At 42.3% G+C, this 72,089-nt stretch overlaps 2 protein-coding genes across 2 annotated transcripts; one reads left to right on the top strand and one right to left on the bottom strand.

The window, feature by feature from the left end:
• Positions 1–3,734: 3,734 nt before the first annotated feature.
• nr4a2b (nuclear receptor subfamily 4, group A, member 2b) lies at positions 3,735–8,835 on the bottom strand. Its single transcript, XM_072682888.1, is given in 10 exon segments — positions 3,735–4,816; positions 5,054–5,232; positions 5,352–5,554; positions 5,832–5,995; positions 6,118–6,247; positions 6,754–7,177; positions 7,179–7,267; positions 7,270–7,655; positions 8,506–8,599; positions 8,770–8,835. Coding segments are annotated over 8 exon segments (1,830 nt in total). The 5' UTR covers positions 7,654–7,655; positions 8,506–8,599; positions 8,770–8,835; the 3' UTR covers positions 3,735–4,559.
• Positions 8,836–13,339: 4,504 nt separating this feature from the next.
• gpd2 (glycerol-3-phosphate dehydrogenase 2 (mitochondrial)) lies at positions 13,340–60,684 on the top strand. Its single transcript, XM_072683661.1, has 17 exons — positions 13,340–13,450; positions 17,006–17,110; positions 26,662–26,833; positions 28,623–28,747; positions 31,635–31,732; positions 33,657–33,820; positions 41,729–41,893; positions 42,791–42,935; positions 43,549–43,742; positions 48,561–48,695; positions 48,939–49,114; positions 52,176–52,307; positions 52,730–52,888; positions 54,201–54,313; positions 54,400–54,478; positions 56,509–56,607; positions 57,696–60,684. Exons 2-17 carry the CDS (start codon positions 17,012–17,014, stop codon positions 57,819–57,821), a joined length of 2,181 nt encoding a protein of 726 aa, XP_072539762.1. The 5' UTR covers positions 13,340–13,450; positions 17,006–17,011; the 3' UTR covers positions 57,822–60,684.
• The last annotated feature ends 11,405 nt before the right edge of the window (positions 60,685–72,089 follow it).

Genomic DNA, 72,089 nt, shown 5'->3' with positions numbered 1-72,089 from the left:
TACGGTATTTTAGTTACTGGTTGCTAGTTAGTGGTGGCTTAGGTGTTACTATGTATACTCTTGGTGGCTAACTGTTTCTTGGTGGTTGCTATGACAGTTGCTAAGGTATTTCAAGTGGTTGCTGTAGTGCCTCTCAGTTGGTTCCTAGGGCATTGCCAGGTAGTAGCTAAGGTGTTACCAAATGGTTGCTGTGCTACCCCATGTGGTTGGTTGGGTGTTACTTGCACCCCATGTTTTGCACCCCATTCATTCCTATGGGAAATATCAGTATTGCTACCGTTCATCCAATCTAGTCCATATCTGCATTAAATCGGAAAGAATTGAGACAAAGAAGGAGAATATGAATTGCATAACAGCAAAAAAACGCAAAACAATAGATATCAGCCACAGCCCCGTATTCCTATATCAGTGCATCCATATAAAAGGCTGTCCTATTAGACCATTATTAACAACCACTCCATTTGATTTTAGCCCTTTCCCACCGGTGACCTTATCAGACGGAATAGTTTCGGCACTGATGAATATGGCCTCATCGTTGCATCATGAATGCAGAACACAAAAGACCAAAGTATCGATTCTTACGCCGTAACCGGATCACTTAAATGTAGACCGTGAACGCTTAGATGGCACAATCAAATCTAAGCAAAAAGACAGTTTGGACAAAACGCTTGTCGTTTCTTTTGCAGATGGTAATTCAGTTACATGCCTCTGATCTGTTGCCTCACAATCAAATTCCAAGAAAACATCAAGGTATAATGAATTTCAGCGCTAATCTTGTTTTGCTAGCTTCTCTAGCCCATCTTTATGAAGTCGCTATCAACTAGCTGGCCAAAGTGTGAGGCCTAAATGAACACAGTGGCCACTTTTTCAGAAACACCTGCAGTATAAATTGTATCTCATCTTTTTCCACTATTTCTTCATCATTGGTCACCTTCTGAGCACAGGACCACTGCTATGGATGGCTATGTTGGGCAGTTAGCGGAGCAGGACACTGCTGTGCCTGACACACTTGTACCACAGGTAAGGAGATTACAAAGCCATGTTGGTATCATTGCTGTGCTGAGAACGGTCCAGAATCCAAACATCTGGTCAGTGGTGGTCCTATTGTCATCCTTTTCCATTGATGTACGGGATAGAGGTTATAAGTTATAAACCTAAAAAGTGCTCCAATATAGTAGGTGCACCCGGGGGTGGCGTTTTGGGGGCAAGTTAGGGTGATTCTTAGGGCCGGTGACAAACAGGTGGCCTAAAAAATGGATTCGTTGAAAGTTTTGGTAGGATTGTTGGAATGGCCCGGCCTGATGTACCTGATGGTAATGAGATTACAAGGTAGGTATTCCTAATTAATAAGCAGTAATGCCTGAGACCCTTTTTCTGTCCATACAGTGACCACCAGAGCAACGACAAAAGAGAGAAGGAGGAAGAACATGTCTTCAGTTTGCTTCTCCTAATTTTGAGCAATAATAAGAAACTCTGTGTTATTGCACTCTGACGTGGCACTGAAGGTAGTGTGTGTGCGCCACACAGCCCCAGGGACCTGTGGTTATGGGTTTGGTGAGTTTACTGCATGTCCACATGAGTTTCTTCAAGGGGCTCTGGTTTCATTTGACCTCCCAAAGACACACATGTGAGTGTGCGGTACCCTGTGGAGGAATGGCACCCTGTCCAGGGGGTATTCCTGCCACCCGCCCGATGGTTCCAGGTAGGCTCTGGATCCACTGTGATTCTGACTAAAAAAAAAAGTGCATAAAAGGATGGATTGATGGATTTTGGTTTTACATGAATCAATTCCATCATCATAATTTGACTGGTCAATGCCCGGCCACAAAACCTCCGAATATGATCAGTTACGACGCATGATTCATTCACTGCACTGTTGGACTGTTTTTAGCATGTTGGCATGGTGTAAAATTGCCTGTTAGGATGAGCTACAACCACAGTCCAGCTTGGTTAGCGTAGGAAAGTCCATTTCCTACAGTTTAAATGTTTTTTGGGTATATTTTTTTGCTGAACATCTGCAAAGCGTGCTCGTGGTGTTTCTGAGGTGGTTGACTAAGAGAAATAGGGGGTCAGATCAAGGTGTTTATGTGGTATATCCGGGGTATATTTACGCATGGAACCAGTGTAGCTGTATTTTCCAGGGCTGTGTTCTACCAGAGTCGTACAGTGCAGCGCACTTCCCTCATTGCTCACTGTATGGAGTCGTAGATGAGGGCGACTACCTCATTTGATATGTTCCGCGGACCGCGCCGTGCTACTACCTCAGCTGTTCAGTAACAGGCCTGAAACGCGCCGTGACCTTTTTAAAAGTGCACACTGCTCTCTGAGAGCCTCCTCCATGGCCTGGGCGCAGCCTGCGTGCAGGAGAGTAAGCTGTGCTGAATTCCGCCTTGTAATAAATATTCATTTATTGTACTTGTTTAAAAAAGAAAACAGCACAACTACTATAAAGAGGAAAAATATGAATCTGAGCTGATAAACATGCTCTGTTCTCGATGCTGCGGCTGCCTTTTTATTCTAGCGCCAGCAGTGACTGCACGCCTGCTACAGCTTCATCAGGTTTGCTGCCTAAAAACAACAGGATCATTTTTTTTTTTTTACGTTTATTAAAAGAAATTTTTTCCTGCGTCAAAACGGGTATTAAAATGATTTGTCAGTCTAATTGTGTTGGCTAATGTAGTTAAATATTTTCAACGTCGTGTTTATTTCGTTATGTTCGTCTCTGTACTTAAAAAAAGTCGCTGCTCAAAGTCAACAACAGTCAATCTAAATTGAAACTAAACGAAATACAGTCTATTATCTGTTTAATCAATCGGTTAATAAATTCAAATAAACGAAAACACACCGTTTAGCGTTCGCATTTTTTTTCTAATAAATAATTAATCTTATTAAAAATACAAACAATACGTGGAAATTATTTTCAATAAAAAAGAGCAAAGAAATTTGACTTTTTATTTTGACGATTTATTTTGCAAAGCTCTAAGGTTCATACCGGGTACCTTTTAATGATACACACAGACTGCGCTGCAAAACCACACCAGGTCATCGCTGGATAGAAACCACGGATCGGAGCGTGTTAGGAAACGAAAAACATAAACGTTATTTCAATATGAAATTACAAAGTGCTGGAGGACGTAGTTAGCTGATAAACTCCATGCATATTTCCATACTTCGCGATCTGTAAAAAAGGACAAATGTGCTAAAAAAAATAAAAAAAAAAAGACAGCAAAGATTCGAGTATTAAACCAGAAAACACGTCTTAGGCCCCGCTTGCCGCACATTTCCGCCCCTCCATCCAGAACAATGTTAAAACGCAAATTCCCTTTAAATGTCCGGTGATTTTGTCTTATATGAATATGTGACGCATAACAATACAAACACATTTAAACCGCGCTTCAAATCAGTGTGTTAGAGTGAGTCTTTTCCATGGATAAACTATTAACAAGCACGTGATTTGTCCCTTCCCCCCCAGAATAATGCTGCACGTTCTTTCCTCTGTGGTGTTTGAAGTCTGTACTTTAGTCCTCGCGCCTTCGCTGCACCGCTGCTTCCACGCCTCCTGGGAATAGTTCGTACTGGCCAACGCTGCCTGGCTGCTCGTGCTTGTAGCGATTCCAGTGCTGGGGCTGGTTTGTGGTTCATATTTGCAAACCATTGCAAAGTGGTTTAAACTCACAAGCAGTCCATCAAGTGTGAGGATTAAGTGCTAGGCTGGGGGGGGGGGGGGGGGGGGGGCTTGGGGCTGCAGAGTTTAGTGTGTGTATAGTGCTGTAACCCACCTAATTTCAGTTCAGGGGGACAAAATGGGAAAATAAGGTTTATTATGTCTCTTAATTTTGATTTCTATAGTCTACATTCTGCTGTTTACTGTTTGTGTCCTTTACAAGCCACATTAGCTAGCTAACTATGTGCCATAGTGTGTAATATAGCCAGTACTTACTTAAAATAATAAAAAAAAACAATAAAAAGTCCCTCCAACCCCTGCCTTTTCATCCCTCTATTGATTTTATGTGATGTTACTTAAGATGTCTGTTATACATTTTTTATTCTATCCAGTTACCCCAACATCCACTCAAAAACACCATCCCCTCCAATCTGACCACTGAATATAGCCTTAGTGTTCATTAAACCCACCATCCCCTCCAATCTGACCACTGAATATAGCCTTAGTGTTCATTCTCCATCAGAAAAGTCTGCTACTGTTGAGGTTTTCCAATAAAAAAAAAGCTGCATGTGAATTGATGCAGAATCTTTAAAGATTAAAAGAAGTGCAGATTTTTCCTTGGCTAGTGATTACAGTGGTTTAATCTGGCATGTGAAATCACTAAACTCTGCAGGGCCGTCACCCTCCTGGACTGCACCACCTGTACCAGACCGTCCTAGTACAAGAGACAAGCTTTGTCAAATACAGACAGTGGAAAAAAGGTGCCCATCGTCAAACACTTTGAGGAGAATGTAAGAAAGCCTCCTTCGTTTGTGTATCAGTGCATCCGAGGCCGGTGTGCGGTCTCCTCAGAAAAGTCCAGTGGAAAGGTCAAAGTCTGGAAGCTGTCCCAAGTTCAGAATGGTAACGTGTCGTGAAAGAGTTTGTCGATGATGGCGGGCGTCGGAACCAGGTCTTCCAGCTTCAGGTAAAAGATGCGCTGCAGTCCCTGTGTGCACAGGGTGCGCAGCTCCGGCAACTTGCTCAGCAGTTTCGACAAGTGACTTTGGCAGTTCAGGCCACCACCGCTGCAGGTCACGTGTTCCTTCAGGCAGTTTAAAATCTTGCTTTGAAGCTCCTCCATCTTCTTGGACTCCTTAAGGCCGTGTCTCTCTGTTGAAGGCAAAGTACAACAAAGATGAGTAAGAATAAAGGTGTTGTGAAGCCTAAAGTCCCAGTGCCCAGGGAACTCTTGCCAGTCCAGATGTTAGCTCTAGAAATCCACTGCTTTTTAAAAAATCATGAATTCACTGAAAAGGCCGTTTAAGAAACCAAACGTGGCATTTCTTTGGCATTTCTCCAAAGAACCCTTTTTGACACTTCTGCAATTAACAGTAGGTTCTGTCCTACCTGTTAGTATCGTGAGAGCGGCCATGCAGGAGAACGCAGAGATGTCTATATTCATGCTCTGAAGGTTAGCAGAGAACTCTACGATAGAGTCGATCCACTCTCCGAAGGCTCGCACGCACTGCAGCTTGTGCAGGACCACGCCGTTGCAAAAAATGAGCTTATCTTCTGCCAGGTTTGATCTGAAACAGAGAGCAGCAATTAGCTTGAGCTTCATACACTGACAGGGCAAATGTTAATACGATTCTCACTGTCAGGAAGATTCTTGATGAGTTATATTGTCAGTAATTCTGATATTCACCTGTAAGCCAAGCGCAGAACAAAGAGTTCCAGGAAGGCTGACTCGAAGAGCAGCTCCTGGTCGCATTTGGGGAGGTCAGTAAATCCCGGTATCTTCTCTGCCCATCCATGGATGATGCTCATGGACCCCGTTAGGAGGTCATAAAACTGCTGCACATGGAGGCTTTCGTCTCCAGCACTGTGGTATTCGGGGCTTACCTGGAACTAATTTGTTGGAGACAAAACAATGAAAACCATGTGTTTATTTTAAGCATAATGTCAATAATTGAATGCATTAATATAAATGAAAGATTACGCATTACTCGCTAACAGAATGTTTTGGTCCATGTTAACAATGAATGGAAACTCGATGCTCTCAGTCAGAGTGATGTTATTCGCATAATGCAAATACACAGCTATTCCCTTCCATTCATTTTTATCAACAATTCCGTTAGACATTTGATTTCCACAACACTGACACACAGCAAGGCTCGCCACTCACTTTAGAGTAATCCAGGCGGCCTATGGAGGGGTTGGAGTCCATGTGGGCCCTAACCAGGGCGCTCAGGAGACTGGCAGGTGATAAGGAGCTCGGAACGTCCTGTGGACTCTTGGGTTTGGATGGGAGCCGACCCCGACGACCTTTTAGACTGTCTGTTCTCACAACTGTAAAACACATTCCAACCTCCTCGTTACAAATCCACACTCATTCCTGTTGCATTTATTCGATAGACTCTCATACAGAAAGGACAGAAGAAGGACAGGGGACAAGACTGTTCAAAGCCTACCTTCTTTAACCATCCCCACAACTAAGCACTTCTGAAACCGGCAGTACTGGCATCTGTTCCTCCTCCTCTTATCAACGGGGCAGTTCTTGTTGGCCAGGCAAACATATTTGGCGTTTTTCTGCACGGTGCGCTGCGGAAAAACAACACAATGACAATTTCAGTACTGAAATTACAGCGTGCTGTTTCATAATTGAACAAGGGGGGGAGAAAAGGGGTGCCCGCTCTCAAGGCTGGGCTCTCTAAAGCAAAGCTGTGTAATACATTCAAGGGCAGGACAGGGCAGACATTCAGTAAACACACAGCCGTGGGCTGTCATAATTCGGGGGTCCCCTGGCAGTGACTCCCCCGACCTCTCTTGTCGGATTAGTGTGATGATCCCATCACCATGCCGAAATAAAGAGCCGGCTTAATGTCGCCGTGGGGAGTTCTGCAGGGGTGTACTTTTGGGCCAATTTCATTTGACACCATTGTCAAAGATTGACAGACCATTCCCCAGATGTGCCTCTGTTTTTTTGTTGTTGTTGTTGTTTTTGTTTTTGTTTGTTTTTTGACCATTTTTATGTCTTAATCTGAGGCACACGTCCTAAATTAAAATGGTTTAAAAATAAGTAAAATATCAAAAATAATGACACGCACCTTAAAGAAGCCCTTGCAGCCTTCGCACGTGCGTACTCCGTAGTGCTGGCACGCGGCGTTGTCGCCGCACACGGCGCACAAGCCCTCGCTGGACGGAGACCCGCGGCTCGGCGGAGAGTTCACCGGGCTCTCCGTGAGCGCGTGCCCGTGCGCGTGCCCGACGTGCAGCGGGTGCGGGAAGCCCACGCCGTGCTGTTTCCTCAGCGCTGCCGGCAACGTGAAGCCCGTGCTTTCCAGAGGCCGGTGCGCGGCCGGAGCGCTGTCGAAGCGCACGTGGCACGCGGCTAAGGGCGGCGCGCCGGTGGGACTCTGCTTGAAGGAGAAGAGCCGGGACACGGCGTCCTTCCGCTGCTGCTCCATCACGTGAGACGCGGCCAGGTAGTTGTGCGAGAAGGCGTGCAGCGAGCCTGCGTCCTCCCACGCGTGGTGGTGGTGGTGGTGGTGATGATGATGAGGATGAGGATGATGCGGCGGCGGCGGAGGAGGAGGTGGATGAGGTGCGGCGGAGAAACCCGGAGGGGGCGCTTTGTAGTATCCGCCGTGGGACGTCCCGTCCTCGGCTTGCGGCGGGTAGCCGTGCGCGTGCGCGTGCACGTCCTCGGCTTTAATGGACAGGTGCTCACCGGAGTGAGCCGCCGCCTGGTAGAGGCAGGGCGCTTTGGTGTCGTAGCTCGCGCCGCCGGTGCCCTCGGCGAACGTGCTGAAGCTGGGCAGCGCGGAGGTGGCGGCGATCTCGGCGTTGGTCAGATCCATACTGAACTTGACGAACTCCGGGGTGAGCAGGTCGCAGCTGTACTCCCCCGCCGCCGCAGCCGCCGCAGCCGCGCTGTAGCTGTACGTCTGGCACGCGGGACTGGCGCCCGGCGGAGAGCTCCCGTACTGAGCCTGGACACAGGGCATGGCTGTCCGGAGGAGGTAGGGAGGGACGGAGGGAGGGAGGGAGGGAGGGAGGGAGGGAGAGAGACAGTGTCCAGCAGCAGAGAATTAGAGGGGCTTCATTAAAACGCGCAGTGCTGAATTAACACCGGTAGTGTTCTCAGTGTGGAACGGGGGTCTGCCCAGTACTGAAGGGTGGGTCTGCCCAGTACTTTTACTCACTCATACCAATAGTGGAATATACAGGAGAAAGGAACCATTAAAACCAGCCAATACTCATGAACAGGTGATATATGATATTATAAATATAGAACCGTTGCCAATAATTTCTGCACCATTTATGTTTGTTACAGAATCATACACACATTGCAGAACCCGCCCTGTTATAGATGTGCAGTGCTGTGGGATTAGGACTAGCTATCTATCTATCTAGTACCACCGTATCCTTTTCCTCAGTGTTGTCATGTGCTCATTTTCCACTGCAGCTGTTGCTGAAATCATAACTGATATTAACACTAATCCTGTAACTGTTACAGGCTATATGAACACACATTGATATTACAGTTGGAGATCTTTATATGGTTCTATTGGGTTCTCTACAGCTAGTAACAGCAGTGGTCTTATAGAAGCGTGGCAGCGAATCTGATTCTGCTCTGCTCTCGTGGAGAACCTCTTGTAGGAGGTTCTGCAAGAAGCCTTTAAATAGATGCTTGCCTAGATTTTCAGGTGTAAAAAAGAAGCCCATTCAGTGGCCTATTAGCTACCTAGAACCCCTTTTGCCGAAGTTCAAGGCTAAGTTCAGTGAGCTGGCGTTACTGTGAGCCAGTCAGCGGTTTAGCTCACTGCCGTGGCGCTGTTCGGCTGGTCTCTCTTTACCTCCAGACACCTGTTTCCTCGGTTCTCGGGGAATCGCTGCAGTTCTCGTTCGGCCGGTGAGCAGCGCCGTGACTCCGTTCACTGAGCTCCGGTCCTACAAAACACACAGGCATGAAGGACGGTCACACATTTCCCACAAAAACACCAAACACCAAAGCGTTCCAAAAACAGCGTGAAATCAGATTTGATATAAAAGTGAGTAAAACTTGCTAAAAGTTCAATTAAATAACTATATATATAAATAATTAATTATTTCGTTTTTACCTCAGGCTTTTAATCCGCGGAGCTCGAGCTCTGTCAGTTCCAGCCTCCTCTCGCGCGCTCTTCACTCCTCTGCTGCTCTCTGGCGCTCGAGCCCAACGTGCCTTTGTTTATGGGCTCGGAGCGCCGCGGCCCACGTGCCAACGAGCCCTCACGTCATCGGCGTCGGGCTTTGACGCGCTGGCGTGCGCGCGCGCGGACAGCGGGTCCACAGTGTAGGCTTTGTGTGTGTGTGTGTGTGTGTGTGTGTGTGTGTGTGTGTGTGTGTGTGTGGTCAGAGATTTCGCATGCAGGGGCTTCCGCGCGGTTAAACGGAGTGCGTGGAGAGGAACTGGCTCGAGATCCGCATGCGCCTGTTCCTGAATTTGCGAATTTGCATCACACACCCTCACACACTCCAAAAATACATGGCATTACTTATAACGCGCATAAGTAATTAGACAGTGACACTGCGCAATTGGTGCTTTTGCTTTGCACTGTGCAGCAAAAGTTTTGGCACCCTTGGCCACATGACATTTTGGTATTTGATTTTTCAAACTGAAAATAGTGGTTTTCTATTTTTACTGTTCAAACTTTGAACAAACACTCATCAGATACCGGCTTCTCTAAGCAACTGTCCAAAGTGCTGGGAACATATCTGATGCCCACAAGGGAGGAGGAGACTATAAGGAAGCCAAGTGTTTCCAGCTTTCCACCGAAATGCACCACAGAGCGCCACAGGAGGTCATTCCTACCTGTGGCCTTCAAATGCTATAACTCCTCCCCCAGTGTGTGACACTATGGTTCAGCTGTGCAATATTATAATCACACTGTTCATATGTGCAATAAAAATTCAGTTTATTGTGTGCAATCATTTCCCATATTTATTATCACAGTTATTACCAATATGCCAATTTACTATATTCGTATAATTTATGCATATGTATGTTTGTTTAATAGAGTGCTTATTTATATAGTGTTTATTTAAAGAGTGTTTATTTTATAGTGTTTATTTAATAGAGTGTTTATTTATATTGTTTATGTATAGTGTTTATTTATAGAGTGTTTATGTTGTAGTGTTTATTTATAGTTTTTTTTATAGTGTTTATTTATAGAGTGTATATGTTATAGTGTTTATTTTATAGTGTTTATTTATAAAGTGTTTATTTATAGAGTATTTATTCATAGAGAGTTTATTTTATAATGTTTATTTAATAGTGTTTATTTATAAAGTGTTTATTTATAGAGTGTTTATTTATAGAGTGTTTATTTTTAGAGTGTTTATTTATAGAGTTTATTTTATAGTGTTTATTTATAGAGTGTTTATTTAATAGAGTGTTTATTCTTACATAAACAGTTGCAACTGTAACAACTGTGCAGTGTTGCTTTGGAGAGCTTAAGAAAGAAATCTTATCTGCTATTTTGGCCTGTGCAAAAGTCCACAGTAATTCTTTCCAAGACTCATATGGGTCCTCTAGATGTTATAGCTATAGCTTAGAAACGTTCATGCAGGTCTTGGTCTTCCAGATCTTATCTTGACTTCCACAATGTCCCTAAACTGCCTCTTAATAACAGGCCGCACTTTAGGAACTGCAAGCTGCACACTTGCACATCTTCTAATCGCCTTCCTCTGCCTTGTGGGCACGGATTCCTTTCATTTTCAGATCTTTAGACAGTTGCTTAAAGGAGCCCATTTATACATGTATAAAGAGGTGAACACGTATGAAGCTTGTTGATTCCTGCGGATTCATTTGAGCCTTTGCAATGCTTAGAATGCCCAGACATTAGCACAGGCCACATTGATGTAACCGTGCCAAGGGTGCCCAAACGTTTGCATAAGACTGCATATCAATACAGACAGGTGACAAAATGAAAGGAGGACCAACCAAAAAAATCTCTCAGTAAGGTGTCAGTCCACCATTTAATGACCCCTAATGATCTGTAGATGGGGGTACTGCCATGCTGGAAAACACCACTCCCATCAAGATGAAGCTGATCAATCATAATAACTGTATTGATTTGCAATGATCCTACCCACTATGGGCGCAAGTGGACCCGGACCACCCCTCCTGCAGCAGACGAGGATCCAGGCCTTTTGTTACTGTGAAGAAACAACAGAAAAAGTAGAAGTGGAAAACAAAAGCAGAAGCAGAAATACCAAAAACCAAGCTGAGTAGGATTAAAAAAAAGCAGCAGGTCAAAAACTCCTTAAGTCCTGACTTTCCGACAGAACTGCAGTGGAACTTTTCAGAACATCCAGCATCTATCAGCAGGTTCTGTTCTTCTCAAAGCAGTCTAAATACACGAGCTACGTGTGAAAAACTAAAGCGGAACAATTACTTTACCCAGAACGCATATCACATTACAAGATCTTTGTGTTTTGCAGCCTGAGAATGGCACAACTGTATAACTGCCTGCCTTCGAAGCAGCAGAAGATCATAGGTTTGAATCCCAGCGATGCCTCAGTGCCCTATGGTCAGAAGCTCCCCCAGTCATGAGGACATCATGTGAGTTCTAACTTGCAGGTGGGAATTAGCAGCGGCAATGAACAATAAGCTTAACTTGCTCTGACTTTATTATTTAATCATTATTATTATTTAATTATTATTATTTTTTAACAGAATTGTGCCATTAATGTTCCCCTTCAAGCATGTTCAGCTGTCCATTGATGGTGTGTTAGCAGCAGTAGAAGCAGCGGAAAAGATGTGGGGTTGCCTTACATGATTTGGAGGAAGAGCACTTGCTAGCCGGACCTTGCCGGACCTTGTTTCTCTCTGCGGAGGCTGCACACTAGCCTTGCCAGCTCTCACTGTGAGTCTCGCCACCAACAGAATATTATTGTCAAGAACTTCTCGTGTATTTGGGAATAGCAGAAAATGGGAGTGTTCACCTTGAACCAGTTTAACTACATGAAGGATTCATGTTATTTTTCAACCCATGCTAGTTATTATATTTGGACACATATAATAATGCAGGAATGATGGACACAATTTGGCTTCCGCTTTTATCCCATCTATGCAGTGAACACACACATACACACCCGGAGCGGTGGGTAGCCATTGCTGCGGGAGCCTGGGGAGCAGAGAGGGTAAAGGTCGTGGGCCTTGGTCGTGGGCCCAACAGTGGCAGCTTGCCAAGTCCGGGTATTGAACCTACAACTCTGTCATCAATAGCCTGGAGCTCTAACCTCTGAGCCACCATCCAGTACTAACAATGCTAGCTCATCGCACAGCGCTCACAGCTAAGCTTAGACTTAGAAAATGTCTTTAAAAACGTGTGTTTTTTAGCTGCAATTTTATCCAATATTGCTTCAGCCCCCGTTCAGAAAACCCCAGTATTAGCCCGTGTGCCTGATCACGTGACTGGATGAACCAAAACAAACGAGCCTCAAAAAGAAAAGAAAAGGGATTTTTAGTGTTATTCAAGTGACCTTTACCGTATTAACCTACTGCCTGAAGCATCTGTGGATAAAAAAAAAACGTGGTCAGGGCTTGCCATGGCTCAGTTAGTTAGAAGAGAAGTGCAGAAACGCAAAACAGTGAAGTGACGCGGAGCCTCGGCAGCCTTCCATCACGTTTTGGGAAAGTTTCAGTGAATCGAGGTTGCGCTTTCAGTCTGATCCCAGGCTCTCTGTGTCTGTGAGCTCCGCCTGAAGGCTTTCCATTGTGCTGAGGGAATCCCGGACTGACAGAGGCCACTTTGTCTGGGCTAGAGTCAACTGCGTCACCGCTACGTCAGCAGCCTTACACCTCCCATGACGCCTGAGAGCCATGAACTTTTTTCCAGGCTTAGCACCTGCACACAGACTGAAGGAGAAACCCGTTAGGAAAGACACACACACACACACACACACACACACACACACACACGAGCGCCCTCTCTTTCTCACACACACAAAGAGGGCACTGGAAACGGATCTAGAGCACTTCTTTGATACTCGAGAGCTTATTTTGCATCCAACATTGTTCAAGGCAGTGGTCAGCAACCTTGCTGACGGGGATCTGCCTTGTTGAAGACTTTAGCTCCAACCGTACTCCACCCACGAAGCTTAAATTGGCTTATTCGAATTTGCCGGTTCCACCTTAAATGGTGCAGCAGAACGCGCAGCAGCGCCTCAGGCGCCAGAATGGAGCTGCTGCGCTATTTAAGGTGGAAGTGGGAACTCGAATTAGACAAGCTCGTTTTTCATGACGATTTGTTTTGTATGGATGTATTTTTCGCGGTAGTGTTTTGTATTGACCTGTAATCATTAATAAAATGTAATAATTACGTTATTATAATTTAAAAGGATAATACACCCCCATTGGTCCATTTACTCATTGAATCACTGGGTTCAGGTGATCTCTATTATTCTATCCTTTTTTTTAGGGGGTTTATTGAGCAAATGAACACTATACTACGTATGATACTGAAAATATATATTGATCAGTTATTCAATCAGTAATTGACAGCAAAACTCGTCTGCCAAACCCAAATCCCAGTTACGTCATCCCCGATAACAACACAGCACGCCTCCTAAAACGCTATTGGGCAAGAGTAGAGATCCCACGATCTGATTGGTGGATCCGCGCGTTTGTCAAACGCTACCCGAAACACTACACTTCTTCCTGGATAGGAAACCCTGTAACAACGGTGTAGTTACCTGCTGTATCTATGCTTCTCTTATGCGGGTAGCCCACCTTTATCACCGGCAGCACAACAATTAGTAAGTAAGAAAACTGCGTACATCCTTGCGTTATCGTCGTATGCCGGTCAAGACGGTCTCCGGGACTGCTAGCCCCGGCTTCACAGCAGAGCCAAGCAGCCAGCCGCTAGCTGGGTGGTGTATCTCTGTGACCATCCCTGCTCCGCTCTGTGGTGAACTGGAGCTCTAGATTTGGTCACTGTGAGCTAGATCACTTCTGCTTGCTGACCAGATGAGATGACCTGTTGGTTAAAACATCAACCTCACAGCAGAGGATCTGTGTCGTTTCTACGATGGACACGTGTGATGCTGGGGGGGATGCAGTTAGCTCGAGGACCATGAGGCGTGTGTGCTGACCACATTTCAGAGGCTGTGTCAAAAATCAGACTAGCTTAGCTTTAAGAATCAGTGGGATATCTAGAACAGGAAAGTGGACGATCTGCAATGTTTGTGTTGATGTAGCTGAAGGAAAAGGCTGAGAGAGGGCTCTGCTGGCCCCTCTCAGGTGTAATGTAATGTTTTAGGAACTGGAAGTGGAGCAGTAAGTAGGCTTGTGTGTTAATATAGTTATAATATTACTCATATATGAGCAGTGTAAATGGCTTATAATAGGTCGATAGGGAAGTGATTATTTATTATAGAGTGATTATATTTATTATTTCATGTAAAAGGAACTGAGAAAAGAAGTATGCAAATATCCCATAATATGATAATATTAGTGACATTGATTATAAATAGCTTTATTACTAAAAAGGCACAATAAGTGGGTGTGCAGTCCGGGCTCCATAACGCTAAGAGAGGTGTCTATTGGGTTTATAACTACCAATTACAACCACTATCTCATCTGACAGGACCTTCTCTGTAGCGGGATCCCAGCACCGTGCCAGTATTATGTAATGTTTGTCCACAGCTCTCACTCCCGTGCCACAGGCTGTCCATGCAGGGCACGCATGTATTCAAACAGTCTCGTAAACTGACACACCTGGCTTTCTAAAGCAGCGGGTAACACACACACACACACACACACACACACACACACACTGTCCGGAGCGCTGCTCTTCCCATGCGCTGGTGTGCTTACTAGGACTAGGCCGTGTCAGCTGACGGTGTCAGTCTTATTTGTCCGTGAACTGTTCTCTGACCTACTGACACAAAGCTAGACCTTTTTGTTTACTAGAACTATATTTAGGCCGGTAGTTCGGTTGGTATGTTCACTTAACACAGATGATGTGGCTGCCAGCTGGACGCGAGCCGCAGTACAATTGTGGCAGACAAAGTGGGCTGGAACTGGGGCCTTCGCGTGTTAGGCGTAGTGCTGCTTTTCATTGTCTCTGCCTTTTTCTGTGCATTTGAGATCTCAGATGCATAGTTCGACATAGCTGGCTTGCAAATCAGCGCTCAGACCGATGGACTGGTTTTGAGACAGGCCCGATTGAATATGCATCTGGGGCAATGATTCAGCAGTGCATGTGGCTTATGAATAAACAATAGAAGTGGACAGTGGCCACAGGTGAAGACGAATGCTTTGCTTGTTTTAGGTCTGATCTGAAGAAATCTATACATTGCAATGCAGATCTGCTCGTTCTGTCACACAAGAATGTGCCTAGGCCATGCCGCAGGCTTAGCAAGTAGAATTACTTCTTTAAATGTCCCCTCAGGCTGTTGATTTTTTACACACAAACCTTTTAAGGTTTACTTGGTGCTTGTGTATGTTAATATTTCCCCAAGATCATTCCAATGTAACCCTGGACTTCACAGATGCAGAGGGTTGAGAACGCATGGATTTGCTTGACCTTTGCTGTAGACTGCTGCACCAGTGTTTCCAGAAATGGTTAAAGTGGAATTCCTCTGACTTCTCAAAATCCTCTGCATTGTTTAATCTCTGAAATGTGAACCAGGTCATTCAGGGTGGTTTGGTGTGAAACGCTTCACTGTAGAGGAATATACCAACTCTGCTATAGGAACCAGAGAGCAGGATACACTATATGTCCAAATGTTTGAGGACACCCCTTCCTATATATATATACATATGTATGTATATATATATATATATATATATATATATACACAAACCGGATTCCAAAAAAGTTGGGACACTAAACAAATTGTGAATAAAAACTGAATGCAATGATGTGGAGATGGCTAATGTCAATATTTAATTCGTAATAGAACATAGATGACAGATCAAAAGTTTAATCTGAGTAAATGTAACATTTTATAGGAGATCACGAGCATCCAGTAGAGTTTTACAGCCTTGACCCTTACGCACAGCGATTGTTCCAGATTCTCTGAATCTTTTGATGATGTTCAGCACGGTTGATGATGATAACTTAAAAGTCTTTGCTATTTTACGCTGGGTAACACCATTCTGGTATTGCTGCACTATCTTTCTGCGCAACAATGGTGGAATTGGTGATCCTCTTACCATCTTGGCTTCAGAGAGACACTGACACTCTGAGAAGCTCTTTTTATACCCAATCATGTTGTCAATTGACCTAATTAGTGTTAATTGGTCTTCCAGCTGTTCGTTATATGCTCAATTTCCTTTTTCCAGCCACTTATTGCTACTTGTCCCAACTTTTTTGGGATTTGTTGACGCCATGAAATTTTGAATCAACATATTTTTCCTATAAAATGTTACATTTACTCAGATTAAACCTTTGATCTGTCATCTATGTTCTATTATGAATTAAATATTGACATTTGCCATCTCCACATCACTGCATTCAGTTTTTATTCACAATTTGTTTAGTGTCCCAATTTTTTTGGAATCCGGTTTGTATATACATATATGTGTTCAGCTACTTTAAATTGCACCAATTGCTAGCACAAATGTGCAAATGCACTCACACACACACAGCTTGTCTAGTCCCTGTAGAGAAGTACTGCCAATAGAATAGGACTCATTAGAGCAGATGGCACCATGTTGCCTAATGCCAGGCATGGGCTGGAGTGGTGTAAAGCCCTCCTTCATTGAGCTGTGGAGCTGTGGAACTGAGTTCTCTGGAATGATGGTTGGTGCTCCATCCAATACTTTTGGGATGAGTTTGGCATGAGGTGGGGTGGTGATCATCCAACATCCTGACCTCACTATCACTCTGGACAGTAGAGACGGTTTCTCTTTTTTAATACAATTAATTTCTAAAGAAACAATAAATGAGCAGGTGTCCCATTACTTTTCTACATATAGTCTATCTGCAGCATTATTTTAGTTACTGTCCAAAATGACAAGTCTCCCGACTGCTGTGTAATAATGACAGTACCATAGTGGTAAATGTGGGGGGACTATTTTGCTGTAGAGCTCTTGTATGTACCACTCCACCATATTAGGGTTTAGGCCAGAATCTTCTCAAAACCATCCTCAAACAATGTCTCTCAGTCATCAGGCAACATAATCATGCCTATTTTGTGTAATAACATTTTGTGATGTAGCTTTTACATCTGGTTTAAATTCACCACCACTGTGAAATACTCACATATTCACATCAAATCCCTCTGAATGCTTTAATTTGCTGTTTGAACAAGCAGTCAGATCTCAATACGCTAACACTGACAATCTGTATTCCTTTATTCCAGGCACTAATGGCGTTCCGGAAAGCAGTGAAGGGGACCCTGATAGGGGGTGGAGCTGTAGCCACAGCCTTCGGCCTATCACAGTTCTTCGAGTACAGGAGAAATCAGGTTAGAATTTATTATGAAGAAAATCCAATCATAATTTCATATTTTTTCTTTATATTTCACCTCTAAGCAGTGACAGCAACAGCAAGAGGAGTGGCTCCGTCAGCTAATTTATGTGCATGTCTGTTCCTGACCCAGGAATGTGTTCCTTGTGTTTAGTCTTATGTAACGTACTGGTGCATTTGCCAGGCAGCTTGTTCACAAGGAACAGCCTTACCTTCACCATCTTCACACATAAGGACAGTACTGTAACACAAATGGGAAGGTTCTGTATGTTCAGCAGGTTAAGTAGCTTTAGGATATACATCTGATTTATCACATTTATTTTTCAGTCAGAATGTGCCATTATATTGGAATCAACCTAATATGGTGGAGTGGTACATACAAGAGCTCTACGGCAACACAGTCCCCCCACATTTACCACTATTGTACTGTCATTATTACACAACAGTCAGGAGACAGTCAGTTTGGACAGTACCTAAAATAATGCTGCAGATACACTATATGGACAAAAGTAATGGGACACCTGCTTATTTATTGTTTCTTTAGAAATCAATGGTATTAAAAAAGGGAAACTGTCTCTACTGTCCAGAGTGATGTTGGATGATCACCACCCCACCTCATGTCAAACTCATCCCAAAAGTATTAGATGGAGCACCAACCATCATTCCAAATCACTCCTACATCACAGAATCAGACACATCATTCCTACATCACAGAATCAGATTCCCCTTAGATCAGAAGAGTATAAGAGCCAAGCTACTGCATTTTTAACCTGTAATGCAAACTCATGTAAATGAAGTCCCACTTTCTTATATATAGATATATTTAAATGCAGCATCAGTTTCAGCACTTTCAGATGCATTGATATACCTGACAAATGGCCACAGCCCACAGTTCCAGTACCAGTGCTAATCTGAAGTGTGATAGAAAATGATTTATCCAATTTCTGGATAAAAAATTTATTCAACCACCTCTGACTGTGAATCTGATGGAAAGGTGTACTATGTGCTAATTGACATAGATACAGTTCAGCATATTTAGCATTGGCTAACCCATCACACATCTACCTCAGTGTCTATTAAGTTGCTAAGGAATCTTACATACAGCGCCTTAGAAAGTGAAAGTAGTTAGCCACCATTTGCTAGTTCGTACCATGTCTTCAGCTTGATGATTTGAGAGAAGACTGTAAGAGAAAGGGGAGAACTCAGGTCAGACTTTCGGCTGGAGTTTGGGTGGGTTCTGCTTTGTTGTAAGAAGGAGTTCCTCCTTTGATAAATGGAGCCAGGAATGGTAGCTAACAGGGTTAAAAAGGGAGGTGACGGGGTGGTGGAAGGTTGTGTAAACTTGTCGTTAGATTAGAGAGGAAGGGCTTCAGGCATGTTCCTCCTCCCAATTGCTAGCACATATGTACAAATGCATTCACACACACACAGCTTGTCTAGTCCCTGTAGAGAAGTACTGCCAATAAAATAGGACTCTCTGGAGCAGATGAGCATGAACCTATTGACACCATGCTACCTAATGCCAGGCATGGGCTACAGGGGTGTAAGGCATCGCAGCATTGATTCCAGTTCTCTGTAATGATGGTTGGTGCTCCATCCCATACTTTTGGGGTGAGGTGGGGTGGTGATCATGCAACATCCTGATCTCACTAATAATTCGCAATAATTAGCAAATTGTAGTTATTTCATAACTGCACTAAAAGTCTTGAGTTTTGTATGCATTACAAACAGCACTGATATTCTATTTATTAATATTTTATTTTTCAGACTGACCCTCAAAAGGATTTTTTTTAATGAGATGAAATTCTGGGCCAAATCCTTTGCATAAGTATCCAAGCTCCAAGTTGACACGGATGAAAGATATTGAAACATGTTTCCTTAATGAATATTCAGATTGCTTACAATTACCTCAAGAGATCATAGCTTTCTAAAAATCAGCGGTACAGTTATAGACACATACCAGAAATAAATAATTAAGGCTACAGAATAATATCTAAGTGTTAGGATATCCCAGTGAGCGCTGTTGGATGAACTGTGGGGAAGTGAAAGCTGCATCATACCGAATGCTGTGTGTGGTGCAAAACCCAACACTGCCCATTCCTCAACAAACGTCATTCCATTAGTGAAGTATGGGGGTGGCAGCATCATGTGGTGGGGAAGCTTTTTCTCAGCAGCCACTGGACATCTTGTCAATACTGAAGGACAGGTGGATGGCACAAAACAGAGGAAGATGGAAGCTTGGCTGAATTTTACCTTACAGCAGAACAAAGATCTCAAACACATGGCATAATCAGATTACCATGACTAATCACTTACTCCGCATGTGGTCATTGAGCCAAGACATCTTTGATATTTGACATACACTTCATTAGTTTACAACAGGGGATTGACTTGACTAACGCTGCTAATTAACACCAGACTTAGGCTGGAGCCAGTCTCGTCTTGGTAAATACACAGTCAAATCTGTATTTACTTTAAAAATCTGTTATCTAGAGAGTCTCTAAATGGATCAGCTGTCTAATGCCCTGCCACGACAGCCCAGGGGTCACAGGTTCGAATCCCGAGCCATGCTGCTTTGCCATCAGTCGCTGGAGTCAGAGAGAGTTCTTCAGGTGGGTAGGTGGCCTCCCATGATCAGTCCTAAAGCGATGTTGGCACAAGTGTCTGTTAGGTGGTGTGGCGGAGCTGTGGATCCGACGCTTTCCTCTAAGCGTGTCAGCAGCAGTTCAAAAAGAGGCGGTGGCTGGCAGAGCAGACATGTGTTAGTGTGTCCTTACCCTCCTAGTGTAGGTATCATTGATAGTGCTAGGTGGAGCTACAAATGAGTGGGTTAATTGGCAGTACCAAGTTAAGAGGAAAAATTTAAAAAATTAACCTTATTTAAACATTTAAGCTAATTTCGTATCATCATTTTGTAGCATAATTTGCCTGCAGCTAACAAATAATAATCTTCATGCATTTTGAGGGAGTTCAGAAATGTTTGTGGGCACATTTATATAGAAATACTGAAATTGGTGACAATCTGTAATTTTCCTCCTGGGATCAAAAAAGTATTTCTGATTCTGAATCTAAGTCCAGTGTTTGTTAGCAATGTTAGCCTAGCATCTCCTGTTGTAAACTAAAAAGAAACAAAGTTCAATGACCAAACAGCTTAGAGGTATCTTTGAATTATTAGTCTATTCTAACTAGCTAAGGTTTCTTTCTTGGGTAAATAGCAAAGCACTTTGTAAGTCGCTCTGGATAAGAGTGTCTGCTAAATGCCATAAATGTAAATGTCTCAGCTGATTGACTGCATCTTTTAGGCTTCTATTGCTTCTTAGCTACATTAGCCTGGTAGCTCGAGTGCAAAGCTAATTCAGATACCAAAAATGACAAACAGTTTTATAAATGGTTTAATATATAAATAGAGATGCTGTTGCAGGACTACGCGATCCGACGAGGAACAGGCCTTGTTCTCTAGACCCTGCTCTTCTCTTGCAGAGAGAAGAGAATACTGCCTTACCCTCCGATTGTGTTTGCCAAAGCTGCTTGAAGAGTAATACACAAATTGTTTAAAGGGTCTCACTTGAATATGAAATCATGAACAATCTCATCCCCATTCATGCAGCACAGGGACCGGTGACACTCATCACAGTATACCTGTATTTAGACTGGGGAGAGCCCTGGGGGGTTCAGGCCTCATCTCATTTGGATGTTATACTAAATAACTTAAGGTCAAGTAGATTAAGATAATCAACAAGGCCTTCTGAAACAAACGAAGGAGGGGAGGAAAAAAAACAGAACCCACACACACTCTTGAAAAGCAATGGGGGTCCTGATTTTCTCGCTCATCATGTATTCAAATCCGCCAGAACCCATTTCGTCCATTATCCTGCTTCTGTAGTGTTCGGCTCCAGCTTAAACTCCAGGGAGTGAGAGAATTACGGCCTCTTAAGGATTCAGTTGCCTAGGAGATGCATCGTTAACGTGGCCGAAACGCAGTCAAACAACAGCGTGAAAAAGTGTCAAATTTGAAAAAGAAAGATGGAAATGTTCAATTAGGTCATATCTGATGTTGACGTTTTGAGCCCTGTCTTGGCGCTTTTGAGCGTCTACTACTGCGCCTGCATTGTATAGAATAAACACTGGTGTTACAGTTACTCTGTATGTCCAAGTATTTGTGGACACCCCTTCTAATGAATGCATTTAGCTAAACTGTATGGACAAAAGTATTGGGACACCTGATCTTTCGTTGTTTATTCCGATGTTGAATGATCACCACCCCACCTTGTCACCAACATCCGTCAGCAACAAACGGGCAAGTGTCCCAATACTGATTTTAGTGTGCATCACAACATTAAAAATGCTGAATCAGCAAGGTAATGTGGTCAAAACCTGGCCTCCGTTACACACTCCGTTACGGCTCATGGCACACACATACATGATTGATTAGAAGCTCATTTGCATACAGCAGCCATCTGTGATATCAGTGTTACTGCTGATCACATTTTCTTTTCTGCATTTGACTTTCGTACTGGGAAGTGAACCGAAAAATTCAGTGCACGCACTGTTCTGTTCTCATGCAGAAATGAAAGAACCACAGGCCAGAATATACTGTATATGAAACAAGAATTTCAGTAGATTTCAGTCAGAAGTGATGCTTTGAAAGAACGTGATTTAAACATGTGTATCATTTTCATATGAATCAAATACAGTGCATTTCCCCAGCACAGCTGTTGCTACACAGATTCACTGTAAATGGTCAAAATTGTGCTGATAAACACCCATCAGCCATAACGTAGGGAGTAGGATAGAGGGTTATAAAGCCCCCTCAGCATTGAGCAGTGGAGCAGTGGACCTGTGTTCTCTGGAATGAGCTAGGGGTGGTGGGGGTGAGGTGGGGTGGTGATCATTCAACATCCTGACCTTATTACTGCTCTTGTCGCTGAATGCAATCAAATCCTCACAGCAATGTTCAAAAACCTATTAGACCGTGGACCGAAGTCTCTACTTTACTCCAACAAAATCAGCATAAACTTCTATTAATACTAGCAATGCCTCCAACACCAGGAGGGTGAAGACAAGCCAGCCACCGCCTCTTTTCAAACTGCGGCTGATGCAGCATCGCTAGCTAGCCAGCGTGCTCAGAGCTTCGATACAACAGCTAATAGGTGCCTGTGCTGACCAACATCCAACATCCCAGGAGTGATGTGGAGAGGAAGTGCCAACAACCCCCCCTGAGAGTGCTGTCTCAGACTCTCCCAGGTTAGCAGAGCAGCATGACCCAGATTCAAACCTTGTGGATCATAGTGGCAGCACCTTAGTCCACTGGACCACTCAGAGCCCCCCATAAAAACAGCATACTGAAATGCCACTGTCTGTTGCATCACTGTCTGATGTTCATTATGATCATTGAGCTTTGTTTATCCTTTTAGCCGTTCACTTTCCAACTTTCCATTGCCACATGTGTCTGTTCTGTGTTCTGATATATATATTTTTTATCTTTTTATTTATTCATACTTCTGCCTCCTGCATTATCCTGACGAAGCCTAAATTGGTAAGCCAGAGTCAAAAAGGGAAAAAAGGGGGAAAAATCTGATTTCCAGAAATTAATCTGCAATCATGCATGTGTCAAGACACTAATCTTTGGGATTGTGATGTTAATTTGGCGAGCGCGTGCATGTGAGTCTCCTCTATGGCAAGGGCACTGCCACACTCCGGCTAGCCGGCTAAGTAAGCGCTCTGCGGTGGCCGATTGCGTATTTGCATGAAATTCGCCGGTGCCTCTGCGCACTTGTCGTGATTGCAGGACAGCCTCTCTCTTAATTGTCTGTGGATGTTTTAAATAATATGTCCGTCCTTGGAAATAGACACTAATTATTGGATCTCGTTTTTACATGCTGTTACTGCCTAAATTGCAAATGTCTGGGTTCATTTGGCCATTTGCAAGTCAAATGGACCCCACAGGCTTTTGGGGGCAGATTGATGTAATCATTTAGGCCGAACGCTAACGTCAAAAAAAAAAATGAATAAAGCGTTTCATTACGACTAAAGTCTTCTGCACTCGTTTGGTCTCGATTTGAATTTGCAGATTTGAGTTTTTTGTTGTTTTCTCTCAGAAGGACACAGCAAGACAAATATCGTCTCATTTGCTTCCATTCATGCGCCGTTGCATCGAAATCAAAAGGCTTGACTTTCAGGACTGACTTAGTCAGGTCTTGTGCACGTGTGATTGGTCCGTAATTCCTAAATGTGACTATTGTTTAGACGTTCTGCCTTGGAGACGTCCGGCAGAATCAATCAGCCGATGCCGCTCGCTAAAAATTGTGGATGAAAATCAGAAACGTGTAAAACTCACAAGCACTAGCGACGACAAGCACCCTCTGGGCCTCTGGTGCCTTTTTAGGCTTTAATCATACAAACATACTCAAATAAGGATGGATTCCTTTTCTTCCTGCCCGTAGAACCCCTTCCATACATATATATATATATATATATATATATATATATATATATATATATATATATATATATATATATATATTCAAAATATATAAATTTCTAGTTTAAATTATTATTCATGTTTTTTAAACTGGTGGTAAATGTTAAACTGGGGGATGTTACTTTGGTATGCCTAAAATACACATTTTATAAATTACGCATTCCCTATGTATAAAACCTTATACACTGATCTGTTATGTGATAATCATTGATCATTTCATATTAGTAGTAAAATATCTACAATAAATTCTTTGTTAACACCCTGTTACACTCATTATTTAGTGCTGTTTACCTTTTGTTTAGTGATCAGTATAACCTAGAGCACCTGAAATGTCTGTTACTCAGCATATAAGCTGGGCATCTGTTCGTTTCAGTCCTTTTTAACAACGAAATATAACTGAAATCTTGTAAGGAACAAATACCGACATAACAGAGATTCTGTTGTACTGTGAATAGAGACTGAATTTGTGATGAGACTGAAATTAAATTGACATATTTAGTGCTTTTCGGTCTCTAATTAGTAATGAGTATAAATCTCACGGTAAAGTATGGGTCAGTTCTTGTATTATGTATTAGCTAGTTATTCAAGATTCAAGATTTTTGTCATATGCACAGCAGAAACAAGCAGTAACACTGTCCAGGGAAATTCTTTCTTTGCAGTTGCCCCATTTAACAACATAATCTTACAAATATCAATATAAAAAGAGAGAAACAAAATAGGTAATAACAATAAAAAAGATATATACACCAAAGTACACACTAATTCATTATTGAACTCTAATTAACTCTAAAGCACCAGTAAACTCACAGAGTAATATCTAGAACCCACATGAATAAAAGTGCTGCCAATTACACACTAATAACATGTACACGTATTCAGCAATTATTAGTCATTCAGGTATTTCATGCCCAATAATACTACAACAGGGTCTTAACAGTGTTTATTATGCATTATTACAACTATGAATGCCATTTATTAGTGCATCTGACACCACAGATTATGTTTTACTGAAGGTCATACAAAAAAAGCAAAATACAGTACATAATTAATAATTAATAGTAGAAATGTCTCATAATGTCTTTAATAAACCCCTAATTTCTGTTCCTTACAAATGTTACTGGCACATTTGTTAGGCAGTCATTTTTGCTATGTATATAAAAATCTATTGAACTTGAGACTATTGAGACTTTTGAAATAATGACTTTTACTCCCTGAATATTTACCTATTTGGGTTCTCTTGTCAGATGAACTCATTCAAAGGATTTTATTTATTTATTTTTATTCTATCTCAGAGTTAGCCTTTACAGGGTCATGTGACTCAAACATTCTTGAGTTGTGAGCCAGCCGGGCAGTGCTGAAATAGTCAAATTGGTTGTTATTAAATGAACATTAAATGAATACTAATGGGATCTCTTACATAGATTGTGGTGCTAGTTGAAAAATAAAAACAGTTCAATTAGACACTAACCAGATCTGAATCAAAGGCTCAGGACTTTATCACTGCATGACGACTAACTTTAACTGTAATTCATCTGCAGCTTTAATGTAGTGTGAGATCTTTATGTCCATTATTAATTTAGTGTGGGACCTCTTGGTCTATTGTCCATTACTGTTGTAAGCTACACTCTTCTAATAAAGCTGCCTAAAAGGTTCTTGACCTGGACATACACAAAGGTGGGGCTGCCCACCGCTCCAGGCCTGTGTACTCACTGTAACACTGTGTGTGTTTGCTCACTAGTGTGTATGTGCGTGTTCACTGCACAGACGGCTGAAAGGTGGAGGCATTTTCATGTCTTAAAAGAATGTCAAAATAAAAGTATTTTGGGCCTGATGTACCACATTTGATACAACAACAAATTTATAGACAAAATGTTAAATGTGTTTTTGAAGCTGTTCTCTTTTGCAACCTGAAATGAGCTTTTAGACAGTGGGAGGCATACATGCCTATAAAATACATAATATATACAAAATAATTTCATTTTGATGCATTGAAAACAATACTGTGCTATCAAAAACTTGTTTTGATATAAAAAAAAACTGTTGTTTTGATGCAATAGTTTAGGCACCCCTGTGAAATAAAATGTCTGAAAAAAAGACATTAGAAATGAGAAAAAAAGAAATAATTTAATGTAATAATTTAAAAACAGAATAATTCTGTTGGGAGACATAAATACCTAAAAAAAAAAGCCATTGTACAATAGTGTGATATATATTTATTAAATTATTTAACATGCTAAATGCCAGTGACTAAAATGCAACATGGCACAAATATACAAGTATTTCCATTTGAAAATACTTAAGAAAGCACAAATTAGGGCTGGGCTGAGAAATGTAATTGAAACCCACATTGAGAATCTGTAATCAGTGTAAACTCACTCACTGGATAGGATATTGCAAGCCAAAAAAAGTATAATTTCATCCATTACCTAAACTGTCACGTAAATGCATGGTTCAAGCCTACATTTGGACTTTACAGGCAGTGACTCCAGTTGCAGGTGTGAAGTAAATGTATGATCAAAATGTGTTTTTTTTGTTAATATTTACATCTCAAATTCAGATACAGTAGCTAGAATCTCCTGTAAATAACATGGCTTGTGTGACTGTCTCTTATATATTCTATTAAATAAAGTCACTAACTTAAAATAGAGGGGAAAATGGTATCGGATTGCTATCGGTATCTCCAGATACTGAGGGATGACGGTTTATGTATGACATGAAAAAGTGGTATCGTACCACCCCTACATAAAAACATACTACCGTATGTGTAGTCACATGACTCCGCCCCGTCCAGTCTGTGGCATAACAGCACAATAAAGGAGAGGTATAATGCTCAATTAATCGTGATATTTATTTGTGCTAATTCAACATTTTAACTGTCAGATCTAACTGGTATAAAAAATGCTAAAATCCCTAAAACTGCTGTTCCAGGGCATATCTATCTTTATTTTGAAGAGTGTATGACAACCTTTTTAATTTTCCAACCCTTGTTTTAATTTCTAACAGAAAACTCCACAGTTTTGCAGACTGTTCTGTCTCTGTGTTGAGTTGTTGTGTTTGAACCTGAGCAGGCCCGCTTGGCCTATGTGGAAGCGGAGGGCCAGTTGAAGATGCCATTTGAAGACAGGCTGCCGACACGCCAGGAACAGCTTGCCACACTCGAGAAAACGCCGGAATTCGACGTACTGGTGGTGGGAGGCGGAGCCACGGGATCAGGATGTGCCTTAGATGCAGTCACACGCAGTGAGCACAACGTTTATTTATATATGAGGAGATCATATTTTGTCTCTTTCTGATTGTCAGTTTCTCCAAACATATATTCTCCAAGCTATTATGGGCTTCAGTAGTAATGAGGTCTGAGAAGTTGCCCAAAAGTTTACTATTTTGTAACATTAGATACAGATATTTAAAGTAGTAGGAGCTCAAGTAAAGGTAAGGAAAAATAGGAAAGTATCTGGTGAAAAGACTTGATCAGATCAGGGCATCAGATAATCAGTCAGATAATTAATCAGAATATTAATCAATGCTTCAGTTCACTTGTGTGAGTTCAGCTCAGCTGCAGGTTCATTGCGTATATAGTGGCATGCAATCCTTTAGGTATCCGTGTTAAAAACGTCTGAGTTTAGGATCATTATCCTGCTGCAGAAGCCATCCTCTTTTCATCTTTAGCTTTTTTTACAGACAGTGTGATGCTTGCTATTTAATCAAATCCTTTCTCCCTTCAACAACTTACATGTTCTCAGTGCCACTGGCTGTAACACAAGCCTAAGGCACAGTCCACCCCCCTGTGCTGAACAGTTGGAAAGGTGTACTTTTCATAAATCTCACTCTCCACTTTTTTTTCATAACATACCTTTGCTTATCAGGGCCAAACTGTTCTGTTTTAATTTCATCAGTCCATAGGACCTGTTTCTATTATTCAGCAGGCTTGCTCATATGTTTCCTGAGAAAACATGTGATGTTAACTTTTATATTTGTGCAGTTGCCTTGTTAACACAAACCTTGAGAGCGCATATCTCTTGTGAGACCCCAACTTTTGCATAGTGCTTCTTTCCTTTTTTTTATAATTTAACCCAATTTGGAAGTGTGAACTCCCCCTACCACTAACAATGCTCTCAACACTAGCACATGTCTCCCCCGGCACATGTGCAGGCAACCACCGCCTCTTTTCAAACTGCCGCTGATGCCGCATCGCTAGGTAGCCATTACGCTCAGAGGGAAGCCCAGCTTCCAGCTACAAAACAACAGCTAACAGATGCCTGTGTTGACCAACATCACACTAGCCATCAACCCACCTCACAATTGCACATTTGGCCTAGCTCTCTCAGGCTCCGGCTGCTGATGGCAAGCGTCATAACCTGGGACTGCAACCACTTGACCACTCAGAGCCCCTCTTCTTTAATTATTCACAGTGACAAACATTTTGACCAGGGTGCCCACATTTTTGCATGCCTTTGTATATACATTTAATTGGAGAAACAGTCATGGGAGTAAAACGTGAGATGGGAGATCTGGCAAGGGCACCAGTGAGGGTAGAAGAATATTTAGAAAATGAAATACATTGAATAATTTTACAATGTAACTGAAAGAATGAAGAAAAATGAAACAGACAAATAAACAAATGTATAATTACATACTACATCTTCAACAGTTTGAAGTTTCATTCATTTTCCAACTGCTTACATCCTCCCATTGTGATGTTTAGGTAAATGCTTCAAAGTTTGCATGGAAGCATTTTGGTTAATCTCTTCCCTGCTTTTCAGGTGTCTTGACTAAAACTGTCCTTCTATTGTCGCTCTCCTTTCCTCGAAAAGCAATATAGGGCCAAACCTGCCCAAATGCAATATGCATGCGCTGATCTTTCCATCCTCATGCATATTACAGATAGTAGGGAAATCCGTATGAAAATGACACCAAACGCAGTCTAAATATTTGGGGCCGCGAGGGCTCGAAATGCCAGTGCCGTGCTTAATCTGCTTCCTGCCGGCTCTCTCCCTCCCCCCCCACACTCACCCCTTTCTTCCTCTGTCAGATCTGAAGACGGCGCTGGTGGAAAGGAGCGATTTCTCATCGGGAACCAGCAGCAGAAGCACCAAGCTCATTCACGGAGGAGTGCGCTATCTGCAGAAGGCCATCATGAACCTCGATTACGAACAGGTGAAGGTCCCCCATTTTTACCTATTTACCCACATGTTAAGAAAGAGGGATGGCAAGGCGACCCAACCCATGGCTCTGACATTTCATACATCTACTGGAGAGGTTGTGGAAAGATACACCAAGTCCGCAGGAGACGAAAGAAAACTAAATTGTAGATACAGAAGTAAAGCAGACGTTTTCCAAATTAGGAATCTTCAACTCCTAGCTGAGGCCGTTTCCTAACTTTTAATGCTGTGATGTAAAATTCCTTCATGATGAAAAGCTTTTTAATTGGCCAAGCTAGTCAACCAGTATGACCAAGCTTGTTGACCGGCATGACCTTTCTGTTCCACCAATATGACCAGCTTTACCAAACAATTCAACCAGTATGACCAGCTTGATGACCAGCTAGGTCGTCAAGCTAATAGGTTCATGCTAGTAGACCAGCGCATCCATTAAACTCAAAAACACACACTGTGCTGGTGTGCATAAAAAAAACTCTAAGGTTTTCTCTCAATCTTCTTAAATTCGCATTTAAAGGCACCTGTATACAAGATAATGTCCACATATTTTATATTAAAATGTTCATAACAACCCTAGCTATCTTTAGAACGAGACTCCATGTGACCTAAAGCACTGTGTGAGGAGATACTCTGACCCTAAACCTGAAAAACTGAAGTCAGACTTAAGAAATTCTTGAAATGTCCTGTGAAACATACCTTTACTCATGTGGACGGATTGTTTCGCTTCACAAAAGCAGTGAAACATATGAATTAAATAGTATAAAAATGACGTCTTTGAGTGTCCACTGGTCAGTTTCGCTCAAAAATAGACGGACGCATGAATTCACCAATTTTAGATGAGAGGCAGATGATGTCCGGACACACGTATCCACCAGTTAGACAGGGCGAGAGGCTGAGACGAGTATCACGACTCGTCTTCACAGCCTTGTAGCTCTGCATGTGAGTCGCATCATTCTGGCTATGCAATGGAAGCAATGGAAAGGGCTGGCTCTACAAATCGAGGAAATGTCTGAACCGTATTTCTGCGTTGTATTAACATAAAGATATTAACAAGGGTTAACCAGCATTAGCTTTAGCTTTTGCCTCAATGGCCAGTTTTTTAACAACCCTGACAATCAAAGACTAGCTTAGACAATTTAAAACCAGCTACCAGCAAAAGCTGGTCCTAAGCTTGATTTTTCCGCAGGAAGTCACGCAAATCAGGACAGAGCATAATTCAGTCATAAATTCTCGCCATCGCTGTACGGCTGGATGAGATCGCATGACAAAAACTACACCCAGTCTGTTCTAACAGTGTGACCTTTCACACGCCTCCAAAATACAGAACTGTGCAAAGGTTTTAGGCATCTGAGAAAATGATACACTTGTGGTCAGAAGTTTACGTACTCTCATCGTGGACAGGAACGTCATGGCAATACTGAGCTTTCAGTGATTTCATCGAACAGTTCAGTGTCACTGGTGTTCCAGCAGCTTCCATGTAAATGGCAGGCCTGAACTTTGGTGGTCTGTGGGTTGTTCCTGACTGTCCAAACCGCCGAGTTTCCTCTCAGCTGAGAGTGACAGTTGGGGTCTCCTTCCAGACCATGGCGAAGTGGCCACACCTCACAACAACTTGTACTTACTTATTTGATCTGATGATCTTGGAAACCACAGATTGTTTAGAAATGGCTCCAAGAGAAATTCCTGACTTGTGTATGTCTTCAATTATCCTGAGCTGCTTGGACTTTTCAGTTGTACTGTGTGTTGGTCATATTAGTTAGTGCTGTCAAAAAAACCCTTTTAATGTAGGCACAGAGAAGCTACCAGCTGTAGTCAATCATGATCACTAACAGGAAGTTATGTAATAACTAAAAGTTTGGCAGAAGGGCCACGCCCCAACTCCTCCTCTTCATTACTAGCCGCTATATAGCTGCTCCTCTCCCCTCTCCTTCCTGGACGAAAATCCACTTCCAATTATACTCAACTGCTGCCTGCCGAGGGGGGTCTGGCTTCGGGTCCCATCAGCTCAAAGCCTCCATCCCAACTCCACCCCAAAGTTCTCGAGTTCTCCTCCTTGCCTCAGTCAACCGTGGCCCGCACTTCGCAGACAGGAAGTTATGAGGCCATGGCCTCAGCAAGTTAGAAGGCTGGAAGGTTCAGCACCACGGAATTAATAATCTAAGTGGGTGTCTGTATATTTTTGACCCTGTATGTATCATTTTTCCCTACGTTAATTCAGGAACCCCCCACAAAAGTCAAAACCTCTGTATTATACATGTACAATGTATGTCCAAAAGTTTGTAGACAAATGCAGTAACAGCCTGTGCTCTTGGATTTTGAAACATGATGGCATTCGGCAATAAGCGCATTAGTGAGGTCGAGTACTGATAATGGATGATTAGTTATAGATCAAAAATGCCACTCACACCATATGTTGGCTAAAGCTCCAGCACTTCACTGCAGCAGTTCCACTGACGTCATACGCCTCTATCTACCAGATGGCATTGGGCATGGTGGCTTTAGACTCCAGAGCATCCTGATCAGTAATGGGTGTCTACGTCAGTAATGGGTGCACCGTCAAGTAGCTGAACTCATTCATTAAAAGGAGTGTCCGAATACTTTATATACTGTATGTAAAGTTATTTGTTTGAAACTAATAAAGAGTAAATTGTGTTTTTGTGTGTTCAGGTTAAAGTAGTATTTGTAACTGCTTAAAAATGGTCCCAAATCGAGTGTATTACTGCTTATCATAGGTTTAAAGCTTGTCTAAACACACTGACAGGTCATCTGTAGTGATTACTGGACAGGACTATAATGTAGTGCAAAGGTAAGCACACGCCTCATTCATCTTGGGGCAGCTATGCAGTCAGTTTGTGTTAATCGTGTTTTTATTTCCTGTTCTGCAGTACATGATGGTGAAAGAGGCTCTCCACGAGCGTGCCAACCTGCTGGACATTGCCCCTCACCTGTCTGCTCCACTACCTATCATGCTCCCTGTTTACAAGTATGTATAAAGGCAACTGTTAACAGTTTACTCATACTTCTGCAAGTGTAGCAAACACCTAATTTATCATAAGCATAAAAGAAAGCATTGGGGGGTTTAAAGTCCAAGCATAATAGCTACACATGACCTGAAGCTCTTTTTTTGTTGTTCACTGGAATTATTGCTTGGGTTACAGTTGGTGTTATGAAATAACAATGTGTCTTTGACAAGTCTTCGCAACCCTCCACTACCCTGTCACCCCCTTTTATCATTATTTTATCATCTCTTATTCCTGGCTCCACTTACTAGAAAGGGGGGACTAGCTTCCCACCACAAGCAGAACCTGCCTGAACTCCAGCCTCAAGTTTTCCTCAAGTTCTCTCTTCAGTCACCTCCCAAATCATCATGTGCTTAAGGCATGCTCCAAACTAGCAAAAGGACCTTCAGGGAAATTTAGCAGACACTGGAGTGATGGTGCACTGCTCTACTGAGTGACACCTGCACAAATATGACCTTCATGGGAGAGTCATCAGATAAAACCCTCACCCCAAAAATGGGTCTGGAGAAAAAAGACTGAAGAATTTCATGAGAACAACACCTTTCCAGCTGTTAAGCAATGGGGGTGGATCTGTCGTACTTTGGGCTTGTGTTGCAGCCAGTTTCACTGGCAGAGGGAAAATAGATTCATTTGAATACCAGCACATTCTGGAAGAGAAGAATCTGCTGGTATTTAACGGAATCCATTTTCAACTGAATCCATCCATCTGAAGATAAAAAGACAGGTAGATGGTGTCTACAGCAGAATAGTGCTCCTAACACACCTCAAGACCCACAGTGGACAACCTCACGAGGCGCTAGATAAAGGTTTTGCAATGGTCCTTACAGTCCCCCAATTTAAACATCATCAAAAATGTGTGGATAGAACTCTGTGGATAGCAGTGCAGCAAGACGGCCCAAGAATCCCTAAGAATCCCCCCCCAAAAAAACAAAACAAAAAAAAACAATAATCAAAAGACTCTTAGGTGGCAGCATACAGCATATGTAACCTGTGATACTTGCCAAAGGTGGTGTTTAGCATTGGGTGCTCTCTCTTTTTTCTTAACTATTCATAGCTACAGAAATTTTGACCAGGGGTGCCCAAACTTTTGCTTTTATGTAACGACTTTTAAAATCTAAAGAAAAGTACAAGAAAGCATAATATACGTAATGGGTGACACAGATGACAGTACAGTATTCCTCTTTTCATAAGAAGAGATAAGTTCACTGAAATGGCACGTGGACCCTTCGGGCACCCAGAGCAGTGGGGTTACACTGGTGTGTGGATCCTTTGCAGACACCCCTCACCATCTCAGCCTTTACGCCTGAGCTCCAGAACTTCAGCAGGGCTTGGAGAGGAGTCCCCCCCTCCCTGTCGTCACCCTCTCTAATTACTCCTGGCATTTAGGCTTTGCTATGATATTTAAAATAGTGTGAGCCATGTCGAGGGGTCGCAGAACACAGAGACTTCAAGATCACATCACTGTTCTGTCACACGTCCAAAAAACCTCTGTAACCGAGTTCGCTGGAAGGTCCTGTGGGACTTAACAAAGATGGAATAAGAGCTTGGGACACATGCTGAATATTTATTCTATGGACGGCCCGCACAACAGACCTGGCTTAGACTTTGTGTTGACGTGTGCCAACGAATATTAGAGACCCCTTTTTCTTTTCGGATACTGATACCAATATTAGATTCTTGAGTATTGTCCATTACCAAGCCAAAATGTATGCTTTATTGGCTACTAAGCTTAATAATTAGCAGTTTTGGTACTCAAACCACTCACTAACACTCAAACGACCCCACCAGGAGGAAACACACGGCTAATATATCATATTTGGCTCATTATTTTCATGAGATGAAGATGAATTTTCTGTTGTATTAAATTCGAACTGCGTTTGTGATCAGGTGGTGGCAGCTGCCGTACTACTGGGCTGGGATAAAGATGTATGACCTGGTGGCTGGTTCTCACTGCCTGAAGAGCAGCTACGTCCTCAGCAAGAGCAAAGCCTTGGAGCTCTTCCCCATGCTGAAGAAAGACAAGCTGGTCGGAGCCATTGTCTACTATGACGGTAAGACAGGAGCATCCTACTTACACTGATGAATGCTACTTTTAGATGCACCCATGGCTGACACAGATGTGCAAATGCACACACACAACTTGTATAATCCCTGTAGTGAAGTACTGTCAATATAATAGGACTCTCTGGAGTAGATAAACATAAACCACTTGGCACCATACCTAATGCCATGTGTGGCTTAGGGGGGTATAAAGCCCCCCAGCATTGAGCTGTAGAGCAGTGGAACTGTGTTCTCTGGAATGATGGTTGGTTCTCCATTCAGTACTTTTGGGATAAGGTGGGGTGGTGATCATCCTCACTAATGCTTTTGTTTCTGAATGCAAATCAAATGAATCAAAATCCTGACAGCAATGCTCCAAAGTAGTTTTGTAATTGTATTTTTTCCCTGGATAGTAGAGACAGTTACTCCAACAAACGCAAAATTAACTCTTTTTTAATACCCTTAATTTCGGAGGAAACAATGGTTGAGTATGTGTCTCAATATAGTGACAGAACTCAAGCCCGGATCCCTCGTCTAACTTTAGTTAGACTGTAGGTCTAACTAAACATACCAACAGTTGTAGTGTTCATGTCTTTTATTAAGCACATTAGATGAGTAAATGAGTAAACATCCACAGTGCAGGCTAGAAAAAGTAAGTAGAGTAAAGTGACTTTAACAACCTGTAGATGAAAATACAGGTTAATGCTAAGTGGGGAATTTTGGACCTGCAAATGTGTTTTAATTTGTCAGAACTAGCAACTAGGATGCTATGTGTGCACAGCTTTTTCCAAGTCATGCCAGTGAGGACTTAGAGTTAAGTCTTCTTCTGTTTTTAACTATTTTGTTGGTTTACTTGTGTGCTTTGAATCATTGCCTTGTTGCATCACCCAATAAACATTCAGCTTGAGGTCATAGACTGCTGCCCTCACATTCGACTGTAAAAGGTGTTGATACGCTTTGAATTGTGTTGTCTCTTCAGTGATCGCAAGGTGTCCTGGCCCTCATGCGGCAAAGCAGCCCCAAACCATGGTGCTCCCTCCACCATGCTTTACAGTTAGGATGAGGTTTCGGAGTTGATGTGCAGTGTTCTTTTCCCTCTAAACATAGCATTGTGCATTTGTGCTTAAAAAGTGCTTAATTCCAAATGGTTCACTTCACTTCGCCTCAGAGCTCCAGTGCAACGCAAATAAGCATACCTCAGACCCCACACAAGCTGTGTCGGCTGAGTGACACCATTTGAGCAAGTGTAATTCTGATTATTTGCTGAACTCTCGCTTTAATTTGCCTCCTGTGAGGACTGTATACGCAGCTGACAACAATGAGAGCCGCCTCACATAATCTTTGCTGGGGGAAATGCCACTGGCCATTTATGCCCCACTAGTCTCAGTGCTTGCGTCTCTGTTGGCTGTAGTGTGTGTGTGTGTCTGTGTGTGTGCCTCTGGCCGCCACTAGGCAAAGCTTCCATATGCTACTGGTTAATCAGAGTGTCTAGAGCCTGTCCCCTTTATTCAAGGTCTCCTCCATGGCAGCTAAAATCCCCTCCTCCCCCCCAGTCCCTTCCTGCGAGGCCTTTCTGTCAGGCCGCATTTGGCCTGGGCTGCTACACGCGTTTCCTCTGCAAGTGTAAGGCCAGCATATTTGCGGAGGGAATACGGCGGCTATCTGAGCAGCGATCTGTCACATCGAGTCAGCCCGTGGGGGAGAGTAAGCCAAGGAGATGCCCGCATGCTCCGTCCGCCAACCTGCCGCAGTTTATCAACACTGTGACACTTTGCAGAGTCGTCTTTAATGCTCTGAAGTCTGCAGTTATTCGTGGGATTTTGCTATTCTTGCCAGTCATATTACATTTTACAATTACATTAATTTATATGTAATTACATAGATATATGAGCAGTAGTCCATTATTCATGGTAGAATTGCTCACAGATGCACTTAAATCCATTTTGAATTATGTATGCTTTAGGTTATGTATTATAGAGACGTGTATTGGCAAGAACCTTGATATTCATGGATCTCGATTCAGTATAATACAATATATTGTGATATTGTGAGCAAGACGCTGCAGAATTTAAAAACATAATATTGCTGTACTTCGATATATCCATGCTTTCTCATATAATGTATAATGGGTTATTAAAGTCAATTTGATATACATTCATGATAAACTTTATGGGTCTATGGGTCTCAGTAGTAAGTGTGAGTTTACCTGTAAAAGGTCTAGTGGTTTGTACATACTTTGTTACAACCCACCTTAATCCAGACCCATGTGCAGTGTACAGCCCAGATGGGGACCAAGCGTAATCACAGAATCTCGGACGCTGGTGGGCATCTGTATTTGGGGTCCACATGGAACCCGAGGACAAAACGTTCTGGTCCTGGATAGGCTACCCATACAGGTCCCACATGGCCATGTACTGTAAGTTGGGACATGCTGTCTTCAAGATGTGTGAAACCAATCACTAATACATTGTCACTGGACATTTCAACAACATTAAGCTAACATTAACAGACCTTAGCATTGCATTGAGTGATGGGGGAGAGGGAGGGCCGTCCTACCATCCAAATAGAGCAAGCGAGGGCAGTTACTGCATATCTCCCCAAATATCCTACATGTTGTACATTCAAAGTTTTCAAAAACTTTTGGCCAGACCTCCGAGCGGTTATGTGTGAATTCCCCAAGACGATGCGACGCGGTTGCTACATGCAGCGCGAGACAAGAGTCATTCATGGTGCGCGAGTATGACGGGAGTATTTCCAGCTTTATTAGCTCTAATTAGAGCAGGTTTGACAGCGCTCTGCTAGCTGTGCAGGGCTGTAGCTCTTCAGAGCTGGCAGCGCTCCATTTAATGAGGGCTGAAGTCACTGGCTGCACTGGAACAGTTGAACAAAGCTCCTGTGGCCTTAAAAATAAAGGTGCTACACAGAGTTCTTGGAGCCAGTAACTTACGAAGAACCATATTTGTTTCCATACGGAAGCTTTGTTGTGAAAGAGACATGACCTTTTAGAACCTTTAGAACCTTTTCAAAGCTCATTAAACCTTTAAAAGGTTCTTCATCTGAACATCTCTTTTTATAAATGGTTTGTTATGGAATTCAAAGTGGTCTTGGGCATCCCTCAGAAAACCCTGTGTAGCACCTAAGTGTGTGTGCTTTCATGTAGTCTGTGGCCTCAATAAATGTACTGGCGGATTTGAGTAGCATGTCGATCCACATGGCTCCCAGTTAAGGTAGAACCATGGAAAGCAAAGGAAAAAGGAAGCTTCCTCAACTTTTGAAAGCAGCTCCAGTCCCACTTTTATGTGACCAACCAAACCTTCAGGAACGTCTCCACAAAACACGGTTCTGACAGATTGTAGAGCCGAGCACATTTATTGATAAACCAGCTTATCTGACCCAGTTCTGCAAAGAAATAGTTGAAAAAAAAAACAATAATGACCAGCGAGTGAGAAATAAACCAAGCCATGGGAACCTGGGAGGGTTAAGCTATGCTAGGACTCAGTGAGAAGCACCTGTATATATATATATATGTGTGTGTGTGTGTGTGTGTGTGTGTGTGTGTATGTGTGTGTGTGTGTTTAAGTCCTGAAACAGGAACAGTGTAATGACAGTTTAGAGATGCGTTTTATTCGTTTGTCTCCCCGTATTCACCGTTTCCGCCCCCCCTGCCTCCCCCTTCCCTCTTTCCTCTGGGTTGTCAGCCGGCTTTTCTCTCCAATTATTCAATCTGGAACAATCACGGCCGTGACATTTCCAAACCTGACCTTCTCCGCTGGAGATCGCGCTCTGCCTGCCGCTATTTGCCTCCCTCTATTTCTCCCTCACCTCCTCTCTCTCTCAATCTTTCACTCTCTCTCTCTCCTTCATTCTTCATGGTCCTACTTCTCTTTCTCTCACACTCTTTCCTCTCTCACCATCGCTCATCCGATCCCTCCATTGCTTTGTCTTAATATCTCTCTCGCTCTCCCTCTCTTTTTTCTCGCTCCTAAACATCACTTCCCAGTGCAGTCTCCTGACAGACCTTTGCTAATCTGGTATATGTCATTCTTCTGTAGATAATGTATATTTTTTTTGATAATTTATTTTGTTTAATCTCATTTGATAAACTCCTTTATCTTCCCGTGCTTGTTCCTGTTGTGATTGGAATCAAGGATGGATTTGCAGGCGTTTCTCATTGTTGTTTGTTTCCTCTGGCCTCTGGAGAGCTGGAACATAAAGACTTTAGTCTCTGACTGTCGCAGTGTGCAGTAGCTTCGGCCAAGCATTTCACCGCAGTGCTGGTTTGGACTGTTTAACTCATTTGGTTGACCAGTACCAAAAAATATCTGCTAGTAAAGTATTATAACCCCTCGAAGTCACACTTACACACGTCACACTTACAGCTCCACATTAAAAAATAAAAATGTAAATATTTCAGAATGAATAGACCAATATGCCTAATACTGAGTAGGTCAGCTTGTGGCGCCACAGCAGATATGACCATTCGAGGCATAAGACACAAGGCACAAGACCTCTGAAAGTGTCCTGTGGTGTCTGACACCGGGGACGTTAGCAGCAGATCCTTCAAGGTCTGTAAGTTGTGAGGTGGGGCCTCCATGGATTGCATCAATGGGTCTTAGGTGCCCATGACCCTGTCGCCGGTTTCACCGGTTGTCCTTTCTTGAAGCACTTTTGGTAGGTACTGACCAGAAAAACTTCGAAAAAGACCCGTCTGGCGGTTTGGAGTTGTGACCAAGTCGTCTAGCCATCACAGTTTTTCACATTTCACATTTTTCTTGCTTTTAACACATCACCTTCAGGAACTGACTGTTCATTCGCTGCCTAATATATCCCCCCACTGACAGATGCCTCTGTAGATGAAGATGATCAATGTTTTTTCACTTTACCTGTCCGTGGTGCTAATGTTATGGCTGGTCAGTAGTCAAGTCAGGTCAAGTCAAGAGGCTTTATTGTCATTTCAGCTATACACAGAGTACACAGTGAAACGAAACAACGTTCCTCCAGGACCATGGTGCAACACAGCACAGTGCAACACAGGACAAGTGCATGCAGACAGTACAACACAATGCAGACAGTGCAGACAGAGAAAGTGTAAATAAATAAAGCAAGGACTGAGACAGTAGTGGGAAGTAGGGTTGTGCAGTAAAATGTGCATACTATGTTAAAAACAGTACAGGTTAGTGCAATAGGTCCTGTAACATAATGAGGTAGTATGTAGTGCAAGGCTTTCACTTTGTCTTTCACAGTATAGGCCATAATTACAAATGCTTGAATCAAATCTGGTTACTTTTACCCCTTAAACGTTTACATACACACTTCAGTTTGTACCTCTGAAAACTACATCACTGTCACACCTTACATCACTTGCATTGGTCCTAGAATAGTACCTTATGGGATGCCACAAACAAAGGAGTTACCAAATAATTCCTAATTCACTGTGTGAGCAATTCATTAGTGAGCATCAGTGAGCCTCAGGCGCCCATGGCCCTGTTGTCAGTGAACGTTTTACTGCTTCCAACACACACATCAACTTTAAGAAGTGAGCGTTCAGTTGCTGCCTAATATATCCCACCCCTAAAGGAGCCATTGCAACCAGATAATCAGTGATATTCACGTCAGTGGTTGTAAAGTTACATGATCTTACATTTACGGCTTACAATTTGGCTGATACTCTTACTCAGAGTGAATTGCATTGGAACCATGTAACACAGGTAGGGAACTGTAATCTTAGGAGTCTTGCCTAGGGACTCTTATTGGTGCAGGGTGGTGTGCTGATCCAGCTGGGGAAATTGAACCCTACTCCGTGGTTACCAACTGCACCACCTCAGTGCTTTGCATGGCAATATCATGAATGTTTCAGTACATCGTTACAGTCCTAGAAGTAGTACAGTCCCAGTAAAGTCAACAGTCAGACAGCCAGAGCTCATAATAGACCTCTTTAAGTTAAACACTTTCACTAACAGCTGAGATGGTTTTAACGCCACAGTTCTTACAGCCTTCTTCCGTCAAGTAGCTGCAAGGAGCACTTGGTTACGAACAGCAAAGGTTCATGGGATCTCTAACAGAGCACGCTGGTCTCTTCACTCAATCGAAAATTTGCCCTTTAAAGGGGGCTCCTCGGCTGTGTTATTACTTTATTGTTTGCTGGAGTTGCCCTGAGCATGTGTTAGCATTAGACATGCTTCTGTGAGTAGCCCAGCCCTGCGGTAGCACACTCTCACACAACACAGACCTCGCTGTCCTGTGTCCTGCACGCTGGCACAACTTTCTGGATCTAGTTGACCATGGCCAGATGAAATTTCTTACAATGTGTGATATCACTGTCACTTTGCTGTACTCCTTAAACTGACCTACATACAGAGCCAAGCGCCCTTACATTTATCCCATTTCCAGTCAAAACAGCCATTAAGTGCATTAAGTTATTCATTTCTCAGGAGACGTGTCTGAGAAGATCAGGTGTAAGATAATCCACTTGCTTAATGAAGGGAAAAGTCAAAAGACAAAATATGAATTTCCCAAACAGTTCAGAAAAAGAATTCAAAGATGCAGAGAAAACTCCAGAGAGCTCCCTAACAACTGGACTGCAAGGAAGACCTGGTGACCACCAAAACTGACCTCATCAGATAAACAACCCTTAAAGCTCTAAGGCCAAAATCAAACTCTCGCTTCAGACCGGAAAAAATGCACAGGTGTATGGGGATTGCAGATTGCATGGATGTTGAGAAGCGGAAAATGTTTCTTCTTGGTTTATACATAGGGAGGTGGAGTACTGTAGTGCTGTAGTGGCTTTACTGAGTAATTTTATTACAGGAAGTTTGTAAAATTCATGACTGATAAGAAATCTCAGCGTAAAAATGACTGAGTTGGGAGTGGCTACTCGACTTACGCACTGCCGTCGCCTCCACAAAACATGATTATAACCCTCTTAATCCTCTAACCCACTTACAGTAATAATGAAATTCTAATGTGAAGATTAGCAGCTACATGCTCATACCACGCATGTAGGTCTCGGCTTGTCTTCTGGATTGTGCCACAAACTGAACAACCTATGGTATCACCTCCACACTTTAGAAAAACTGCGAAAATGTCCCATATGTTGATTCACACAGCATTAGTATAGCCTGAGGTTATTTTAACCGCTCGTTTGACAGAAACTGCTGGAGTGCACAGTCCGTAAAAATGGCAGACATGGTGCATTTAGACGGGACTAAAATCCCTGAGACACTCTGGTAATAATTACATTACCCCACCTCCCCATGGAAAATGAATCCTCTCCAAATAGGGCATAAGACTGAACTTGGATGCATGGAAAAATCTTTTTACTGAAACATCTGATCTATTTAGTTTAGTTCAGCATTTGTGTAATTGGTGGTCTCTGACCTTTGCACAGTCTATGTTAATATGTAATTGCATAGTTAGTAATTTGACAAACCTATTTTTTTTAACTTTATTTTTTTAGTTTGAATTAAATTACAATAAAGAAAGCTTTCGACTTTTTGTCAGATATGAAATTGACAAAAAGTCGAAAGCTTTCTTTATTGTAATTTATTTTATCGTTAAGGTCAATTAAAGATAAAATATCATAATAAGGTAAATCATAATCTAACATCTCTTTTACTTACAAACACAAATGTGGTACTGAAATGTGGTCACTTCACGTCTCTCCTAAGAGTAAGAAAAAGTCACATTGCTTTTGTTTTCTAGCAGTAACTGAGGCATCTAATGCCTAAACTATGACTGGTTTGTTCCAATGATTCTAAAGCTGGGATGGACCTGAAAAAGGTGGGGTAACACAGAATTCAAGGCTCTTAAATATGCAGGAGGATATATCTATAGGAGCCTATAGATTTAAATGTCACAGGTGATTAGATATGTGTGTGTATGTGTGTTACGCTAATACTCCATACTGTGTTTTCCTGCAGGTCAGCACAACGATTCCCGGATGAATCTGGCCATCGCTCTGGCCGCGGCACGGCACGGCGCTGCCATTGCCAATTACACAGAGGTGGTCCGGCTGCTGAAGAAGACTGACCCAGACACGGGAAAGGAGAGAGTGAGTGGTGCCCGCTGCCGAGACGTCATTACAGGTAAAGCACACACGCACAGCCACAGTTAGTAAAGATATTTTATATATATAAAGTATAGATATAAAGTAAATATTGTGTATTTCAACATGTATACATGTATTTATTAGTTACAGGTTTAATTAATACACTATATGTCCAAATGTTTGTGGACATCCCTTCTAATGAATGCATTCAGCTACTTCAAGTTGACACATTGCTGGTGTGCATAGATGTACAATTGCACACACACACACTGCTTGTCTCAACCTTTTCTCGAGAAGTATTACCAATAGAATAGGAGCAGATAAACATGAAACTATTGGCACCATATCTAATGCCAGGGGTGGGCTAGAGGAGCATTAAGCGTCGAGCTGTGAAGCAGTGGATCTGTGTTCTCTGGAATGATGGTGCTCCATCCAATACTTCTGGGATGAAGTGGGGTGGTAATCATCCAACATCCTGACCCTACTATTGCTCTTGTCACTGAATGCAGTCAAATCCTCACAGCAGTGCGCTAAAATGTAGTAGAAAGCTTTCTACAGTAGAGACCGTTGCTTCCAACAAAAGCAAGAGTTAATACATTTAAATGAATGAACAAATGTCCCAATACTTTTGTCCATGTTTTTTACTTACATAATATCTGAGAAAAATCTAATTTCAGTACAAGACAAGGTGTCCCCAAACTTTTGAGTAGCAGGGTCAGCCTTTCACGCTGGTGCATCTGTTACTAGCCCTCTCTCAGTGACCTTACCAGTGCCACACACTTCTTTCCTTCCCTTGTGCACTATTCCTATCAGTCTGTCTCACATTAGGAGACACAGTTTAAACCCTGCCATGTTAGGTCACTAACAGGTCCCAGTACACGCTCCCCGAGGTGTCCGCTCAGCAGTGTGTGTTTCTCTCTCGCTGCTCTTGCAGGCCAGGAGTTTGACATTCGTGCCAAATGCGTCATCAACGCCACAGGACCGTTCACCGACTCGCTGCGCAAAATGGACAACCAGGAAACTGCCAAAATCTGCCAGCCCAGTGCAGGGGTTCACATAGTCATCCCCGGATACTACAGGTTAGATCAATCCCATTACCCCTTCACCGTCCTCTATCCACCTTAAACTACACAAAAACAAGAATGCTGATCTCCTATTATCATCTTGGTTGGGTTTATCATACAGTATTTTTGCACAAATGTGCAAACACATCTTATTTATAGTATTAGGCATGAGTTTATTTACAGTACTAGGCCACTCTGACTATTTATAGTACTGGTCATGGGTTTTGTTTACAGTACTAGATCACAATTTATTAACAGTACCGGGTCCCAGTTTATTTACAGTACTATGCATGAGTTAATGTACAACACCAGTGAACTACCAAGACTCTTTCATACAGTGAGTTACTATGCTTCAGTATACAGTACTAGACATGAATTTCTTTACAGTACTGGGTACTAGCTTAAAGTACTACAGTGTATGGTACTGGGTGCCACTTAATTGATATACAAAACATTGAAGTATTGATAGTACTTGGAACCAGGTGTTTGTTTTTGTAATACAGTGGGCCAGTTTATGTGTAGTATCAGGACACTAGATTCATTTGTATGAAGTTCATTGATTGCATTACACTCCAGTTTACTGGTAGTACTATTCAGTTTATTAACAGTCTGACCAAATTCCCTACAGCCCAGATAACATGGGGCTGCTGGACCCCGCCACCAGCGATGGCCGTGTCATCTTCTTCCTTCCCTGGGAGAAGATGACTATCGCTGGGACAACTGACACACCCACTGATGTCACAGCCCATCCCATTCCTATGGAGGAGGACATCAACTTCATCCTGAGCGAAGTCCGCAACTACCTCAGCCCTGACGTGGAAGGTAAGTCAACACCATCCATGCGTTTGTTTCAGTACTACACAAAGCACATTGAAAAGCACCTGGAGCCTCCTTTTATAATTATCACACTCAAACATGTGGTTTTTAATGGTGTGTCAGTTCAGCAAAATGTAGTCCCTTTAAAAATGTCCCAGTCAAATCTCCCATGGAATGCTATGCGAGAAAGTTCCTATACACGGTGACTCCCACATAACTGTTTAATTTGTGCCCTGGCAGAATAATAAACATTGATTCCAGATTTATGTGCCCTAATGGAAATGGCTCTTACTGCCATGACATTATCATGCATTTTATTCCCGGCCTCTCTGGCACCCTGGGTTCTGCTGGTGTGCTCTATGTTTGTCCTCTGGTGTGTTTGGTTTAGTACCGCAGGCAGACAGACAGGCAGGCTTGCCAGGGAGCGGTTGAGCTTTCATCATTACAAGTAACCGCTTTGTGAATCTTCATCAAAGAGTGGAGGTATTGATTTTTTGAAGCAGCCCTCTTAATTGGAGGTAGCGCCACAGCCGTGGCTTGATTGTTCGATTGATTAGACTGATAGCAGTCTACCCCCACCTGAATCAGTCCTGGATTAGCTAGATTAGCAAAAGCTGCATCCTGTTGGACTTGCCGAGGTGGCATTTGTTTGGATTTTGAGTTGTTTAGCATCTTGTTAGCCTGCTAATAGTGTTGTATCATTAGCTTGTTGATGGTGTAACATTTCCTCACTGATGTTGGAGTGTCATTAGCTTGCTGTTGGTAGTAGTAGTCTCATGGCTCTGGCTGTACAGTGCGGCTCCACTGTAACTCACATGCTTTGGCAGCTAGCTGCTATAGCTTAGGGCTGAGCTTCATGTACAGCAAAGTGATGGGTGGCGTATGCCAGGGTGTCCTACCGTCTCTCGCAGTCCAGCGGGTGGCTAGATGCCCCAGGGTTCCGGGGGAAGAGCTTGGCCTTGTGAATAAAACAGACGTCAGGAAAGAGAGACAGGAAAAGCAAAGGAGGGCAACTGGGCAGACGACAGGAAGACCTTGCCTGTGGCCATGCTGTGATGTTGGGCGTGGAAGCAGAAGGCTGGACTGTACTGGACAGCAGGGCTACAGGTTATATAGCCTACAGATGTGTCACATGAAGCATGCAAGAGACAAACCCTCATTATTGTCCTCAGAGGACAGACAGTAAAGCAAGTAAAGGAGGATAGAAAAGCCAAACATCTCAGTCAGCTCTGTTTCTCTAGTTAGAGATAGATTGCAGATTTTTCATATTTGTCTCACAAGAACTGTTCAGCATAATCATATAAATGTAAAAGCTGTATTTAATATGACCACAGATTCCGTCACAGCAGCAATAGCACACTAGGGGCCCTTTCTTACAGCCTGCGCAGGGACGCGTTGTAATGCTCATTGCTAGCTTACACCTCGCCTTCCATATATTCACGTGCTTGTGAATATAACTACGCTGATGGGTGTGGTGGTCTCGAAATGAGGTGTGTTCAGGTCAATTTCTGGTGTCTTGCTGTTTTGGCAACGGAAAACACAGGAGCTCCACTGACTGAAAACAACCTAGGTACACATCAACAGGCAGATAATCATCTATCTTGGCAGTGAATTGTCACCACAGACGCGTGCAGCCCAACGCACATACACCCCCACTTTACACCACTGAAATAGCAATCCACCAAAGTCAGACCGCACCTGGTTCTTAAAGGTAATGGCAAATGACACACTGATTGATTTAGTGCACGTTACGCCCAAAACACACCCTTTATTAATTTAGAGAGTTAGGACATGCCATGTTTTGAGCCATGCAAGGCACGCTTCTTCCGTCGTTATGATAGCAAAGACACACTGACGCCCTAAATCAAGCTGCGCAGTGTGCTAAAATAGGGCCCTTGATGTGAATTGATAGGATATAAGGCATTATTTTGCACAAAATTATTTATATATATTATTTAATTCATTTAAACACCCATAAATGCCTCACCAGGAACATCTGAGGTTGGTTAGGAGTTTTGTTGCGTGGTTTAGGTGCAATAACAACCTGGACCGTGTACTTTACCTTACTTATTCACTCGCTCAAGTTCAGCAGGCTAAAGACGGTCCACAAGAGGCCGCTGTTTGTACTCATATATCTTGGGGTGCTTCACATCAGTGACACTGCTGGATTTTTGGCCCTACTCTTAACCTAGCGGCGATGCTGAAGTGTGTAGAAACACCAGTAACACACACTCTACCATGGTGGTGGTGGTAGTATGATGGTGTGGGAATGCTTTGCTGCTTTAGGGCCTGGGTGACTTGCCATAGTTGGCATAATTGGTCATCGATCCATGTTCTGAAGCACATGAGCAAGTCCAGCTCTGACCTTGTTGAAATGTTGAGATCTTTGTCTGGATCTTAAATGAGCAGTTCATGCTTGAAAGCCCTCCAGTAAGGCAGTTCTGAAGGAATGATTGACTCTTCTTCAGTTATAAGAAGCATTTGGTAGCGGTTGTTGGTGTTAAAGGTGACACAGCCTGTTGTGAGGTTGCATAAATTAAAATATCATTTAAAACTGACATTGTTCTAAGAATTGGAAGCAATTTTGTTTGACAAATATGCAAAAATAGAGGATATTAGGAAGGGGTTCAACTGAAGTACCTGTTGATGTAGATCCCCTCATATTAACTGTATGTAATTAGCAAATTCCACTGCTTTTTAATGGCTCTCTTCTCCAGGACTGAGCCTGGATCTTTGTGACAAACCTGCATTCTGTTGCGGGGTCTCATTTAGGCAGTTTGTGTGTGTGTGTGTATGTGTGCAGGTAGCTGTTATTGCCTTCCCCAGCCTGTTGTCTGCTCAGCTTCCCAGCCCTGTCATAAATGTTTCAGCGATGCCCTTTGATAATGAGGCTGCCGTCTCCTTTTTTTTTAATCCATTCAGAAATATCAACCTGCATATTACAGTGGCAGGTGTGTTCTCGATCGATACACAACTCCATCTTAATAATTAATGCTCGAGATGTCACCACAATGGGGAAATTGACTCCGGACTCAATTGTGGCATTGTGGTTGTGACGTGTTGATATAGCAAAGTTAAAAAGCAACACAGTGGAAAGCTACAAATCTGCAGCATAGTGGCGAAGGCTTTTCAACCACGCTGTGTTGAAAGTGGAAAGATGTGCTGTATAAAATATCTGCATTGCATTTAGAAACTACAGAAATCAATGCAATATTTATTTGTAATGCTAACCCAGGTGGATGCAGTCCCAATTTCTACTTTTTATTTAACTTATTTTTTACTTTCTATTTCATATCAGGCTTTGGAATCAGCATCAGTAAGCACATAAATGAACAATTATATATATATATATATATATAATTGTTCATTTATGTGCTTACTATATATATAGTATATACTATATATATAGTTATATATATATATATATATATATATATATATATATATATATATATAAAATAGTTTAAGAAATACATAAAACCAGCTGCAAAATTAGTTTATTCATTGTCAATAAAACATATAATATTTATTTATTATTATTATTTATTAACATAAAAGTTGCAAAGGCATAAAATGATATATATATATATATATATATATATATATATATATAGTTCATAAAAAGTGCATAAATAGTGCGAATAAAATATCACTTTCAATTCCTCAGCTTTCTGTCCACCCTGTTATGATGGGGAAAATGGCAGGAAATTGTAATCTGTTGTCATGTGACTTTAAGCAAGTGACTTTATTTCTTTGAGTTTATGTTTAATTAAAAAAATTACATTTTAAGGCTTAATGTTGTTTTAAATTGTTACATTTGCCTAGCTTTTGAAATATTTTGTTTAAATGTGAATATTTAACAGAAATCTTCACACTGTTTTTACTGTTTTGCAGTTTGTGCTGTTTTTTAAATTTCTAAATGTTGACATATATTTAACTGTTCTGAATGCAAACCTTTCAAAACAATTATAATTTTTTAAAAACTTGTTTTTTATATTTTAAATGCTACACAATTGCAGTAGAATAAACAAAAAGGAAAAAACTTAAGTAACTGCTTTATTTAATGCAAATAACAGTCAAATCTGTCAACCCTGTAAATTGAAAAAATGAAAATAATGTATTTTACCAATATTCACAAAATATAACGGATGATATTAAGCAAGCTCTAAGCATATTTCTTTTTTAAACAAAAAAAAGATTTGATTCTATTTTCTTAAAAGATTAAGAGACCCAGATGAAAAACAGCTTCTGATAAATTTTGTTTTTTACTTGGGGACCAATGAAGATATACAATTGTTGTTTCGTGCTACTAATTAATTGCATGATATTCCCTTGAAATAGCCATGTGTCAATTACAGATTTGATGTGTGAACGAGAAAAAACAGAACAGTAACAGAAATGACAAAATATGTCATAGATAATTTTTTTTTAAACATTTTAAAAATCAGAAATACTCCAATGCTAAAACAACCCATAGGCATAAGCCTGGAATTTCCGAAACGTTGGTGGATTTGATTACTGCTACAAGGGGGATCTACAGGTTATTTAATTCAAAAGTTCACTTACTTTTTCTAGCCTGCACTGTGGGTGTTGATGTGCTCGATAACAGATGTGAACAGTTCTGTTTGTGTGTTATTAGTTCAGTTAAATTGTGTTTCTCCATATTTGTGACTTATATTAATTGTGCAATATATTGTGGCATAATCAATGCAGAAAGCCCGGAAATTCCAAAGGGTTCACTTACTTTTTCCTGCAACTGTACACACCCAGTCCACACACAGCTGTCAGTGTGTGTAAGTGTTGACTCTTCTCTGTTGTTTTCAGTGCGGAGGGGAGATGTCCTGGCAGCCTGGAGCGGCATTCGTCCGCTGGTGACCGACCCAAACTCCAAAGACACGCAGTCCATCTGCCGCAACCACGTCGTCAGCGTCAGCGACACAGGCCTGGTCACCATCGCTGGTCAGCTTCCTCTGAAACAATGACATCTTTGTAAACCCTCTATTAGCTCTTTGAGGTCTACTGTTACACTGGCCCAGTGTAGGCTGGTGGCCAGGGAATGTCCAGCAGAGCATTTCTGCTTCTGTGGCTCTAAGATGGAACACACATTCTTTATTTAAACCTTCTAGCCAGCTGCATGTCGTATTACATAAGTTCCCCTGTACTTTGTAGAGCATTTAGGTGATCCTCTTTCTCTCCTTCAAGGTGGTAAATGGACCACCTATCGCGCCATGGCAGAGGAGACCCTAGACGCTGCAGTCAAGGAGCACAAGCTTCCAGCTGGACCCACCAGAACTGTGGGCCTGATGCTGGAAGGGGGGAAGGACTGGACTCCGACACTCTACATCAGACTGGTACAGGACTATGGCCTGGAGAATGAGGTGAGCTTTCAAGACCAGAGGACCTGTCCCCTCCATTCCCCATCTTATCTGGGTCTAATGCACTACTCTACCATGTTCATTTCAAATCAAGTGAGCGTGTGTTTGTTTGTGAGATGCTGCTGTTGGTGATGTTTGCTGTGACTCTATATTTTGTTTGTCCTGCATGAAGCTAGTTGAGTGTAACAGCGCCCCCCTCCCCCCTCAGTGGAGAATCTTGACCATGCCTTTCCTGGCGAGCTGTAAAAATGCTTTCACTAATGGAAATTAAAAAGAAAACTTTTATTTTAAAAGTGAAAAGGAAAAGAATTTGACTGTCCAGTGTAAAATAGTCTTTCCAGCAGTAACTATTCTCTCAGCTTCAAAAGACTCCAATTAAAGAAATTTCTGAAGGTAAGAAAATCACCATTAAATCCATGTAGACAAGCTAGGACTGCTGTATGATTAGCTGACTGCTGGACTCTTTAATTTTAAATAAATCTTAACGTGTTTCTACATTACTTTTCCCTGTTATTTTTTTTTTTTACAGGTGATCAGTAATCTGTAATGGAATACAGTAACCCTACAAGCCCTGAGTATATATGATAAATAGAGTCAGCTACATTAGCTCTGTGCCCCCTGACAGCAGTATGATATTTGCATTTTTGGGGATTTTTAGTTCATTTGACTTTATTAATATGATTAACATCCATTATGTAAATAAATAACTTTCAGTTTGTTCATTTTTCAAAGCCAAATATAAGAGGTCTTCCTTGTATTTGAACAATCTCGGTTAAAATGTTTGTAGTGTCAAAACATATAAGCAAAATAATCACCTGCTCCAGACCATGTGTAAAGTATGCGTAACGTCCACTGAAATCATCATTTGACATGACTGCCTTTTCATTCAAATGAATTACAAATTAATTCAAATGAACTAAGTAAAGTGTCTAATAATAAATAATAATAATACATAAAAAACAAAAAGACTCTAACACAGCCTATAAATCAGAGCAACCTACAGTAGCCTATACAGGGCAATTGTTTCCAAATTTACTCATGTGGTCAATAAGTTACTTAATTTATGTGGATTAATTTGGATTATTTCACTATAAAAGAGTCTTTAGAGGCCGTGCAGGTTTATTATCTGAGAGTGAAGACTGACTCGCTGGTTAGATGCTTAAGACTACGCTTAAAAATACAATTCTGTTGTGTTTATGTAACATTTTAGAGCCAGCTTTGAGAAGGGACTCCCACAGATCCCACGCTGGTCCAGTACATGTGCAGGTGCTGTCCGTGCTTGGCTTCTCAGATACTGGGACAATCCAGTCTCAGCCTTTAGTCATCCCAGCATTGTCTCAGGACCTTTAAGATGTTGAGCACAAAAATCTGCTGTGAAATTATAACTTGATGGCATAATCCATCAAATGCCTCGCAATACCAAGTTCCTCTAAGTGAGCAACAAATCTATAGAATGAAAATAAAAGGTGCTGATTTGAACCGCTCAGACTATTCCGCTCAGAATAGTTGTAGATGTTGAAGGCATTTTGATTCATCAGTCCAGGAGCTTCCTCATATGGTGGTCATATGTAATGAATGGGTGTGGATTATGGTAATGGGATGGCAATCGTAAAGAAACATACACATGCACCCACTTGCGAACCATTGATATTCATGAACATACACACGTTCGAGTAATAAATCTGGTGTTTGCGCTGCGTTCCTGAATGTGCTGGAAAGGTCCATTTTACCCATTTTACTAATTTGCTCACAGTTTGCTTGTGTTTGTACAGAGGTTTTGTAAATAAGGCCCATTGCCTTTACTAACGAACCAGAGTGTATTCTGAGTGTATTTAACAATGCATGCTTGAAAACAACCTGATAACTTACATCATTCACCCTTAAATGTAAGTAAATGTTTTTGGACAAATTGATCTTGGACAAAGTAATAAGTTCTAAAAACGTACTTTATTATTAAACAATTATATTCAAGTAAATACGTAGAATGTCCATATGTAGTAATCCCAAACGGTAGATATTGGTTCTGAGATGGGGCTGAACTGGTTAAATGCATTTCCTTTCAAGATTCAATATTGAAAAACTGATTTATCAAAAATAATTTTTTGATAATAATTTGACACAAATCTCAGTCAAAGTGGCTAAATGTCACCCCTATCATGGAGTCACCCCTGTAGTCCCTTCGGCTCTTAGCCTGCCTACTGTTGCATTGCAACAAGTTCTGTCCAGAGTTTATTAACTTTGCCACCACATTTACGCTTTCCCTCTGAGAGCGATATCACCATTAAAGAGCTATTACCTCAACAGCTCTCCCCCAGAGTCCTTTACTAAGATCCCGCTTTATTTGGATTTATTTTATGCTTCCATTAGAAGATCAATCTGAACAGCCTTTTACGGAGTCCTGAGCAGTCCCTCGCTCTGACCGGTGGACTCCACCTCTGTCTACCGCTGACAGGCCTCTCTGGGGTAGGCTGAGCTCACTCCGGTCTGCTGTCGTCCCCTGTGGATTGGCCGGGGGGAGGAAGACTGGCAACCCCTCGTTAGGAGCAGGGAAGGCTCAGCGGAGCCCCTGCCCTATGATGGGCCTCCTGTTTTCTTTTTTCCCCTTTTTTTTCCAGCATATTTAAAAAGGTCAGCATGCAGATATTTCTGACAGCACTTGACCTTTGGCGAGAGATGCAACGGAAGGGTTCGAATCGAAGTAAAAGCGGTGAGGTTTGTATTTGTCCAAACGCTTAATGAAGCACTGACTGGACCCAGGGCGTCAGCCACAGAAAGACAGGCGATTCACCCGACACTGGAGAAAACACAATACAGCTCGAACTGAAGGATCCAGCAAAAAGCCACAGGCCACTGTTCAACAAGTCACCACAAAGACCGCTGTCCAGTCCACAGAGACAGAACTGTCATTGCCAGTGATGAACAGTGTGACAGTGTGGCTAAATTTCAGTTAACACGTGCCACTCACTGTACGGAAGCCCGGTCTTTCTATAGCACATATTCCAGCTTGTTGAAATGCCGGCAGCACTAACAAGAGCCTTATTACCTGTCTCCACGTAATCTACAGGTGGCCCAACACTTGGCAGCCACATACGGAGGAAGAGCCTTTGAGGTAGCCAAGATGGCCCAGGTCACGGGAAAGAGATGGCCGATAGTGGGCAAACGTCTGGTGTCTGAATTCCCCTATATAGAGAGTGAGGTACGTATTCACATACAAGTTCACTTGTATCACAAAAACAACATACGCACACTGGCTGTCAAAAGTTTGGAGACATCTTGCCTTCCAGGTATATATTTTTCAGGTACGGTTTGATATCCATTGCCATAAGAGTGTAATTTGCCTTAATAAGCATGAATTAATTTATTTAAATACTTGAGCACGAGGTGAGTAATCATTTTTATAATCCATTGAATAGAAGAATAATAGCCATCTAAACACCTGTATCCAATTACGTTCCCAATCGGACAGTATGCACTGTGTTGCACAGAAAGCACTAATACATTGAAGTGGACACTAAGTGACTAATGACAAAACTGGTATTATTATTTGTATTATTATATGTAATTACTGCCACTGAAACGCTGTACTGAAAGTACTTGTTGTACCCTGCTCGTGTCCAGGTGATCTACGCTATTAAAGAGTATGCCTGCACAGCTATTGATGTGATTGCTCGGAGGACAAGGCTGGGTTTCCTGAACGTCCAGGCCGCAGACGAAGCTCTTCCACGCATTGTAGAGATCATGGCTAAACAGTTGGACTGGAGCGAGCAGAAGAAGAAAGTATGTCAAATATTCCCTCACACCTTCATGAACTCTTACAAGTCTGAGAGTTATTATTCTATTATTATTATCATAATTGGGGGGGGGGGTGAAATAACAGCTCATTTGTTTTAAAGCACATAATCTTTTTCTTTCGTTGTGTTATTGCTCCTTCAAACCCCTTTCAGGTCAGGAATGAAAGCCAAAGGTCTTGTCCAGGTTTGGTTAGGTAATGCTCGAAATAGACCCCAGGTCAGCTATTGTTACCATCAGGCTAAAACTGCTTGCCTAGCAGGGAGTCTGCCACTTAAAATAACACAATTGAATCGGACTCTATCAGTGCAGCACCATACCTGTGTATTACTAAGGCCATTACGTGTGTGTCTGAGGGGCTATATTACTGCGTAAGTGTCTGGGTCTCTGCAAGTGTGTGAGGGGGTGATAGGGTTACTATGGCCTTTCTACGTAGATCCTGGGTTTCCTGTCTGATAAACAAAAGCGCTAATAATAGCGCAGAACGCTGGGCGGCTTTGATATTTCTCAGTTCCCATGAGTTAAGAGCTCTCCCCTTCTCTCAGCACACAATACAGGTGCACCACACCCTACACACATACTCTCCGCAGGGAATCGGTCCAGTGCAGGTACATTTACACCCAAATTCTATGGAAGTGCTCGCAGTAGCAGCCGTCAGTTTCTCATAAGTTATGACGGTGCCTTTGTCGCATTATGAGTGCAGTGAGAATGTTTTAGACAATGGTTATGTAATGCATATTAATTATATATGTATACAGTCATGTCAGAATATTATGACCACCAACTTAATAGTATGAATTACCACCCATAGCTTGGATGACCCTAGCAGGACGTCTTGGCATGGACTGTATTAGGTGACGGAAGTTGTTATTTATAGAGGTTAATAGGTTCATAGAGGTTAACTGGTCCACAGTGGCGCTTCGATTGCTTTACACCACTCAGCAGAGTCGTCATTTCCCACTGTTACAGCTGTGAGGAGCATTACTGTGAGGACCTCATTCCCAACTCCCCAACTTATCCCAAAAGTACTGGATGGAGCACCAGCCATTATTCCAGAGAAAACAGCCTAACTGCTCCAGAGCTCAATGCTGGGGGGGGTGAGGGGCTTTATACCATTCTACCCTCCAGACTTGGCATGGTGCCAACAGGTTAATATTTATCTGCTCCAGAGAGTCCTATATAATTGGCAGTACTACTGTACAAGTACTTCTCTACAAGTAGCTGAATGCATTCATTAGAAGGGGTGTCCACAAACATTTGGACATATAGTGTAATTGCCCTATACTGTGTCTATTTGTAGGAAGAACTAGAGACTGCCAAGAAGTTCCTGTACCAGGAGATGGGCTACAAAGCTCGCTCTGAACAGCTCACTAAGACCAGCGAGATTTCACTCACTCCACAGGAAGTGGCCAGGTACTGTGTGTGTGTGTGTGTGTGTGTGTGTGTGTGTGTGTGTGTATTTGATTTCAGCTATCAACTGACACTAATGTGATCTACAGATATAAGAAGCGCTTCTACAAATTTGACAAAGAGAGCAAAGGCTTCATCACTACACTGGATGTGCAACAAGTTCTAGAGGTGAGTGGGCGCTTCACAGTGTGTGTGTTTGGTCTGAGTTGATGACTTGATGACTTTAATTATTCATATAAATATTAAAACAGCAGCAACATGGTCAAAAACATCTCAGTCTGCACCTGGTTTTAATCTGACTGTCCAATCCACCTTTGAAGCTGCTGTAAAATGCATGATTTTTGAGTCTTGTATGAAAGCGCTCTGTATGAATCCTTTTCAAGACACCCGAATGCAGTTGCGGTGTTGAGTGTATACATCTAAGACTGCATGATTACTTGCCTGTGGCCAGAATTTTCCCAGGGCATTTACAGTCAGCTTACCATTCAGGTAGTATTGTTGGGGGTAGCGGTGTGGTGTTTTACATCACTAACAGCCCATGCAAATTCAGTAAAAGAGTGGTAGCACCAGGTAAAACTAAGTAGTGCTTGTATATGAGTGTTGTTTTTAACAGTAAATCCTGTGGTTCATTACAGCTCTCTGGGCCTACTGTTGTCTTCAGTACTCTAACTATATAGGCAAACTTAGTTTTCTAGCTATGGAGATGTTGTATACTCAAGGACACTGTATGTAAAGATACAGAAATCTTTATTTCTATAACTGCATTGTTATGGCAGGTCAAATCAAGCCAGATATACAGAAATGTTCAGAGGGGTTAGAGGCAGGTGCAGAGGCACCTAAACACATTATTCAAAAACATTACTCTCAGCTGTTAACCGTCCAGATTACATTAAAAGAGATGCCGGTAAACATAAATACAATAAAAAGGATTAAAAGATTTCAGAGTGTAGATGTGTTCAATTCCATCAGAAGCTCAATGATTTACAATCATTAAGCACTGATTTAGCAAACAGCTGTTGATATGATCACTATAAATAATACTATACTATAAGACTGCCATGAGAAGAGATTTGGAGATTGTGTAATAAAGTGTAATGAACTACTCCTTATGTATTTGAATGTTATTAGTATTTATTCTAATAATAGTGTTTTACTGAGCTAATAAATGCCTACTGTCCAAATAAGAAGCTATGTAATTTCAGTTTTCAGAGATGCTGCAGTACTGTATATATATAAATATGTATGTGTATGTGTGTGTGTGTGTGTATATATATATATATATATATATATATATATATATATATATGCATCTGGCTAAACATGTAGCTAAAAGCTAAAGCTACAATAATAACACACTTCCAGTTTGAACCTTTAAATAAAGTGTTAGCTACCTAAAAACTGATATGCTGAGAAGGTAATATGTGCTACATGCGTGCCTGTTACCAGCTAAAAGTGTATTAAAAAAAATAACAAATAGTACTGGGCTAACCAGGCTAACTAACTACCAAAAATGATTTATTTACCACAAAGGGGCATTCAGGTGATTCTATGCAGGTGAATCTGTGGCCCCCCTATAGACAAGCTCATCCAACAAAAGCACTTCTAGGTATTCTTATGTTTGATTGTGTCTTCTATATTTACATTTACATTTAAGGCATTTAGCAGACACTCTTATCCAGAGCGATTTACAAAAGTGCTTCCCTGTACTCAGAAAATACCCTTAGCTAGTGTGCATCAGCTAGAATCCAGAAGATACCTTTAAGCTTAGATACTCCTAAATACAAAAAAACTCAGTATGGAGATCATAGTACTCAACACTACACTTCACCCAAGAGAAAGAGGTGGGTCTTTAGTCTGCGTTTGAAGACAGCGAACGACTCTGCTGGAACGACTCGAACCTTCCTGTGGAAGTTCGTTCCAACACTTCGATGCAGGGCAGAAAAAAGCCTGGACGCTTGTCTTCCATTGATCTTAAGGGATGGGAAGCTGAGCTGTACTTGACCCTCAAAGGGCTCTTTTTTACCTTTATTAAATCTATAAACCGTAGTAAAGGTGTTTTGAGACGTCACCAGCTACATTAATGGGGGGCTGTGATTGTTATATATATATATATATAGGAAGAACAGTACTGTGCTATTGTGATATATACAGTCCCTGATATAAAGTGTTGACTGAGTCATTGTTTGTTTTGCCCTCAGAAACTCAGCATCCAGATTGACGAGAACGCACTCCACGAGATCCTCAACGAGGTGGATCTGAACAAAAACGGACAGGTGGAACTGGACGAGTTTCTGCAGGTACGTGGCTGTTTCACAGTGAAAGAGCCAGAATCAGGGTGGTCAGACATGGTGCAATCAGCCTTTTACACGCAGACATTTAAGCAGACATATTACAGCTACTGTATTTATAGAGTACAGATCTTTCACAGTGCCTCACTCTGTGTCTTTTGTTCCCATCTTTATTTGAGTTTAAGAGGCCAGGCTTGATGGTAACTCCCGCGGGGTGAGACGGAGGTGTGAAAGCTTAACTATTCCGTACATGCATCCCAACCCGAGGCCTGACAGGCCTGCAGTAATTAAAAGCTCTGAGATGTCTTTATGGAAGTTGGAATAATGAGCATGTCCTTCTGTGGTAAATTAGCACAGAGTCGTGTGGAGTTTGTCTCTTTGTAACGAAGCATGAATTAGATTACCGCTGTAATTGATAGGGACCAGTGGACAGGTGTTAAAATATGATGATCACTGTCCATTTTAATTTGCACTTAATGAGAGACCACCGGTGGAGCGTGTGCAAGGTAATGTTGTGTGACATGACACACATTGCCATTGGCTGGAAGGCTCTACGTTTCGTTCCCATGTCTACACTGCATGCATGTCATCTGCATACCTCTCGACATAGCATTAAGGAACAACGGAGGAGGCCCAGTTACTTCCCAGAGACGGGGGTTGCACCTTTGGTTGTACAAGGGGATGGGGATGGGGGTGGGGGTGGAGGGTGGATGGTATATTCTGCTTTTGCTATATGGCTGGACATGTAGGAGAAAGCTAACAGGCTAAGGCTACATTAATAAGAAGACACTGTTTGTAACTAACTTAAAAAATAACAACTAGCCAGTAATTAGCCACCTGGTTGTATTTCCTGACAGAGACAGAGCCGTTACAATGTGGCACTTGCTGTGCATTCGTGTAACTGCTGCTGTATTTAAGATGGAACGGACAATTCCAATTAGAAACTGACCTCAGGCTCGTGAAAAGAGGAATTAGAGAACACCCAGTGTATTGGGTATGTGATCATGAGCGTGAAAGGGACGTGCAGGTGGCTCTAAGGCACTTCAAGGCGTTCTTGTGTCTGATTAGCTCTGTGTTCTGTCTTCTGACTGGTTTAGCTCATGAACGCGGTGCAGAGGGGCCAGATCTCAGACAGCAGACTGGCTATCCTGATGAAGACAGTCGAAGAGGGGCTGGACCTGAGGGGGCCGGTGTCCGTGGACCGCAGTGGTGGAGGAGTGTGAGAATGCGTCCTACGATACGAGCCTGCGAAGGGGTGACCGCTTTACTGTCCGAAAAACGTTGCAACCAATCGCCTGCCTTCCATTACCATTCGAGTACATTCCTTTTTTTGTTATGCTGCTTTGCGTTTGTTTTAATGAGCACAATTACAGTTATTTAACAGTGGAATCTGTGTATGTAATATTCTAATATATTCTAGCATTTATAAAAGTGTATTCTTTTCAGTTCATTTCTCTATGTTCTTTGCACTGGGGTATACTGCTGATGCATGCAGTGCCATTTTGGGCTTTTTGCTGGCCAGTCTTTCAGACCAGTGCCGCCACTCTGTGTCCTGAAGCAGCTGTATTGTACTTTTCTGCTGTGCCATTTGTACGCATGTGACAGGAAGCATGGGAGGAGCATGTGCACTATACGTGGAGCTACGATCTTTTGCACTTTCTGTAGATCTTCTCAAGTTTACACACACGGGACTACTGTGTGGTTACTGCTGTTAAAACACAATCGCCGAAATATTTCTTAGTGCTCCTGCCATGTCACTGTTATCTTTCTACTTTGTCTTTTCTAAGGAGATAAATATTTATTGTCAAAGGGGAGTTCTGGCAGTTTTCTGAGATTTCTGCAGTTTTCACTGGTTGATGTGTAGGCAAAGTCATTCCGAGTCATTTGATGTAAACTGGTGCATTTTACAGTAATGTATGAATGCTACTTGTTTGCAGTGGCGGTGATAGGAACCAGAGGTCTGCAGCAACATTACTGTTCAAAACAGCCCTTTAACCCACATCCGCTTCAGAGTTTTTATATGAAATGTTAAATAATAAAGTACGGGTAAACAAATTCAAGTTTTCTCTGCAAACCATTTTGCCAGTAACCCTCCACCTCAAAATGCCAGACGTCTGATTCCATTCACCGCAGCGGTAAAGATTTCGGGCTCTCGAGAATGGAGCATTTCACAGCAAACCACTCTAAACAACTTTGTTTACATCTTAGCTTGGCGGGTTAAAAATGCAGACATCTTGAAAATGTACTGTGATTCCCCTGTAATATAGCCTGTCCTGTACAGTGATTTTCTGCAGTGCTGAATTAGTAGAATGTAATTTTGATACTGTATTAACAATTCCGCCTGAAACGCACAGTGTTTTTAATACCATCCATGTACTATGTTGTCTTTCATGTAACCAAAGAGGATATCGTTTATGATACGGAATGCTTAACTGATTCATAGTTGAGAGAGAAAAAAACCTTCTGCTGGATTATGGTGGATGTGTCCGTTATTTGTAAAATTGTTTTTCAGAGGGTTACTGGTCGTTTATCTGTGGAAACAATGTGAGGTCACATACAGAGGGTGGATTTATAAGGGATGTACAGTATTTAATGTGCCTTGTTTCCTATAGAGCAGCCACTGTACATGAACTTGGCATGTTGAAGAACACACACACCCTTTTTCAACCCATGATCCAGTTCTGTATTTTCTTTCAGTGAAACGTATCGTATGTTTTTTTTGTAAGAGGATCACTACTTTAAGCTGTAATGTATTATGATTCGAATGGTAAATTCACTAAGACTGTAGGTTTTGATACGTTGTGAAATACAATATCACGGCAAGTGTAAGCATTCTAAAGTAGTCCTAATATATGCACACACAGACAGACCCAGCATAAATATTAATATACAGTATATTGATATACAGTATACAATGTCATAACTTTAGCACCATCCGCCTAATATTGAGTAAATCCCCCTTGTGCTGCCACAACAGATTCTGACCATTCAAGGCATGGAATCCTCAAGACCCCTGAAGGTGTCCTTGTGGTATCCGGCACTAAGATGTTAGCAGCACATCCTTTAAGTTCTGGAAGTTGTGAAGTGGGGCCTCCACGAATTGAATCAATGAATCTTGGGTGCCCATGACCCTAAGGCCGGTACATTGATTGTCCTTTCTTGGAGCACTTTTGGTAGATTCTGACCACTGCATACCAGACAAAAAAACACAAGACTTGCCTGATGTTTGGAGATGTTCTGATCTAGTGGTCTAGCCATCACAGTTTGGTTCTAGTCAAAGTGGCTTAGATTCAAATAGTTAATTCTTGCTCACCTTCAAGAACCTACTGTTCACTTTCTGCCTAATATATCCCACTCCTTGACAGATATGTATATATAGACATATACACTTAAATTTTTTTCTAATCATAGAATAAATAAACAACAACGATTTCTAATAACGCATCTCATTCTTATCAAAAATGTTGGAGCTACACATACGTTCTTATTTGCACAGGAAAACAGAAGCATGTTAACATTTGGGTTTAAAGCGTTTAGTAGTGCTTGGGCCCCTGTGATTGCCAAGTCATTTTATCTAGTGGAACTGTCTTTTTCCACTGGCAAATCAATTTGCTTGTTTAATAATTCAAAACAGATTTTTTAACAAGCAAAATAATCATTTCAGAAGATAAAATGACCAAAACAAATTCTAAAAAACTGAAATATATTATTCTAATATTTTTTAAACCACCTAAAAATAAGAACTATATGCTATATTAACTAGACATGACTTCTTCACTTGCCAAGATATCATTTGTAGCAACGTAATCAGCGTGTATGGACCACGTCTTGTCCATCAGGTTTGGATTTGGACACAATGTGATAGCTTCAGTGATAACACCACTGTCTGCTTACTAGCACTACTGTCTACAAGAGAGCAATAGAAGTTACTGATGATTTATTGTGTGCTCTGACAGGATGTAATTCCACCCTAATCCTGATTGAAAGAGATTCATATTCTAAGGGAAAAGAAGAGAAACGTACAGTAAATCAATCTGCGACGTCTGAAAAATGCAATTATATAATTAAAGAGATCTGGTTGCTAAATGCATTGTTTGGGTTGTTCTTTCATTTGTTGTGTGTCTGACAGGTTTCATATTTTCAAGGTATCGCTGACGATCATATTAACTGCCACATGCAGGTCTCTCAACCCCCCTCGGCAGCATATACAGTACTTCCTCTCTCCTTTGATGGCAGGATTTGAACTAATTGACTCTAAATCCTCCTCCAAGCCCATAATAAATCTATTATGCTCTAATTTCGCTGATTAATGAGAATCAGAGACGCAGGCGCTGTCCACGCTCTCTGCGTTACGGTCCTTCAGTGGCTGGGTGTCCCTTCATCCGCCTCTCCAATAATCCTACCAACGCACTGCCCCATAGCTAGGCCGCCACCGCGCCATCAGCACCCGGCACAATGCAATTAAAGCAGCAGGGCTGCGCCGCGGCTAAGGCTAATCCTCGCCTCATTTGAGCTGCTGTAAAGACTGGCCATGCGAATCCAGCGTGATTACACCAGCATATTAAACTCAATCTCAGCCTTTGCAGGACCAACGGCCACAGAAGCAAAGAGGCCAAAGCTGGAAACTGCAGAGGTCAGGAGATCCAGAATGGACGACTGCTACAAAGTAAAAATGTGCCAGTGCCGTGGGATGGTAACTTTAAAATAAATAAAAAATGTATTAAAGTCATTCATTATTAATAATTAAAAATAAACATTTCACCAAAAAATCTATTTTCCTCACGGTTGTTTTAGAAATATGAATTTGATGTAGTAAGAAACTGTTCAGGCTTAAAAATGCACCATATATTACCACATATTTTCATATATTTCCTTCCTATTTAGATTACAGCTGTTTGGCCCCGCCCATTCACACTGAAGTTAAAAGGAGTGTTTTTGGGTTGGTGTAGGGGGAGGGGCTTATTATCACTGGTGTGTTTTCACAGAAAAATTTCATGCAAACCATGGATTGACTCGATTTCCAACGTCACTTCTGCACACATTTTTGCAAAATATTAGGACCCAGGCTCCTCAGTTTATAGCTTTTCTTTATTTTGGATACAAACACTCTGCACAGCAAAGAACAGCGCTTTCTGGAGGCATGGCATTTCACCGCATGGCATTAACACCTGCAAACAAGGAGCCGTTCAGGGGGGTATTCCAGAAATCTGGTCTAACAAACTCTAAACTTAAGAGTGTTAAGGAGTGTTTTATCTAGTGTGAAAACGCTTTTAGCTTGGGCTGCTATTGAAATGTGGCACAATTCAAGGTCTATCCAATCACAGCAGAGCGCATTCGCATACAGCGGTGGTCAGATGTTTACATACACTCAGCATGGAAATAAATGACATATATGTGTGTATACACCCCAAATGTGGAGATCTGTGCAATCTGACCTTCAGCTTTTAGTATTTTGGTCCCTCCCCATTCATAGATACTGGTCTGGTATGACTGTAAATACCTGCCCAGTGGTGGGACAAAGATGGCTGCCGAGTGAACAGACATAACTGTAAGAACTTTCACATAAAACGTAGGGCTTGTTTTGCAAACCGTTGCTGTTGGAAAAAAATCTTGTATGTCCAAAACAGCATCTTTACAGGAGAAGCGAAGTCATTTTGGAGCATTTCTATTGGTCCGTTCATAGTCTGTGTTTTTAAATTGTGTGAAAACGACCTCCATCAGAGATTCTTAAGAAACAGACACATTCTGAAGACACTGTCCGAGTGTTGGATTTTCAGTGCAGTGACTGAAATGCGTTGGCAAGAGGATTCCCTTTAATCAGCATGGCAACAACTTAACCCAACACAACAATGAAGTAAAGCATTGTGGGTAGTGGAGGAATTCACCTCCCAGTCCCAGCCAGAAATATCTCAGTGCTGTCCTGATTCGGCTTCAAGGCCACGTTTTGTTGTTGCGTTAGTCACAATGCTGTATTCCACACTTCCCACTGGCTCCTACACATGGTGGCGAGACATGGGAGCAATTATCAGACCCACATGGATAACTTAGTGGCCACTGGTTGGGTGTGTGGAGGGGTTAGCAGGGAAAACATCCCGTCCCAAATTCTGCGAGAGTAACTGTGCGATTACACTGGAATTCCGGTGCAAAAGTCAGAGACCACCCTCTATGTATTTATCATGAGATGTTTCTGAGGGGATTAGACATAAGATATCCCATTCGCATAAGGAGGAAAAAAAATCAGTGGAAGACAGGAGTTTCCAAAACTCCCAAAATAATTTAAAGACCCAGAGAAAATTCCTTGTAGACCACCAAAGCTGTCCCTATCAGATAAACAGCCCTTAAAGTTTTCGTCTTTGAGTGAGAGAGAAGAAAAAAAATCAAGCTCCACTCTCACTTCAGATCTGAACACATCTAGAGGTGTTTCTACTTGAATATGAGAGGACATGGAGCTGATCAAGCAGAAGTAGCTCTTAATGAGAAAAGGAACATGACAACAAAGAAGAAATCAAACTGCTGAAGCTGCAGCTGTTCTCAGAACAATGGACTGACCACCTCCAGTCCAGACCTTAACATCAATAAATGTGTTTGGATGTGAGAAGCAGAAAATGCTCTGATTTCTAAAACTGAACATTGGCGGGGATCATGGACAAACTTGAGAAGGGCTGCAATATCTTTTGGACAGCAGTGGCTTTTTCTCAGGTGTCCATCCATGAACGTCATTCTTGTTGAGTGTTTTTGTAATAGTCGCCACATAAACGCAGGATTTTTTAGTTTGTAGGGTCTGCCTGTTGTGCCCTTGGAGTGATCTTTACTGGATGCCCACGTCTAGGTAGAGTAGCAACAGTCCTTCTTTCTCTATTTTAGACAATTTGTCCAACCATGGATTAATGTACACCCAGGTTTCTACCACTGCTTTTTTGTAGCCTGTTCCAGCTTAATGCAAATTTATAATATGTCTGCTGAGTTCTTCTGAAAGTTGTTGGTATCGTGGCATGGCCCAAACAAAGCAGTCTTTCTTTAGAAGAAAATATTTGTCAGTAATCATTCTTTATTTAATGGGCAGAAAACCTGTAAAACCCACTCTTAGAGGTTTACTTACTTTTTCTAGCCTGCACTGTGGATGTTTACAGCTTTTGCTGTAAGATCGTGTTTGTCTATAATTGTGACTTACATAACGATTAGACCACATTTTATTAGTAATCAATGCAGAAATCCTCATTCCAAGGTCATTCCAAAGGACTTACCTACTTTCTCTAGCCTGCATTGTAGATGTCTACTCTATGTGCCCTTTCAACAAGATTTGAATTTTGTTACTGGTAAATTGAAACACATGTGTCTACCTACCTGATCTTGCCTCGTGGGGGACTTCCGGTAGGAATGGCGGCCCAATTGTCTTTCTTCCTTACAGTAGCCGAAGGAACCTCAGCTAACTGGTAGGGACGAGGAGAGGCCCTCTACTGGAGTATCTATAGTGAAGGGAGAGAGATTTAAGGTTAACTTAAAGGTAATGCATATTGAGGGAAATGACATGTCTGTATGAATGAGGTCGACCGTATGGTGTGTGTGTACGTGTTTGGATTTTAAGTTAACCCCCTGGCCTGTAGCAATGATTTCGCCCAGTCTGATTAGGGGCGGAGCTAAAGGTTTACATGGTAAAGAGGGAGACCTGTGGGGGGAGAAAAATGTGATGTCTAGACAGCTTTGCTATGGACTGACCTTGGGCTGATAATAAGCCAGGGACAATTGTAAGGGACTGCAGTATATGTTGAACAGAGAAGAGTTGACTGAAGTCCTGGTGTACTAATATACTTTTATTTATGTTTTGTACAGTTTTTCTTTGTATTTGTCCATAATCGTGACCTCCATAATGATCAGACCACATTTCATTAGTAATAAAATTATCGATACAGAAATCCAGGTCGTTCCAAAGGCTTCACTCACATTTTCCTGTAACTATATTTTGCAGTCCGCTGCAGTAATCTTCAGCAATCACATTAACTTTAGCTGTCCACAAATGCCCCCCGCCACCCCCGTCCTCACACCAGCTACCTCCAGCCCCCCCCCAACATACCTGTCATCCCCCCACACCCCAGCCTACCATCTGATGACACATAGGCTGCTCACACATTCACACACACACACACACTCCCCACTCACTTCAGTCCCTCAGAGGCACTGGGCATCCTGAGCAGAGATGGTGTGTGGTCAGGCATTTACTCAGTATGGAGCTGGAAGCACATGGACTGCACTAAAGGTCAATTGTCAACCAACCCAATAGTCAGGCCTGCACAGCCTGTCTCATAACACCTCCTCTCTGCTGGAACACAGATATGAAGCACACTCATATACACACATACATACACACACACAGACAGCCTTACACTCTAGCATGTACAATACGCACCTAGCCTGACAGCACTTCCCACAAAGCCTCATTAAACATGTGCATCACCTTTACAGTGTTTAAACAACCCTATCTAATTCTAGTCCGAAGGTTCTCTTATAACTTTGGATGTGGTTTTATGAGCTGAAATTAGTCATAATTCATTTAACTTGACTATTTCCCTTTTACAGTATCTACAGTAACAACACTATTTATCACGTAAAGGCGAAAGGACCAGATATGTTCAAAATTCTTAATGTCAGTCCGTGTGGGTTGAATCTGTGTCCAAGTCAAGTCTTGAGTCTTTGGAGTGCAAGTGCAAGTCAAGTCTCTGAGGTGCAAGTCCATTCAGGTGTCAAGTTTTTGGGGTGCAAGGCCTCTGGGGTATAAGGCAGAGTAAAGTCTCCAGTCTCTGGGGTTCCAGTCCGAGTTGAGTCTCAAGTCTCTGGGGTTCCAGTCCGAGTTGAGTCTCCAGTCTCTGGGGTTCCAGTCCGAGTTGAGTCTCCAGTCTCTGGGGTTCCAGTCTCTGGGGTTCCAGCCCGAGTTGAGTCTCAAGTCTCTGGGGTTCCAGTCCGAGTTGAGTCTCCAGTCTCTGGGGTTCCAGTCCGAGTTGAGTCTCCAGTCTCTGGGGTTCCAGTCCGAGTTGAGTCTCCAGTCTCTGGGGTTCCAGTCTCTGGGGTTCCAGCCCGAGTTGAGTCTCAAGTCTCTGGGGTTCCAGTCCGAGTTGACTCTCCAGTCTCTGGGGTTCCAGTCCGAGTTGAGCCTCAAGTCTCTGGGGTTCCAGTCCGAGTTGAGTCTCAAGTCTCTGGTGTTCAAATCACTGTTGAGTCTTGAGGCCCTGAGGTGTGAGTCCAAGTCAAGTCTTCAGTCTCTGTGGTACAATTCTGAGTTGAGTCTCAAGTCTCTGGGGTGTGAATTCGAGTCTTAAGTTTCTAAGATTTAAGTCCAAGCCAAGTTTTAAGTCTCTGGTTGGCAAGCTTGAGTCAAGACTGTTGGTATGGTCTGAGTCAAGTCTTTTGGTGCAAGTCGAGGTTTAGTCTTAAGTCTCTGGGGTGAGAGTCCAACTTGAGTCTCGAGTCTCTGGGACGCAAGTCTAAGTCACGTCTTAAATCTCTTGAGTGTTAGTCCAAGTACAGTGTTGAGTCTAAGTGGAGTCAAGTCTTGATTCACTGGGGTGTGGTTTAAATGACAGAGCCAGCACAGGAATGCGAGAACCATCTATTGTTCCACCGAGTTGTTGAACCCCCACTATTACTCTAAACTGCTCACAGCTTCCTGGAGAAGATCAATTTTGACAAGAAAACGTTGTTTACAAGACGTTATACGGAAATGATGTGTATGTATTTGTGTGCTTTTCGTGGGAAAGTAAAATCGGATTCCATCTGATCACACTGGGGACTCGGACTCGACTAGTGTAAATAGAATCCAGTCCAGGAGCTTAAGATACCATCCAAATAGCAAATGCATGTTAATGCAAGGTGTAACAGGCCCTCAGTCAATTAACAACAATATGAATGATGCAAAGCCTTAAACCCTTTATCTCTCTAACACACATCCATGAATAAGTCAAGTCACAGCGTACATCTCACTCTAATTTAAAAAGCAAGGAAAAGTCCTGGAATAGCCTTAGCTAGTCTATGATTTCTAAAGGCAAAAAAAAACTGTCATTGGCCTGAACATTGGCGATGACCCATCCCTTGTTTTACCTCCAGGTCCCATGAATGGTGGCCAATGAACTGATAGTCCTACAGAAAATATCTGTGATATAATTGGTTAACTGCTTGCTAGCGACAGCTATCTAGTTAGTTATATGTCATCGGAGGACAAGGTTAACTCAGCCTGTTGTCTTCGGGTGTTGATGCTGACAGGCCCATCACTACCTGAGCCTGAGAAATGAGGGAGAAAAAAGGAGATTAGATACCAATTAGAGCTCTTTCTTCTGCTGCTGTTAAAGGGAGGAGAGACAGAGCTTCAGTAAAGGTCATCAGGAGCTTTGAGTGATAGCTCCGATGTCCTTCCCTCCTAATATTCAGTGTTTTCTGGAGATTTCGCTGCGATGTCTTTGTGCTCCTGGTGCACCGGCCCGAACAGCCATTAATTTTTGGGATATAATGCGTTACAAATCTGGCTGGCATGCAACTCTCTGTTCTCGAGCCACGGCAAGTGTCAAAAAGGGATTAGGGCCGGTGTAACTGCCGCACGGATCAAATCTGTGACCTATGGGTCACTATAGTGATATTTTACAGAGGAATACCCCGAACACAGGCCACTTCCCAGAGCTTGTATCTAGTGATAAGCTGAAAGCCTGCCTGTGTTAGTGAAGCTCTCTTATTTGAATGACTTCACTGACAGAAACTGAAGCTTCATCAAAATGAACATGGTGATAATTTTGGCTTGGGACGGCAGGAGGACAAGTCCTTCCAACTTTTCAAAATTCACTTCTGTGCTCTAGCCTAACCAGTTCTCTTTTATCATCACTCAATTGTCTAATTAAAACTGTTCCTGTGATTCAGACACCAACCAAACAGCTAAAGCCACCCAGATCTACCCAGTAAACCGAGAAAATGACCCAGCAGACCCAGACGATATCAGTTTATCATTATTTTAATATGATTCTACTATCTTTAGAAAGCTGAAAATAAGAAATTGTAGATGTGACCAGAATAATGAACAGGGCAGTCGCTGAAATCATAATGAGCTCCAGGGGCCTGGGATCCTCGATCCTTGCTCCGGTTTCTATCTCTCTGGAGGAGTGGTGTGTTGTGTCCGTGTGGGTTTCCTCTGGATTCTCCTGTTTCATTTCACCTCCTAAAAATAAACATGGTAGATTAACTGCCTATTATATATTGCCCCTAGGTGTGAGTGAAAGGGTGTGTGTATTACACAGTGTGTTATGCTGTGACCCTGTCCAGGAGGTATTCCTGTCTTTTGCCCAACTAGGCTCAGAACCCACCGTGACCCTGACCATGATGAAGTTGAAAATGAATAATTTTGAGTTCCTGTTATACAGTTAGAATGATTCTAAGGGTCTGTGACTGACAGGGGTCTTAAAAAATCTATGGATTGAGAATTGTTCGAGTTGTGGGGCCCAGTGTAATATCTTTTCACAGGGCCCGAAATCTCTAGCCGCGCCCCTGCCCCCCAAACCAAAACTACACCTCTGATGTACTGAATTCCTGAAAAACTTGGAGAAGAGTCTGCAAAAAGGAGGGCCCCGATCATGGACATTCATCATCTCAAAGGAGCTCAGAGGAGCATTCCGAAAGTGTCGTACCCGTTTTAATTTTGAATTCCGACATCCCGAGGGCATCATCAGAGAATTAACAGGAAGCAGACTTTTGGGGGTGCAGGTAAGAACACACCACAGCTCATCTTAGACATGGGAATGTTTCCCCTAGAGGCCTTCGGTTTGATATTTAGGCAAAGCACAGGGGAACACACAGCAATATCAGAACAACGCCATAAGCAAGCCCATCTGCGTCTGAAAGGGGGATTGGGGGGACGGGGGGGACGGGGGGTAACCAAACATAAACCAGAGCCCTATACAAACAGGACAACAAATATCATCCACATTATTACATCGCAGGCCGGATTCCACAACAGGCAAATGTCAAAGAAGATGTTCGATTTGTGGAGGCAAAGCACATATGAAAAGAATTTTTAAAAAGCTGTAGAATTCCCACATTTCTCAGAACTTCAATCAACTTTGGTGAAAGAAATAGATACTATAAGCACGTCCCTCATCCATCCATCTTGTTTTCTGCTACTTCTTGGTCAGAGTCGCAGTGAGTTTAGAGCCTAATCAGGATCACTGAGCACAAAGAAGATATAAGATATGAGAATAACCCCAGGACAGAGCACCAGTCCAGGGTAACGATCTGGGAGAAGGGTCTACCAGATGAGTCTGGCTCTGGAGCACATGGAGGAAAATTATATATGATGTTTGGGGGTCTGCAGAGGCCCATCAAAAAATCCCAGTTTTCTCCTCATTGGTCTCCCCAATAGTCATGGCCAGTTCCACACATTAACTGGGACACACAATGCTACAGTGCTAGCAAGTGGGATTTACTTAAACTGTAGCTAACCCAGTTACTAATTAGCTAACCCAACTGAGTACTCTTGTAGGAGAACAGCCTTTTCGGGCCATCATAAGGTTTTAGCACTAGTACATTTGTATTTCTTTCAGTCTTATCAAATTGTGTTGCCTGTCCTCTCTGTGTCCTCTCAGTGCAATGTGCAGTTAGCCAGCAGAAGAAATTGTAGCAGCCGTCTAGCATCCACTCACTTCACTGGGTATGGCTTTCTCACATGCCACTGATGTGTGTTTAGCTCCAGTTTGGGATTCACCTGAGGTAGTCCAGTTTGTCTATGAGGGAGTGGACAAGGGAGAGATGATCTAGCTCAGCTAGCATTAGCACATACCTATTCAATTCCCTGCTTTTAAGGTGGCCTTCAGAGGGCAGAGCGCTATTACGCTGTGTCTGACATCGTAAGAGTGCTGAGATTGCAGGATTCTGGGACAGGAAGGCACTCAGTCATGTCTAAATGTCCAAAGTTTGCTAATCCAGACTTTTATTGTATTGGGCAAAAATGCTAATGGATAATGGAAACCCAGCTAAACGCTGTCGAGCTGACGTATTATAGCCTTTGTGATTCGGTTGCAGAGACCATGCCGTCTTAGAAGAAAGGATTCTTCTAAGACGGCATGGGCAGCAAGGTATCAAGTCAGCTAGCCACCTTTAGTTTCAGACACAGCCTTATTGTACATTTATTGATTTTTTATTTAAAACAGACATAAATCAAGGCTGAAAAGCTGTCAAAACAGAACTGTGGAACGTGATATATCTCCCCAAAATCTAGGCCTAGCACCTATCTATGGAAGGCGTGACCACTGGGTTGGGCTATTAATAGCCAAGCTGCTAATGTTACTTGAGAAAGGAGCTGTGTAACTTGGCGCCAGTATTGTGAGCCGCTGTACTTCTTGCAAGTGTTAGGCTTCCATGTGTTTGTGTTGCTACAACTATTATTATTAGCTGCAGTAGCCTTTCAGTATCTTTGAATGCTAGCGGTCTTTTTCTCTTCAAAAAAGAGGGGGAACAATAACATCTGCTAGGAGTGTATTGTATCAGCACAGCCAGGCCTAGGAGGCGACGTCATCAGCAGAGCTGGCTGTAGGCCCGAGGCTAATTGTGACAGGAAAAAAGCTAATTGTGTAACAGGAAGGCACGTTGGGAAGGTGCTAGAAAATGAGAGTCATGCACTCACAATTAGCTTCATGTGTGATTTATGACACTTCACAAAGTAGCCCCGTCTATACAATCCAAACATAGGATACATGCCCTTTAACCTACTTTCTATCCCAATTTGCAACCACACTGTACAGTAGAAACACCAGCCTCACTTACTACACTCCCTAAAGACAGAAAAGCACTGGAACAATGAGACATTCTGGATGATACAGGTCAGCGATCTGGTCAAAGAAGTTAAAACACTGCATTTTACAGTAATTAGCTACTTTTTGGCACAGTGCATGGGGAAAGTGACCAGGACTTTGTGTGGTCTTTCTTAAATTCTCCTGATTAACTTTATTTATTTAATGTTACAAAAAGTACTACACATTTACATATACCCACCTATTCAGCCAATCAAATCAATTCAAATATATTTGTATAGCCCTTTTTCAACTGGTGTTTTTACAAAGCAGCTTTACAGAATCAGTAAAAAGACAAGAAATCAACAACATAAGAAGACATGAAAATCTAATACCACCCACTACCAAAACTGTTGTACTGCTTAGGTATGCAACATAATCATGATACCATAATCTGATAATCACAATAATCATATAACTAGCATCTATAATTATAGTAGTAATGGTAAGAGTAATAAGAATAATGATAGTTAAGGATAGTCGTTTTTTAAATTTCTCCATCCTATAAACCCTGTAGCTGTATTTCTGGATGAATGGACCAATAGAAATGCTCCAAATTGACCTGGAATAAAATCGTTCCACATTGACTTCTATTGAAAGTTAAAATGTTTTTTTCCTCCTCCTGTAAAAATGTTGTTTTGGAGATGCTTTGTTAATGTTGGACAGCGATGATATGTAATAAGGGCACCCAGGTAGAAGGTAGCCCTGGGGAAATGACTACACAGACAGTGAGTGTCAGTGACTGGAGGACACGCCCGGTGTGCAAATAGATACAGGCTTATATAAGCCTGTTTGAGCGTAACGTGCAATAAATTAGCGTGTCACTCACCATTCCCTTTAAGAGCCAGGTGCGGTCTGACTTCGAGGACTGCTATTTCAATGGGGCATCGCACTCGGTCTGGGAAGGCTTGCTGTAGTGGAGGAGCGTCTCGCCTCTAGAATAATGTTATTTTATTGTATTTCAGTTTATTGTAAGTTTGCACTGTGGGTTTGTGCACTGCTGCATGTCCATGTGTGCGTAACAAGACGGGGTGTATGTGCGATGGGCACACAATTCACTGCCAATATAGCAATGAACGTCTGACTGCGGACGTCTGTCTAGGTTGTTTTTAGTCCGTGGCGCTCCTGTGTTTTCCTGAATTCATAAACTCACTTCACTTCATTACTGGACTCTTACAGGTACATGTTTCACAGGGCAAGTATAAATACTTTCAGATTAGTGTACGTGTCACTCTCTGCGCTGTTCTCAGGCCAGCCGAGGGAGGCAGCTAGCTCCGTGCTCTAAACTGCTAACAATTGAGACGTTATCTGCCTGTCAGGCCGAATGAATTCCACACAGTCTGGTCATTAGGGGTTCCTGTGAGTAATTGGGGGAATTTAATAAGAACCCACTGCTCCTCCTTAAACACAGACATGTAGCACTCGCGCACACACACATGCACGCACAGGGCCCCGGTGGGTCAGGTGGTGCTAATTGCTGAGGAGCGGGTCTTAATTTAACTAGCAGGACAGAGGTCATTATCATGCGAGCCGGTGCCATCCTGAATGTTTGCATAGCTATCACAGGCGTTCTCATAAACGAGGCTTTAATTAGTCTTAATTAGAATTAGTTGGAGTCAGCAGGGAATGCAGGGCCCCATGAAATAATGCACGCACAGTAATAAGCATCCAGCTCAT

Source organism: Salminus brasiliensis, chromosome 7 (genome assembly GCF_030463535.1).
Source record: "Salminus brasiliensis chromosome 7, fSalBra1.hap2, whole genome shotgun sequence".
NCBI lineage: Eukaryota > Metazoa > Chordata > Actinopteri > Characiformes > Bryconidae > Salminus > Salminus brasiliensis.
Note: the sequence above shows the minus strand (reverse complement) of the source record. Positions and strands in the feature narration are given on the sequence as shown.

What these genes read in the sequence shown, in the direction of transcription:
- gpd2 (XM_072683661.1), top strand. Translation starts at nt 17,012, where the DNA reads ATGGCGTTCCGGAAAGCAGTGAAGGGGACCCTGATAGGGGGTGGAGCT. An exon ending in TCGAGTACAGGAGAAATCAG is followed by an intron (nt 17,111 to 26,661) that starts GTTAGAATTTAT and finishes GAACCTGAGCAG; the next exon opens with GCCCGCTTGGCCTATGTGGA. An exon ending in TGAACCTCGATTACGAACAG is followed by an intron (nt 28,748 to 31,634) that starts GTGAAGGTCCCC and finishes CCTGTTCTGCAG; the next exon opens with TACATGATGGTGAAAGAGGC.